Source organism: Solanum lycopersicum, chromosome 10 (assembly GCF_036512215.1).
Source record: "Solanum lycopersicum chromosome 10, SLM_r2.1".
In the NCBI taxonomy this organism is placed as follows: domain Eukaryota; kingdom Viridiplantae; phylum Streptophyta; class Magnoliopsida; order Solanales; family Solanaceae; genus Solanum; species Solanum lycopersicum.
The window spans coordinates 21718220-21790308 of record NC_090809.1 but is presented as its reverse complement, the minus strand read 5'-3'; the positions used below and the strand labels follow the sequence as shown (position 1 = coordinate 21790308).

At 35.1% G+C, this 72089-nt stretch overlaps 1 protein-coding gene across 1 annotated transcript; it reads left to right on the top strand.

Moving 5' to 3' along the window:
* The first annotated feature begins 30129 nt into the window (after positions 1-30129).
* On the top strand, positions 30130-39655 carry LOC138338747 (uncharacterized). The gene is made up of 5 exons (XM_069289834.1): positions 30130-30279; positions 35276-35725; positions 35892-36029; positions 37052-37512; positions 39502-39655. Exons 1-5 carry the CDS (start codon positions 30130-30132, stop codon positions 39653-39655), a joined length of 1353 nt encoding a protein of 450 aa, XP_069145935.1.
* Positions 39656-72089: the final 32434 nt, after the last annotated feature.

Here is a 72089-nt window from a genome sequence, read left to right as displayed (position 1 = left end):
GGTCATCAACTGACCTCCCTAGATTAGTTCATCAATAATCATGTACAAAAAATATAAAAATAGTGCAGTATCAAAATATATACAAATCAAATCTAAATCATGCTTCATGTACCCTACAATTAAGATCACAAAATGTTCATTACAACATTCAAATATAAGCTACAAGAACCTAAATCAATTCATTCTAAGATTCCTTTTCTTTGATAATCAAGGATTCATACCCGAAATCCATTAATATCATCAATAAAAGGCATTAGATAAGGATAATATTATCTACATGAAATACTACTACCATTGCTATAACCTTCAGATAATAGTGAATATACAATTTAAGTCATCAAGTAAAGTAGAAGAATCATAGGCTAACAAACATTGATCAACATGAATCACTTAATACAATTCAAAAAATTTATTAACCTAAAGCATTACCTACATGGACCACAACATAATCGATTTATACTTTTATACCTTAAAAGGTTAATATTACAGTGATTTGATTGATAGCTAGGCTAGGCTTGTTCAAACTTTCATGAATTGATTCACATGGTTAATTAATTAATGATTCACCATAAATATTCATTATATACAGTATACATAAGCATATTAACATAATTGAATCACAAATCGACATGCATAAGATCAAGATCATAAAGCCATACAGGCTGAAATCGAGTTTGTGAAAGATGCGTGGGTTCATCATGCAATAGGATTGAAAATATGTCCAAATAAGTATATAATAATAAATGAATTCATATTATGCTTTTGAAATCAATTTAAGAAAGAACCCATGATTAGATTGAAAAAGAAGCATTTGATCATATTTTTCTCTTTGAAATCTTTGAAATTAACTCTCTAGATGGAAGGATGACTATAAATAAAGGATCACCATACCTTTGTCTACATTAAAACTTATAAAACATGATGATTCATCCATGGAAATCCAAGATCCAATATGTTCTTGAGCTTCACCAACAATAGAGGTTCTAGATAGAATATTTTTTGGGGGAAAAGTTCAATTTGTATGAGAGGATTTTGGAATGTTAAGTTCACGTGTTATCTGACTTATATACACCTAAAAGTAGATAAGTAATACTATTAGAATCAGGTTAGGACGTGGGGTAAATTTACCGTTGACCCCTTTAAATAAACACACGTAGGCTGCAACTTACAGGAAAATATCGATGGAGCCATCTACAGGCCGTTGGTCAATCGACGGGCCGTGCATTGACTCCCATAATTTGGTCCTTAGCCAACATTTCTCTTGAGACCTGTACAATATAAGTACCAATCGAGGAGAACTCACCTATGGGCCGTTGGTTGACCAACTGGCCGTTGTTTGGTCCGTCGATTGATATTGCCAAGGGAGTGTCTCACCAAGCCCTGGCTCCTTCTTGTGGGGCCTTTTGTAGATCCCTTTAGAAGTCGTACCTGAAAATTTCAAAGTTAATTATAATCCTTATTAAGTTTTAGACATTCCAAATAATTCTTACCCAAATTAAACACCTGCAACTTGTCCAAACAGGCTAGGCCCCATCGAGACACACATTGAGCGTCTTAAGTGCTATCTTTCGAGCGCCTTGGACGTTCTAAGTCGTTTGAACTTAAAAAATTCTCAAAACTCCATATAAAATATTTAAACATCATTATTACTCATTTAATGGCTTCATAAGCTCATGAAATACAAATATAAGTATTCATAGACACATTAGGCACACAAATGACTAGTCGTCGAACGTTTTGGTCGTCGCTTGATGTTCGTCTTCCGAATCACCTAAACCTTTACACGTTGCCTCAAAACAATATTATAAGTAATTTTAGTACCTTAGAAAATTTATAAAAACATGTCAGACTCTAGACACCCTAACTCATTTTAGGGTCTTACAGTACTACTTGTCAAAGGTAGAACTAGGAGTCATCCCATGTTGGTATATGGTTAAGAGACATTAAGGAATTTTTTGTACTCTAGTTTCATCCTTAAGTGGAGCTACTACGACAAGCATATACACTTGGTGATTTTCCTTTGTTCTCATAGAATAAATAATTCACTAGGTGTATTACAAAAGGTAACAATACTAAGTCTTACAAACTCATAATAATTTTTCTTCCAAAGATAGGTGCACTAGGGATACCATCCAAGGATTATTAGGATATATCATTTTTAACCTTGTTTTTATATTTAAGGTTCCAAATAATTCTTTCATAGAAGTGAACCACCTTAGGTCTATGATCCTAGACTTTCATTGATTATTACGTTCATTCATACACACACATGACAAGGGTTTCTAAGCCTACCAAGTCAAGACATAACATATTCCCATAACTATCATATATAAAGAAGAGAGACCTAAGTCTACCAATCAAGACATAACATTCATCATATCATTTACTCAATATCATTCAAGTGCCAATAGCGAAAACTACGTCTACCAACACAAGATACCACATGATTCTCTAATGACACTTTATAGAACTACATTACCACATAACATTAATCAGAGAAGAATCATAACATTACAGCACCAGTAAAAAATCATATAGACATCACATCATACTTAAGTTTATACACTCATCTAAGCCATAACATCTTGTATATAGTAAAATTACTTCCCATAATCACTTCACATTATACCTTCGCATAAACCTTAACATTACACTACTAAAATTCACATAATAATGTCGACAAGCCATAATATTCATCATATAAAAAACATAATCTGCGCCACCATAAGTGAACCATACTAACCAATAACAAATTTATATCAATTCTACATTAACCAAGGTAATTAGGTCTACTTACCTTATTTCAATAGCCAAGTTCACCATTCCTTAAAATCTCCAACAATTCAAATTATAGTAGTATAATTAACCACAAAAATCAAAATTACAGCATAATCTAAATTCAACTTTATGATCATTAGATAATAAGCAATTCACATTTTAATAGCATATTTAACCATACAAATTCACATTACAACATAATCTCAACTAAATTCTGTCATCATTAGATCATAAACAACTAACACATTCATAAGCCAAATTTAGAGATTTGATAAGATCAAGGTTTCATGGAGATTTTCATTGTAATATATCAATTATACATCAATAACATCATATGTAATCATTTAAAAACGTTTCATGCAAGAACCCATTACTTAGAGTGAAAATTGGACTTTTCGTAAAATTTGAGATCTTTGTAAATCACTTCGAAGTTGGCTCTAAATTTATGAAAAGACTTAAATAATGAAATCACATATCTTATTAAAAGAAATACAAATATATCATATCACCACAAGCTTTTCCAAACGGCAGCAAGAATTGAAGGCCTAAACGACACCCCACTTTATACTGACAGTAAACGGACTTAAGTCCCTTCATTGGGGGTCCATCATTTTGGACATAGCCCAAATGTTTTCAGGCCCTGTAGTTCCAATCAATGCCCAAGGTCGTATGGTCATCGTTTGAACAACTGGTCGTCCCTTGTGGTCGTCGTTTGACACTGCCTAGCAGCACCTTGGTTTTGACATGGAGTCCTCCCTAAAGACCTGTGGGTCCTTGGTGGAGTCGTACCCTGAAGTTAAACCCCTACACATTCTCATCTTTCTCTTAGGGCCCCTTCCAATCCATTTGGATACCAAATAACTCATGCAATATAAAAAGGCACACTAGAAAACATACAAGCACATAGATGACTAGTCGTCAACCACCTTGGTCATTCCTTGACGTTTGACTTTGAACTCACTCTAACTAAACTAAAATAGCATTTACATATTAAAAATTTTAGCTAAAAACCCTTAAAACAAAAATGAAACTATAATCCAACCTAGTTCATTTTTAGGGTTGTTACATAAAGATGAGTTGTTATTGCATTGTTTTAATGAAATGAGTTATTCAAACAATTTTACGAGCTTTCTATATATTTCATATTTCTTTACTGCTTTATATTAAGTTCACTATTTCATTAGTTGAGAAGAGCCATGCTAATATGGTTCTTCTTATTCTTTATGAGCTTAAGTTGTCATTTTGCATTTCAACTCATATATTCGTACTTTTAATGTAAAAGCGCCAGCTGGCTTGCATCGTCTTATGATGCAGGGGAAGGTAACCATGATCAACATCCAGCATCTTTTTGATCTAGTTTTAGAACTCAAAGTCAGTTGTGAGCGTCCTTGCAATCTAGAGAATCATTTATTACTTTCCAATTTCTTCATTTATAAAATTTGTGGGGCTTGTCCCAACATTTATCTTAATATTACAGAGGCTTAGTAGACAGATAGTCTATCAGATAGTTCAGTTTCACTCTCTCATTTTTTCAGATATTTTATCATGAGACTTAAGTACCATTTTGGCCACACAATATTTGTTTAAGTAATTCTATTAAGAATGTTTCTTGCTTTGTGATTAATTTAAGTCTTCGCTGAGTTAAGTAATCAGGTAAAGTGTTTATTAAAGGCAAGAAATGGTCATTGGAGGTAGACCACGTCTAGGGTGTAGGATCAGGGAGTGACAAACTTGGTATCCAAGCTTAGAGTTCAAGAGTTAATTGGAGTCTCTAAAATCCGTAGCTGTAACGTCCTTGTTATCAATGTGAAGATGGACAAATCTATAATTAGGAGGCTGCATCACTAAGGAATTTCTTCACGTCTTTCATATTTCTTTTCATGTGTTAGAGTTTATCTCTAAAAGGTTTCTCATTAATTTGAGCTTGCACGTATTTCGGATCATCATGACTCCATAAAAATCAGCGAGAGGTCATCCAGCAAGATGATATTTTGATGAGTAGAGGTACCGAATTCACCAAATGTGCAACCTCAAGGAGAAGTCAATAATGCTGAGTTTTGTGAGGAAATTTGGATTTTAAGACAAGCGGTAAATAATTGTAAAATTCCGAAAGTCAATGACCTAGTATAGAGCCTCACATGATGAACTAAGACTTGAAAAACTCTTTCTAAGCCTAAATAATGTATTAAACCATGTATAAAGTGTTAGAGTCAAAAGGTTAAGAAATTACCTTGACGTATGGAGCATTGTGAAATGTGTGCTAGTGAGGATTAACATGTTTCAAGGAGTTTTATGAGTCAAAATTAAATTAAATTTTGTATAAAGGTGTTAGACACATATTAGATCTTGTTTAGGGTCAAACCTAAAGGTACGACTCCCTAAAGTCTACCATAATTGTCATTGTGGAGGAACCTGTATTTAAACCCCAAAATTGTTATTTGGATAGATAAACATGCTCATTACACATAGCCACTCAATTTCACATTTTATCACATATAAGAGCTCAATTTCACAACATGAGGAACTACCTTCTCAGATTTATTATATTATTTGGCTAAAGCTTTTGAGGAAAAAGATAGGGATAACAGGACTTCATGTCGGCCTTGGCCTCCCATGTTTCTCCCTTAACTAGGTGGTTTCGCCATATAACTTTTATAGAGCCCTTCTCTTTTTTCCTCAACTTCTTTACTTGACGATGTAGGATTTTAAATGGAACCACATCAAAAGAAAGGTTCTCAGTCACACCTAATCCTTCAATTGGGAGAATGGATACCGGGTCACCATACACTTGTTAAGCATGGATACATGAAATGCCAGATGAACCAAAGCTAGTTCACTAGGTAGTCTCAACTCATAAACAACCTATTTGACTCGATGCAATACCTTATAGGGACCCACATACCGGGACTATGCTTCCCCATCTTACCGAATCTCATCATCCCTTTCACAGTTGAAATTTTCAAGTAGACCATATCACCTAATTCAAATTCAAGGTCTTTTTTTATATTGTTAGCATAGGACTTTTTCCGACTATAGCTTGTTTTCAACCTATCCCTTATCAACCTAACCTTCTCAAAAGCTTAAGAGATTTTCTTGTGAAAAAGGATTGAAGACTCACAAACCTCAAATGTAAGTACCTTCATAATGAAATAGGTTGAACTAGAGACTCCCAGGTGTTTCACGAGTTAATAATGTGTAAACATAGTAAATTTAAATTTTTAAAAATAGTTTGGTATGTTTGGAAGTCAAACGTATGGGGATGACCAAGTTGTTTGACGACTAGACCTGTATGTTCTTGTGTGTGTTCTTGTGTGCATAGCATGTTTGGTGGGTTTCTTGAAGACCAAATAGATGTGGGAGGAACCTTGAACCTAGATGACCATGTTAAGGGGTTTAACGTCTTGGTATGACTCTACCTAGGATCCACGAGGGGACCTAGAGGAGGACCCCAATGTTTAGGCAGAATCTGTGTAACATCCGAGAATAACCCCTAGACGTAACCTACATATGTCATACTCTTTGAGGAATACCACTAGACTCTAAGATTATATCATTATATTCATAGGTCAAATTTAATGGAAAATTTAAAACTATTCATTTGTTCAACATGGAGGTTTACATAGACCTCTACTTACGCATAGTGTATATATATACATATATATTTATCAAGTATGAATATACCCTTCGTATAGGAAGATTATTTAGTCTTCTACTTCTATTGCACATAAACATAGATAGTATAAAATAAAATAGTCATAATAGTTGCCTCATCTCATAAGCATCTAATAAGAGTGTAAGAACTTGGGCATAGCCCATATATCAACTAAGAGTGCGTTACATGGGCTATACAATGTTTCATACTTAATAAAAAAGAAAGAAACACAGAAGTCTAAAACTCAAAACAAATCCATTAGCTAGATAGTAGCATCACCCTCGGAATTGAGGACTTACCCTACTTGGATGATCAAGAGATCCAAGTCTTCTTCAAACTAGAATGAAAAAGCCCTTCAACAACAGGAACCTAAAATGTTGGTGAAAAGGAAGAAATGGGGTTAGTACACCACTTGTGCTAAGTATGAGACCATATGCACACATATTATTAAATCGTGCTAAAAAGGGACCTTTCTTGAAAACATGTTATTTAACCTTTTCGAAAACCTAATGAACATTCAAGAAGATCATACCAATCAAAAAGATATATATGCCTTTAAGTCATTGTCTTGTACACCACAAGACCAACAATACAAAGCATAGTCAACTTAATTAACATATAAACATACTTGGATATATAGTCAAGACCATCCTAATAATCAAGTTATAACTTCAACAAGCATGAATAAGAGTACACTTCATCATAACAAAAATAAGACAATCACCCATGAACACCTATCAAGTCAACAAGTGCAATGACCAAGCAAAGACCCGAAACCTTACTCAATCAAGTGACCTAACAAGAACCATGACCAACACCCCACTTCACATAACATGGTACTTAAGAGTGCATATCATCATACCCTAAAAATATAGACCAACACATGTTCATACGTGACATAATTAAACATCTAGTATCAACAATGTGGAAGTTCATCAAGTATATACCATATATCATCGTAAGCATATTAATAAGTAAGAACATCCTCCTAAGACTCCGTTCAAGGCTAACTAGTGTAATATTTAGGTAGAGTCCCATACCCCTACCTAGACTAAGATAGACCCCTTAGGTTATTTTAGTTATAGTTCATTCCTTAAGTTCATTTTACCTTTTGGTAACATATTTATCTAATTGACATAGTCCACAGGAGGTAATGTGGAATATAGTGTCATGGAACCCTATATCAAAAGAAGGCAAACTACATGTCAAGGTAGTACCAAAACATTAACATTGCAACAACATTGATCCACTAGCTAGTATTCCTATGAGGGTAAAATTTTTCAACAACAAGGAGATACAATTGGGACGCTCTTTATGCTACATGCATTGTAGTCTCCAATCTCAAGAGTACATTATTGATCGTACATTCCCTATGTGGGAAGGAGAATCCTCACTCTAGTTCACTCGATATTAATCTAGAGTCCTTTTTCTAAATGTATTTAATGTCTTTATTAATCATCATATCTTATTGTAGGTCAGAGTGTCTAACCCTTGTATAAGCATCATCATCATTAGCTCAATAAGAATTGCATGAGTATTGTCCTTTCATTACATTTCATATAGGTGTGGTTAGTACATGAGAATTTTAATATCACGATAAGTCACATTGATAAATCATTATTCTTATAACATTTACATATTAAGCCAATTCAATACTAGATTATATCTTAAGACAACATACTTAGGTCAAACTCACAACATACTTAATAAACTGGATCACTTCACAAGAAATAGAACAAAAAGAATATGAATCACCAAAATTATTTGAAGATTAGTATAAAAACATCATCTAGTAGTAATTCAACCAATAACCAAGTCAATTGAATCAACATTACATAATTTATATCAAGATCATCACCTAGGTTTAAGGGTTCAAGGTCATCTTCTACAAACAAGAGCAAACCATCAAGATATTTAATAATTAGGTTAGAATACATATTAATATATTAATAATTTCCAAAATAAATCATAAATAAATCAATTATTAACATAAATTTGACATTGGGTGAAACCCACTTGAAAACCCAACTTTGGAAATCAATTTGAATGAACTCTTTGAGGAAAGAGGTCTCAAAGGTGATTTAGATCCCATTCCTTCTTAATTGATGAAGATTGATGGTGGAAATCGGCTTTTTGAATCATTTAAACCCTCCCCTACCTTCGTCTTCAATGGTGTTCTTCATTAGAGAGAGAAAGAAGAGAGAAGGAAGAGCGTTTGGGTTTGGGAACTATTTAAGATATGAGGGCTTAATGAGGTTGGGTATTTATATGGGGTGCAATTCACTTATATAGATCCCTTAACCCCCAAATAAATACCTAACCCCTTAATTAATTAGTTTGGAGAAACTTAAAACGTGTAGAAAATCCAGCTTCACAGACGAGACCTCGACCGACGGTCCGTCTATGAATCAAAGGATTCTCACCCTTCTGTGCTGCACATCCATATCAAAGTTTAGAGACTGGTAAAAATGGAACACTATCCAAAATGTATAAGTTCCGTCGCCTCTCTTCGTGGTGCACACTGCCCAGGCACTGCTTTTGACCCTAAACGAAAGGATCCTTCTGAAGGGCCCTTAGTCGGTTTTTGGGGATTCTTACCTGAAAGTTTAGACAAATAATCATCTTAAACACATGTTAGACACCCTTTCACAAATTTTCATCATTTTCCGACTCTTAAAAGCTAGTCAAATAGGATAAGACACACTAGTACCTCATTGAACTAGTTTCCAAACGTTAGAGATATTCTTGGACGTTTTGGTTTATATACTTCCTAAATGACTTATAATCATCGAAATGGAACTTAAAAAAGTTTCTACTCCTTATGACACTTATGTTAGGCTCTAGAACACGTCTTGGATTTTGAAGTGTTACAATCTGCCAATTCATTGCCCAAAAGACGAGCCTCACAAACGGACCGTGTATTGGTGGACGCCCTATCTTCTTAGGATTATCTCAACACTTACTGTCTGGGATATTTTCCCCATGAATCCAGCCTCTGAACCAAACGACGCCCAATGGTTGGGATCCGTTGTTTGGTCACTATGAAAAGTTTAAGGGGAAATCAGCCAAGCTTGGGGTGTTTTGTTTAACTCACCCCAAGTATTTTATGAATCATGGAGAGTTTTAGGGGCAATTAGGTTATTTCATGTGTTTTAATAGTCCTACAACCTAGGTTAGTCTTTATTTCTAAATATCAAAACCCCTCCCTCAAGAAAACTCTCTCAAAACACGATAGAAGATAGAACTCAAGTAAGGGCTAGAGGTGAAGGTCTTGGACGTTTTTCGTCACCAAATTTTGTGGGTTTATTCATAGTGTGGTATGTTAGTTCATCCTTAAACCTTAATTCATTCAAGAAGTCATTCCAAAGAGATTTCAAAAAGGGTTTTCAAAATCGAATTTCTTTTATCTTTGACTCTAAGAATGGGTCTTTGCATAAATCCTTAATGATTGAAATGTGTTGTTTTTAGTGTTACTTTATTATTTTAATTTCAAAACCCTAATGAACCCATGCTCATGCGTATATCCAACTTTTAGCTTATGAAGTGGGTTTAGTATGTATATCTAGATAATTTTAGAAATTGTTAGAGTTGTATTTATTTATGATATATTATGATTATATACTGCCTTAATTGCTATTTTATGGTGAATTATTGGAGAAATTAAGGAAAGGTGGTGAAAGCTTTGATAAAGGGTAAGTTGGTTTATATTTCCTAATTCTTTTGGTGAAATGAATCTTGAGTTGTATGGTCCACCTTTGGTGGTGGTGTTTACTTGAAGAATATCAATATAATTGTATAAATTTGTGTATTGTAATTATGGCCTTAAAGGCATAGAATGTGAACAGAATTGATGATTATGATATTTATACATGAAATGTTTTAGGGAGTCGAAATGTGTATCTTAATGATATTATTCCTAGGTAAAGTATATGCATATGTGAAACATGATTGTGTCTAAAATATGATGAATGAAGGTATAAGTATGTCTTTTAGTCAAGTGATGAATATGGTGATTATTGAAAGGTGTGCTCACATGTACTCACATAGACTTTAAATACGTGACTGTAATTAATGAACAAGAATGGGGCATTGTAGGGTGGACACTCTTCGTGAGTAGAGATAAATTGTATAGACCATTCCTTATTCTTCCTAAAAGAACCCTAGTAATGATAAAGGTAGTTTTGGGGTGAACACTCTTCGTGAGTTGAGATGATGTATTTAGTATTACCTCACTATTCCCAAAAGCTTTACAGGATAGTCTGGAGGTTGGATACCCTTCACGAGTTGAGATGTGGTATTCAATAGTTATTCCTTAACCTAAAGTAAATGAATGTTTAAGACTCCGTTGAGGTGTTATTATTAGCATCAAGAGGATTTGAAAGAGGGGTAGGTACACTTCATGTGTTGAGATTTTGTATCCAATGTACCTCTTGAGATTAGTACTTCTCATTAGTAGAGAATGAGTTACTAAGAAGTAATCTACTTATCCCTTAACTATGAGCCTGCATAGGAGTAACTATTGGAAAATCTATGTAAAGGCTGAAGATTGACCCTACCTTAGGCACGTGGGGATCCCGTATCAGTTAGGGGTGATAGTGAGATTCCATGTCTAACTCTCATGGTCTATGTCGATTAAATGTAGCCCTCACATATGAATGTAATGAACTAAGTCTTCTAAAGAGTGTACTACTCAGGGTAGGTTGTTGAATGAGACTCTATCTATCCATTGAACAAGTAGGCAGTTGGAGCGAGTCTTGGTGTTCCCTTATGTTAATTGAAATGAATGAATGGGTCATTATGTGATGTAAATAAAGTAATATGACTTTATGTCCAATGTTAAGGAAGCATGTTAAGGTTATCTCTTGTATGATGAAAGATATGTGTATGATTAGTATGATGTGCTTAGTCTAAGGGAATTCCAAGGAGAACTAGGGTGGAAATTGTAGTATGAGATGCTACTCTCACATTGCACTAAGTATAACTTTGGGGTCGTCTTGGAGGATTGTCTTATCTGAAGTTTCTAATGCATGTATGTTCTTTTTGTAACTTAGTATCAAAGGTTGTATTGTGAAATTTGATGAAGTATGACTATCTTTCCTAGCCTTTAGGATCTATTTGGTGTGTATTGAAGAGATTGTATGGGCGGTTTCCTCATGTCACACCTTAGTGAACCTGGGGATAATTTTGGATAGGAATAGTCTTTATATGTAATGGGTTTACTTTAAAGTATAAGTTTATTTTGAAATTAAGGAGGCATTATTTTATGTGCTAAATGATGATATATATGTTGTTTTATCACATGATTCATGAAGGTTTTATTAAAATATCAAAAAATCTTTATTTCAACTAAAAGATCCTCTTTTTCATGTTTTTACATAATTGCATACTTAATACAATATTTGTACTAATCACATAATTTTTAATCCTCTTTAAGTATAGGTTGACGGCAAGTAAAAGTTTATAAGTCAAAGCTTGGTAAGTTGACTCTCTCAACACACGGTATGTCCTCATATATTCGAGGACATAATTTATGTTTCTTACTTTCTTCTTGAACACTTATTATGTATTTGTTTCAATGTAAAGGTCCGCGAATGTAAGATATTTAATATGTTTCTCTAAGTTTTCTTTGTGATGATGAGACTTATTCCTTCGTATTTTTATAAAAGAGTTTCTTGTTATTATTGTTGTGAAATGTTTTAATTACGCACTATGTTTCATATGTTATGTAATAAATGATAGCTAAGAGACTTTTACAAGAACACTGAAGGGTCAAGTACGACTTGTGATGACTCATGAGTGGTCCTTTATTCTAGGGTGTACTTGCGGTTCGTTACAAACTTTGTATCAGAGAGTGAGGTTTTTTGAAATATTTTAGGGTCAAAAGTATCACAAGACACGTATACTAGATTCGTGTTGATTGGTGTGACTCGCGACACATCAATGAGCGCGAGGCTATAAGGAGATAGAAGTTTCACTTTCTTCATTACTCAAGTGTCATGCCATAGAGTTAAGTTATATAAGTAAAACACTCAAAAAGTCCAAGTCTTAATCTAGAGACGCACATGTTTTTAAATGGTTAGGAACACTGTTTATAAGAATAAAATAATGTTTATAAACAATTTATGAAGATTTTGAGCCAAGACGTGCGTAAGTTAGTGTGATTTTAAATAGGTAAAAAATATGTACAAAGGGTGGAAACGTCAAGGTCTGACTCCCCAAGGGTCACCCTAAGGGGTCCACAAAGGGACCCCAAACATGATCAAGACACCTGCACAAGTGTCACGACTAGAGTCTAGACCCCAGAAGAGACCGGCGTCATTGACCTCTCAGAGGTTGCACACAAGACTAGTTATGTCATTGTTGCTTAATCTAGGTTAATTTTACCAGATAATTAGAAAGTTTAGTTTAATTATTTCATATGAAACATATTCTACTTAACACCATAAGCGTTCACAATCAACTACCTAATATTAAGATCATCAAATGAAAGTAATAGTTCAATACTGCATTAAACATAAACTTGCCAAAACGGCACCAATATAGTGCCTGAAATAATACGGGAAAGAAACTCTAGTGGAACATACTCCACTAGATAAAACCTATATCAAAGCTAGATTATAACAGCAGGCAACCTCGAAATCATGAGGGCCTACCAAGTCCGGATGAATGCTCCACGTCAGGATGGCTGCAGCGTCGTATCGTAAGCTCTAAAGTCCGCTTGTTCCTGCATCTAAAAGTATAGAGTTTTATGGGATTAGTACACACTTGTACTGAGTATGGGTATATGCAAGCACACACCAAGGACATGCATGAGTACGAATAACTCTCTCCCATCGATATGAATTATGGAAAGTCAAGTAAATGAACTTGCCAAATTGGATAAAATAAGACATGTCATGAGAGTAACATGCATTATCATACTTATCATTTTGCAAACAAGACATGACATATTGCACATATCATATTACATAGTTCATATCATTTTTCTTATTCCAAGAGACCTTGCAATCATTGACTTGACATTAGGACTTCCCAAAATGAGGGATCAACACATGGGACCTCAATTAGGGAGCCTTCTTTAGCAAACGTAGAGTCTGCTTCATTCGTTCATACGTATTTCATTTTTTATTCTTTCATATACTAGTGCAACCACCGGTCTACCTAGGATGTAGTTTAAGACTCTCAAAGGATTCGTTTTGCAATGACTAAGAATAACCTAGTATCCTTAGTTATGTCTAGATCACCTCTTGATTAACCTATCTTAACACCTTTGGTATCGTTCAATTCATTTTTTTCTATCATTGAGGTTGTACTTGTTCTTTCTTTAGAACTTTAACCTTAATCGACATAGATTATGTGAGAATCATGAAATCTAGTGCCTTCCCCACACCGAAAAGAGGTGGAACCACCTGCCAAAATGACCCGAACATGCTAGCGTATATAGGGAGTCGACCGCTGCTAGACCCCTATATTGGCAGTATAGGTTTAAAGATTAGGAGATATAAGGAGACCTATAGCCATCATGGCAGACAGTATCATCTCATGAGATTTACGTGAACCTCCGCCCTTCCCGAAGGATGGCATCACAACTCATAGCTAGCCTATCAGTGGTCAGTATAATGTTCCATTACATTTAACTCATACATCATGGAAGTTGGATTCTATTATGAGGACATCATATCACATTAGATAATTTCTTATCTCATCATTTGTATTAAGTATGCATTAACTTCAATACTTTAATCAGAGTGTTCATAAAGACTAGTCTCTTCATTAACTTTACACTCTCATAGGTGAGTACGCTTGGTAACACTTACTTAGGCTCATTTGAGATTTATCTCATCTTTCACATTATACTCTTATCATGTTGTCACCACATTCATTAGATTTAGAACATTTGCTTTTCATAATTACTCACCCCTTTTACGTGAATGTTCATTTTATCATATGCCAATGCACTTGGCCCTTTAGTATGTTTCACACTCTCACTTAACCCTTTTAGGGTTAAATCATTTCATCACATACATCTTTGGTTCACTTACTTTTAAAGTATGCTAGACTTATGAGTCTATGCATACAAGCCATGAGTCTTCATTCATAGTTCATTTAAGTGATTCATATCTTCTAAGATTCTGTGATACAAGACTTATCCATCTTGTACGTATGCCAAGATCTCGATTTTGATCTATGTAGGCAGCATTCTTTTAAACATTTATTTACGTACGACTTATGTGTCATTACGGAATTGGACAAGGGAAACTGAATTTGAATCCCTTGGATAACAATTACGTTTGTATTTATTTTCCCTTTTTCCTAATCTTCACCCTCGGTTTGGGGACCCAATTTCGAATCCCCTGACTAACAGTGTTTTTCCTTCCTTTTTCCTTTTCCTGACTTCACCTTAAATGTTTAGTCATTAGGGGACACGAGATCAACCCCCACAAGCACATTTCTTTATTTTTTTCCCTTAACTCTTTTTGAGTTGGCCGGGAGGATGTGGGTTCGAGTCCCACTCCTCTCATATCATTATTTTGATTACTTGCTCGTTGTCTCCTCATTTAACCGAGAGGTCATGGGATCAAATCCCACTCCTTCCATATATTTTTTAAGCTTTCTCGTTATTCTTATGTTTGAGCGAGAGGTGGTGGGTTCGAATGCCACTCCTCTCACATAATTATTTTTATTTTCAAGTATGAGAATCGGCTAAGGTACCCAATTTCCATTCCCCTCAACCCATTGCCTTACTTACATTTTTTAGTGATTTTAACATGGTGAGGTATCGGGTTCAATCCTTAGTGACGTCACTTATTTTACCTTCATTTTATATTGCATATTGTACAAGTTTGGTTTGTCGAAACCAACCAACAAGATGCTGGAAGTTGGGACGTTTTTCAACTCATTTTTATCAACAATTATACGTTAGTTTTATGGAATTTCGTGAATTATTTAGTACATTTTTAGGTGTAGTTTCATAGTTAAATCTAGCGAAGAGTTTTCCACTCAAATCAGCCACATTATACCTTATATGAACATCACGATTTATACAAGTTTGTGCATGTTAAATACAACCATAAAACATGTAATTTTCGAACTTCAGACCAGAAGTATATGTCACGGCTTACACATTGCAAACACATAATTTTTCACATCATTTTGGAAGACATAAATTATTAGTCATACAATTCCGAACACACTTTCATGTACATATTCATCACAAACATCACATTACAGGCCTAATCTACCAGCATACATACAAACCTAAGATCATTGGGAGCTAGTGACAGGGAACATGTAATGGGGAAACCCCTAGTTTTCGAAGTTGATTTATCTAAGACTTAAGGGTCCTTTGGGAAAATGACCAAGAGGAAGAAACACGTACCTAGTTTTAGCTTTCAACACCTTCAAAGTGCTGTCAAATCTACCAATAAACCAACGTCCTATCCTGCTCGACGAGAAATTACCTTTTTCTTAACGTTTTCAAATTATATTATCGTTTGTATTTTTTTGTAAGTTCTCCAAGTGTGAAGAAATTTTGGTTTTGTTTTGTTTACTGTTTTGGAACAATAAAGAAAGTGAAATCGTGAGAGAGTGTTTGAAGAGAGGGAGATAAATGTGAAAGAGAGAGATGTGAGGTAGTTTTCCCTTAAAACTAGGACATTTAGGCTAGACTTAGACAAATTAGATTAAATAATAGTTAATGAATAATAAATAATCATTAAAAAATATGATTTTCATTTTTCTTAAATAGTCATTTAAATATTAATTAATTATATTAATTCACCAAATTAAATCATTGCTCCAATCTAGGTTCGTACCGAGGTGGAGCAAGATTTCGCTCAAAGGCCGATTTCAACCCTTTGTACCCAAATTGCCCCTCCACCATGTTAATTAAATAATTAATAACATATTTAGGGTAATTACGATGCTACCCTTAGCCTTGAAAAAGACCATTTTACCCCTAGCCCCTTCAAACTTAAGATTAACCCTTTTTAAGTCCGATTAAGGCTTAACCGGGTAGATCTTCATATTCGGGAGCCCTACATGGCTAGACACAACGTTTCCTAGCTAAACTAACTCACCAAGTTGGTTGGCTCGGTTGTTGCATGGGTTTAGAGGTCTGTTTCTACACTGATAAATCCCTGTGAACCCGGTCTAATTGTAGGCAATCTAGACACATTAAACATTACATAGCATAGCAACTTTTAGGGTTGTTACACAAAGACAACAACCAATTGGCCTTGGGAAAAATGGCTCCGCGTCGCGGACTAAGTCCACTAAGATCCAAAATCATGGTCTGAGACACCTATAGGTCGCGGACTCGTCTGGTTCAAAGATTATTTAAAGAAAATTTGTATGAGCAGCTCTGCAATGCAAACATGTTTCCCGATGTAAATCTGAAATTTGGAATTAAAGTTTGACTTCTTTAAAGGATCAACTTAAGTGAGGGGTCTTTTGGTTATTTCATGGGAAGTCTATATATTGATTTTAAATCAGTTTCACTGCACATTAACTCACTCAAATCAAATCTCCAAATCAAAACCCAAAAGCTATCACCTATCTCTACTTTTTAAATCCAGTTAACCTCCATTGAAGGAAACATAAAGCTCTAAGAATAAGACCAATTACTCTAGGATTTCACTTGAATTTCGTTGATTAAGATTTATTAAGGTATGAAATCTTCACTCTTGAGTTTCATTTCTCCAAAGGTCCTTTCGAAGTTGATTTCTAATTCACCCAATTCCAAGGGTTTTACTCTACTAATGGGGTTTCTTATAAACATTCAACTGATGATTGATTATGAATAATTGTGATTAACCATGACTAATTAATTATATATTGTTTGGTAATTTATGCTAGTTAGGGGAATTTCGTATGGATCATGTTCCTTTCCCCAATTCTCAAAATCTTGGATCTTACTTATGAATTGACTTGAATTGAAAAATGTATTGATTGTTAGACTTGTTTTATCAAATCCAATTCAATTATGGACTTCCTAGGGTAATTTATGGTTGGAAGTGGATATAATTCTTGATGAATTCATGATGAACCCCATTACCCCTAACCCTAGGTTAAAAATTAAAGTTAAATGGGAAATTGATGATACAATTGACTTAGTGCTTATGTTATTAATATTGTATTATGTTGTTACGCCCATTGATGGATAAAATTAGACTAGTTGAGGGTAAGACCAATGATGATGTCATATGAAGATGAATATGTAAGACTTTATGATCTTAAATCTTTACTTTAATTGTAATGGCATATACGTGGTAATGAAGTTCAATTGAAGCATGTCTTGTGATTTAATTAGGTAGGTGTTGGTATGGTGATGAAATTGAAATTTATTTATTATGTGATTGTGAGATCATGCTTAAGATGTAATGATATAAGGTTTCTTATGAATTACCTATGTGCATTATTATGACACGATGATGATGATATGCTAATCTCACATATGAGGGAGGTATTGAAAGTATATTCTCATGCAATTCCGAATGTGCTAATGATATGATATACAAGGAGTTAGTCACCTATGAACTATTCTAAGTTATTAGTTTTAAATAATAACTTAAAGAAATTTGAAAAAGGGAGTCTAGCTTGGCACAGAGTAAACTAGTAGTGAAAAGTGTCGTTTCCCAAGTAGGGAAGGTTAGTTCACTATTTTACTCATTAGATTGGAGATTGTAGTGCAATATGCGCAAAGAAGTCCCCTAATATATCTCCTAGTTACTTAACTATGTTTCCCTCACAAGAATACTAGCTAGTGGATCCACCAAAAATGCTATGTCCATGTTTTTGTACCACCTTGGCAAGTAGTCTTTTTTCTTTCGGTGTAGGTTTTCATGGCACCGAATTTCACATTTAGCTCTTGTGGTGTATGTCGGTTAAAGGAAGTGTTCCCGAAAGTAAAATTAAGTAACAAAGTGAATGCTAACTACGTGACTTAAGGGGTTTGACTTAGTACAAGTAGGGCTATGGGACACTACCTAGACATTACACAAGTTGCTCTAGGAGAAGTCATATGAGGTTGTTATTATGTATAATGTTATGAAATGTATGATATTGAATTTTTATGATGATAGTATTACATGATGATGATTACATTTATTAATATGATATATGTGTAAATTGCTATATGTAGTGATGGCTATCTATGGTGATATGTTTTATGTAACAAAGCATTCCTTATGATCTCGTATCTTGTTAACTTGGTTGTGTAGGGATGGGGATTCACATAAGGGTTGAGCTTGTAGTCTTGGGATGTGATTGTTGGTATGGGTTTTGTATGATCATGTTAATGTGAGCTATCAAACTTGTTTGGTTGATATGGTTCTTTTGTTGAGTTATATTGATTATGAACATGACTTGTGTTATTGTGATCCTTATGTTTTGTATGCTCTATTGTATTTGCATTGAATTATTTATAATGACTTAGCATGTTTATTAAAAATGTTCCCTTTTCATGCAATTTTCAAAGGTTTAATGTGCATATTGCCTATACTTAGTAAAAGTGATGTACTAACCCATGTTTCTATGTTTACCACAAAATGTAGGTTCTGGAATTTGAGCTTCTAGAGGGACATTAAAGATAACTTCGATTCTCATTCCCCAAATTTGGTAGGCCCTCACTTTCAAAGTATGATGCCACTATCTTGCTATTGGATGGTGTTTAGACTAAGGGACACTTTTGTTCATTCTTTTTCATTTATAGACTAATGTTGTATATGCCTATATGTAGCTATTATTGTATGAACTATGGATTATGTACAATGTTGTACTCATTATAGATGGTTTTAATATGAGATCTATCCTAGACTTCTTATGAATTTATGGTGCAGTCTTATGTATGTGAAATAAAAATATAAGCCTATGTAATGCTTGCTATGTGAGGAATCTATGTAAACTCCCTATGTATATATATTGTCTAAGAGAGAGGTCTACGTAAACCTCAATTTAGAAGTAGAATGAAAAGTTTTAAAATTTTCCATAATTTAACTTATGATATGTTATGAGGAATGCTTAAACAGTAGTCTAAATTATCTTCGAGGATGACGATGCCGGTAAAATCTAGAAGGTTCTCCTTGGATGTGAAAAATAATGTCTTTTATCAACCTCTTCTCTTGTGTTTATAGCACATAAATACGAGGAGGACACTCTCTAGAAGGGACGAGGGAAGAGTAGCTTATGAGAGAACCTCTGCCTGTGGTGAGAAAGTCCCTATAGTTAATCAAGAGGATGTGAATGAGGCGGTTCCCCTTCAAGTGATTCAAGAGACTCAAGTAGACCAAGGTCCTCAAGCTCCCTATGTTGAACGAAATATGACCAATGCATAGATAATGGCTTCTCTTAGGTATTCGACATATGGTTTCCCAAGGGAACCTAGGAGTTGGACGTCACCACGATACAAGTATTGCCGCTTCTATAATCAAGGATTTCAATAGGATAAACCCTCCTACATTTCATGGAACTATTGTTTATTAATATCCACAAGGATTCATAGATGAGGCTTTTAAGGTGGTGGGTTCTATGGTTGTTACTCCTAGAGAGAAAGTGGAACTAGTCGTTTACCTAATCAAAGATGTGGCTCAAGTGTTATTTGAGCACAGGAGGAATGAGAGACCCTTAAGGTAAGGTCTGGTTGATTGGAATGTGTTCAGAGTGGGTTTTCATGATAGGTTTTTCTACATAGAGTTGATGGAGATAAAGTTTGTGGAATTCATGAACCTTCTTCAAGGGAGAATGAGTTTGAAAGAGTATTCTCTCAAATTCACCCAACTCTCTAAGTATGCTCAACAATGGTAGCCAACTCTAGGGCTTGAATGTATAAGTTCGTGATGGGAGTGTCTAGCTTAGTGGAAGAAGAGTGTCGTACGACCTTGCTCCACAATGTTTTGGATATTTCTAGGGTCATAGTGTATGCTCAATAAATGGAGGAGTGTAAGCATAGGAAGATTAATAGGGAACGAAAGAGACCTCGGTAGGATAAGCCATGTCAACCCAAGTATAACAAGAGGTTGTATAATAAAGACTCTACCATGGGGAACGAGGATAGGTTTTCAAAAAGAAATTCTCTAGGAGGTGACCATTCTTTTCAAAGGTCTACATGTGCTACTTATGGGAAGAAACACTTAGAACACTGTCTTTCCGGTACGAAAGGTTACTTTCGGTGTAGTAATAGGCGTCATAAGATGAGATATTGCCCAAACCTCGATGCAAAAAGAAAAGAGGTCAACCAAGCTCCTTATGATGGTCCAAATCCTAATGCTCCAAAGAGGAATTGTGTCTATGCGCTGGGAGTCAATGAAGGAACTAATCTAGAATGATTCCCTATGATTTTTTTGTTTTGTTTAAAATTGATTTACCATAAGTTGGGGAGAGGAAGTTGAGTATTAATGTTTTAGATGCCTTTATCTTTTCCATCTATTCTTACTCAAGCTTCAGACAAAAATCCTAAATAGCTTAGTTATGTTTTGGAGCCTTGCATTTGAGTATATGTTGCATGTCTCCATATGTTATGAGTTTCATTAATAATGTGATGTTCTAGATACTTTTAATGTTACCGTTGTATAAGAGTAGATTGTTAGCTAGTCTATAATTTCCATGATAATATGTACCTAATGATATTGCTGAATTGCTTCAAGATTGTTAAGATTATGTGCCAATTTGTGATTTTAAGGTTATTACATGTTGATCTTTGAAATGGTATGATGAGCATGTCTAATGTTTGAGGAGGTAGTTTGTAGCAACCCGCAAGTACACCTAGAAAAAAGTAGCACTCTTGAGTCCTTTCACAGCTTACTCGACCTCTTAGAGGTCTTATACAAGATTTTATACATCTTTCTTTGCATAATCTTAATAAAAATAATGGAAAATTTAAAACTTTTTCATATCATATCATATCATAGAATCATCACTCATATATATAATTTTTCATAAGTACATAACTAGAATATAAGACTCTTTGAAATATTAAGACACAACTCAACAAAATAGAATAGGGACACAACCCTTCAAAACATAAAACATAATGTCTTTGACATAAGAAATCCTTGAATAATAAGGATCCCTTTCCTTGAACTTGGGAGATCTATCCATCACCTTTACTTAGAAAACATCCTATATCCATCACCACCTACACTTTGTGTAAAAAGATGTAGAATAATGGTATTTGTACAAGAATGAACTAATTATGGCAACCATGTAAAAACATGAATTTGAATATAAAATTTCATTTGAAATCATGCATCATGACGTTTTAGGGAAATTCATTAACATATGCACATATAAGCATAATATAGTTCACATACATCATATAGACATGTATACTACTCATATTAGCACATCGATCCATTTATCATACTTTGAGGCATATTCAATACATATAATACATTACCTATCTTTTATCTTACTTCATTCCTTAAGTAACCCTCAAGTGTAATTTGTACAATTTATCACCTGGAGGTCAACTTACATAGTCTTTAATATATATACTTCATAAACAAAACCACATATATTCATAAGTCATAAGCACATAATAGACATAAGCTTCACATAAAGACCATCACCTAAGACAACTCCTAAGTCACACTAGTGCCATATGTAGGTAGCATCCAATATACTACCTCCACTAAGTGTTCATAAAAAGTCACCCTAGACTAGGCATAACATACTCAACAAGTCATAACATTTTCATTCATCACTATACATAAGGCACATACTTTATAGGATCACATAAAGACTCTTTCCTTTACTACATCAATAGTCATAACTCATTTAGTTGATACCATGAGTAACCCACCCTCATAACCCATTCACAAGCTTACTTGTACAATGTACACATGGAGTCCCATACCCCATATAAATTAAGTGAATTCATTCAAAATCCATAAGTTCAATTTACACACACAGGCATAATTCATGTCTTTACATAGCAAAGTCACTTAACAAGGCAATCATATAATTCATACATAACATATCATAAGTCTTACTTTCAAAAAAGTACTACTCTTATCCTTTCTTGAAGTTAAGCTTATGAATATTTCTATTGTTGACTAACCCTTTGAGATATCTTATGTTGGTATGTAGTTTCCATAATTAGTACATACTGTACTAACTCATATGCCTATATGTTGTCCATGTAGGGTCTTTATAAGATAGATTGACTTGAAGGATAGAGTTTCAAGGTTTCGAAGAAGAGAAGAAGTTGTGAGACCTCATTGCATTGAGGACGAACCTTTATGTTCCTTTATGTTTTCTTTATTTAGTAGACGTTATGTGGGCTGCGTCCAAAAATGTTTCATTTTTTCAAGGTTAGATGGGTCTTGAGACAATGTTATTAGAGATGTTTCCACTTTTATGAAATACCATTTAGTTTATGCTTAAAGAAAGTTTTTAAATTTCCTCCATTTATGAATGATATTATATAGTGAAGTCAAGTGGATTGTACAATACCTTCGCGAGGTCGAGTACGTCGTGTTGCGACCTAAGGCTTGACCTAACTTCTAGGGTTTACTTGTGGGTTGTAACAAACTTTGTATCACAGCATAAGGATATGAAAATGGTGTTAGGATGTCTCGAAAACCACGTCTAGTAGACATGGAATGAGTAGTCTTTGAAGGTGCGACGGTGTAGGTTCCCTAAGTCTTTCCAAGACCATTATGTGAATGTACATAATTTTTTAATGTCCTTTCAATGGTTTAATGAATATAGTTGAAATAAAGTTAAATGCATGATTTTAAATAGTAGTTATCTAGAGTAGCTTTGTTGATTGCTTAGGTAGTCTTGAAGAGGGTGTATGGGTGATATCTTCAAGCCTTACTTAGATGAGTCTTAGAGTAACTTTAGGTAGGGGGTTTAATTGTATATAGTGATTAATCTTATCATAGGAATACATTAGGATCTCTTAGGTGTGTGTGAAGGGGTTGTATGGGAGTCCTCTTCATGACTCACTCAAGTGATCCTTAGGAGGAGCTTTGGCAGGAGCGTCTGATACTTTATTGCTTTATGTGACTTATATGTGTTTATGTTTACTTGTAAGTGACTCTTATACTTGTTTTCTGAGGTTTCTTCAAAAAACATGTTTTATGATGTTCTTTTAGCATGATTTTAATTGCATGTCACCATAGTTAGTTCATTCTAATGTACTAATTCCATATATTTTATCTATCTTTAAAGGTCTAGGTATCATTTGACAGGAGTCATTGAAAAGAAGCTTGTATTACTGTTCATTTAACCAAAGTTGGGGTATGTCCTCAATAGATCTGATGGCATTACTGTGTTTAGTTTTCTTAATTAAGACATTGCATTAGACTATTTACTTCTTATTATGTTGATGTATGGGTCCTGACCCATGATATTCGTGTTTCTAAGATGGCGACTGTGATTCTTAGCCTTTCCTTGTGATTTTTTATAAAAGAGATATTTTGAAGTGTTATTACTTCGTGTGAGAAGTTTTAGTTCCAGACTACTTCTCACACATGCATACAATTAATGATATCAAAGATCTTGTAGAAGACCTTAAAGAATTCAAGTACAATGTGCTACACTCTGAAGATGCCCTATCTTCTAGGGCACTTCAGGGTCGTGACATTGTGTGCCTTGGCCTGTTTGGTGGGTTATTTGAAGTGAATATTAATGTTGGAGAAGCCTAAGACTTTTATGACCACTGTTAGGGGTTTAATTTATGGATACGACTCAAAATTAGGACCCACGAGGGTCCTTACATGATGCCCTCAATGATTACGCATAATCCAATTCACTACCCAAAAAATGAGCCTCACCAACGGATCGTGCGGTGGTCGATGCCCCATTGTCTTGGGTGTATATCCACACTTCGTGGTGGGAATTTTTCCCTACGAATCCATCCTCTAAACCAAATAATTTCCAACAAGACGGGCCATCGTTCAAACAACGCCCAGTAGTTGGGGTCTGTGGTTTTTCTTTGTGAAAAGCTTCAGGGAAATTGACCAAGCTTGGGGTTGTTTTTGTAACTTCACTCCATGTCTTTTATGACGAATGGAAGTTTATTTAGATTTATTTAGGCTATTTTAAGTTGGTTTATAATACTAGAACCTAGGTTAGTCTTCGTTTTAAAATATCAAGACCCTTCACTCAAGAAAAACACTATCAAAATACCATAGAAGCTAGAACTCAAGGAAGGGATAGATGTGAAGGTCTTGGACGTTATCTTCACAAAATTTCATGGGTTTTTTCATAGTGAGGTATGCTATTTCATCCTTTAAACTTCTTTCATTCAAGGATCCATTCCCAAGATATTTCAAAAAGGGTTTTCAAACTCCAATTTTTTCTATCTTTGACTCTATGCATGGGTCTCTGCATGAAAATGTTTTAATGATTGAAATGTTTTTTTTATTTTTAGTTGATTATTTTAATTTCAAAACCCTAATGAACCCATGCTCATGTATATTTCTGACTTTTAGCTTATGAAATGGGTTTTGTCTATACATCTAGATAATATGAGAAATCGTTAGGGTTGTATTTATTTATGTTAAATTATGATTATATACTGCCTTAAATGCCATATTATGCTGAATTAGTTGACAAATTGCTATAAGGTTGTGAAAGCTCGGATGAATGATAAGTTGGCTTATATTGCTTAGTTCTTGTGGTGAAATGAATCTTGAGTGGTATGGTCCATTTTTTGTGGTGGTTTTTACTTGAAGTTTATGAATATATTTGTATTAATGTGTGTATTATGATTAAGTACTTGAAGGCATAGAATGTGAACTAAAGTGATGATTATGATGTTTATGCATGATATGTTTTAGAAGTCGAATGTGTATCTTGATGATGTTATACTAGGTGAAATGTATGTATATATGAAGAATGCTAGTGTGTGAAATATGATGTATTAAGGTATAAGTATGCTTTGGATTTAATTTATGAATGTGGTGATTATGTGAAAGGTGTGTTCACATGGATTGACACACACATTGTGAATGCATCAAAGAAATTAATGAATGAGAATGGGGAATTGTACAGTGGAAACTCTTAGTGAGTATAGATGAAGTGTCTCGACCATTCCATACTATTCCTAAAAACTATAGTAATTAGAAGGGGAAATTCGGGGTGAACACTCTTATGAGTTGAGAGGAAGTGTTAAGTAGAGACCCAACTATTACAAAGAGCTTTGTATGATAGGTTGGAGGTTGGATACTCTTTGTGAGTTGATATGTGTGGTTGAATAGTTATTCCTTAACCTATAGTAAATGAATGTTTAAGACTTTGTGGGGGAGTTATGCTTAGCACCGAGAGGATTTAAAGAAGGGGTGGGTACACCTTTTGAGTTGAGATGTTCTAGCTAATATACCTCTTGAAATGAGTACTCCTCGTTAGTAGAGAATGAGTTACTTAGAAGCAATCTCCAGCTATTGGAAAATCCATGTTAAGGCGCAAGAATGACCCTACCAAAGGCACATGGGGATTCCTCATCTAGTAGGGGGAATATCGGGATTCCGTGTCTAGTTGTGATGGTATATGTCGTTTAAAGCTATCCCCCACAAATGAATGTAATGAACTAAGTCTTCTAAAGGGTGTACTACATAGGGTACGTTGTAGAATGGGACGTTATCCATATATTGCACAAGAAGGAATTTCGATGGAGTCTTGGTGTGTCATATGAAATGAAATGAATGAATGGGTCATTACGTGATGTAAATAAAGTAATGTGACTTTATATCTAATGTAAAGGAAGCATGTTAAGGTTTTGTCTTGTATAATGAAAGCTATGTGTGTGATAAATGTGATGTGCCTAGTCTAAGGGAATTCCTAAGGAGCACTAGAGTGGGAGTAGTAGTGTGGGATGCTACTCTCACATAGCTCTAAGTGTAACTTGGGAGTTGTCTTGGAGGATATTCTTATGTGAAGTTTCTAAATGCATGTATATTACTGTAGCACCTTAGTATTAAATGTTGTTTTATGAAATGAGATGAAATATCCCTATATTTGGTTGTCTTCAGGATCTCTTAGGTGTGCATTGAAGAGATTGTATGGGCCGCTTACTCATGTCTCACCTTATGAACCTTGAGATAACATTGGGTAGGAATAATCTTTTTTACGAAATGGGTTTATTTTAAAGTATAAGTGTATGTTGAAATTATTGAAGTTTTACTTTATGTGCTAAATGATGATTTATACGTTGTTTTATTACTTGATTCATGAATGTTTTATTAAAATAACATGAAAGCGTTATTTCCACTAAAATGTCCTGATTTCCATGTTTTTGCATAATATTTATACATAGTACAATCTTTGTACTAACCCCATACTTTTCTATAATGTATAAGTATTGGTTGAAAGCAAGTGGGAGATTTGAAGGCAAAGCTTGGGAAGTTGACTCTATAAAGACTCGGTATGTGCTCATATATTCGAGGACATAATTCATGTTTCTTAGTTTCTTCTTTAAGACTAACTATGTATTTCTTTCAATGTAAAGGTTTGTTACCCTAATATATTAAATATATTGGGTTTCTTTAATATATTAAAGTCATTTTGCCTCTGGGTTCGAGGAAACCCAACAACAAATTCAATATTAATTTCTTACCTCTTCCAAGTAGGGACATCCATTAGTTGGGTTAGACTACTCGGCCTTTGATGTTCGACTCTCACTTGTTGGCAATTTGGAGACTTATCTACAAACTCCGTTATGTTTGTCTTTAAGTCATCCAACCAATAGACCTCTTGAAGATCACGATAAATTTTGGTGGCACCCGGATGAATGGAATATCAGGAACCATGAGCCTCTTCCAAAATCTGCCCCCTTAAACCATCCACATCCGACGTAAATATCCTATATTAATGCCAAAGCACAACATTCCCACCCCTTTGGAAAAATGACTCATTGAACTTACTAAGTATTGATTCCTTAAACTCCATCAATAAATGATCAAGATGTTTCTTAGACTTCACAGTTTTTAAACCTCACAGTTTTTAAACCATAAACCAAACCGAGCCAACCTGTCACATCTTGGAAGTAACCCTTAGATGCAACTGGCATCGCCTTCCTCGAGAGGACTATGCCAAGACTCTTAGAATTTGTCATTACATTCATACGTTAAGAAGTGCAGAAAATTTAAAACATTTAATCTAGAACTACTTCATGAGGTTTACTTAGACCTCTTGCTTACACATAATATAGTTATATCAAGTATACATAGACCCTTTGTATAAGAAGATTACATAGTCTTCTTCTTTTATGCAACATAGATGTCACATCCCGAAATCATACTCTAGAAGATATGGCACTCTTGGAGTGCAACCGGCTTACTTGACCTATCGGAGGTGTTGTACAAGACCTCCCATATCATTCGTCGCATATAAACATATGAAAAGCAGTGCAAAATTAAAACTTTTCACATGAATATAATAAAACATCTTTTATATTAAGAATCATAAATACTCTAAGTCTCAACATATGTCATTCTTTGACTCAGGAATACTTAGGACACGACCCATACAATATGAATATAAAAACATAGTCTATTGTAATATTTAGAAATAAAAGGCATATATATGTCCTCGAGTCAATGGATGACATACTTAAACTTTACTTAAATGACTCTAGAATCCAAGCTTTCCTTCACGATCTTTCTCACCTTTTAACCTACACCTTTAGATATAATAAAATGTCTGGAATTTGTACAAACACTTGTACTAAGTGTGGCTTAATTCATAAAATCATACAATCAAACATTTAGTAGAAACATGCTCTTTTTAATTAAAATGCCATATTATAGCATAAGAGTAAAAATAACACCTTAGAAACACATAAGAAATCACATAAGAAATTATTCACATTTTTAAGGAAACACATACAGTGAACTAACTCACTGTTACAATGAACTCCTTCACTGTCAAAATAAAGTGTCTTAACTTCACTTTGGATACTTTCTATCATGAAATTTTCTCAATAAGAGATATTCTAAGACTCACTTAATTAGCAAAAAGAGAGTCCACTCATACACTCTCTCTACTTTGATGAAGAATTTCCACTCAAAACGTCACCGCACAGCTATTCCTTCATTTGGACTTCGATGGAGTCTTTTAGATTTTTGAAGGGATTTTGGGAATTTGATTTTAAAAAAACGAAGTCTTCAATATGTTTAGCACATATGTACACATTTAAAATACCAAATATACCCCTTAGAAACCTCCAAAGTCTATTTTTTGAAGTGAGGTGAATTTACAAATTCATCCCTAGCTTGGCAGTGAAACTGCACGTACGGACATGACCATCGATGGTGGACAGTCGGCGGACTAGTTGTCCACAAACGGACCTTCCTGTCCATCCGTTTGTTGGGTCAGAGACTTGTTAAGGTCATCCTTCCTCCCAAGACTTAGTCTCCACCGACGCCACCCTTCGACGGGGCGTCGATTGGCCCATGAGCCGTCGATGCCTCAGTCATTAGGGGCTGCCTGGGATAGTCTTGACATTGAGTTTGGATCCTTTCTCAAGGACCCTTGGATGGTTCTTGGGATAATTTTTTTGACGTTTACAACCGAATACGATCTTCTATTATTTTATCATCTCTCACATAAATTTCATAAAAAACGAACATTTAAAACTCGACGAAACATGCAAAGACCCTGGGCGTCACTCCAAGGCATATCTTTTGAACGTCATGGATGTTCTTGGATATTTGACCTCCACATTCCATAAAACTCGACACACTACCTATGCATGCTGCAATAACTCATTTACGGACTTTAAAACTTTTGAATCACACAATAAAACATAAAAACCACATATGAGGCTCAAAAGTGACTTATTCGTCGAACATCTTAGTCGTACCTTGATGTTTGATTTTTAATGCACCTAATACTTTAGCTACTGCCTTTAAACCATATATTAGACCTATTTAGGACCTTAGACCATCAATACTAACATTTTGGTCTCTAGTTCACCTAAGACATTTTTGGGGTCTGACAGATGTTGATGTTGACTTTTATGTTGACGTTGACGTCGATGCTGACATTTATATTGGCATTGACGTTGACGTTCATGTTCACATTGACGTTCACATTTACGTTTACATTCATGTTGATGTTTACATTTACGTTCACATTGTAATTGATGTTGACATTCACATTTATGTTGATGTTTACATTGAAATTGACGTTCACGTTGATGTTGATGTTGACATCGACAGTCACGCAGATGTTGATTTTGACGTTCATGTTCAAATTGACGTTTAAGTTGACGTTCACCTTGATATTTACGTCGAATTCACGTTTACGTTGTGGTTGACATTGACGTTTAAGTTCACATTTATGTTGACGTTGATGTAGAAGTTGATGTTTACATTGACGTTTATTTTCACATTGACATTGACGTTTATGTTTATGTTGAGATTCACCTTGATGTTTACGTGGACATTGACGTTGACATTGACATTGATGTTCAAATTGACGTTCATGTTGACATTAAAGTTGATTTTTACATTGAAGTTGATGTTGATGTTCACGTTCATGTTGACACTGACATTCATATTGGCGTTCACGTAAATTTTTATACTAACATTTATGTTGATATTCATATTGACGTTCACATTGACAATTACAGTGAAGTTCACATTGACGGTGATGTTGAGGTTGACGTTCATATTGACGTTCACGTTCACATTTATGTTGACGTTCATATTGGTGTTTACGTTCACATTAACGTTTAAGTTAACGTTTACATGCATGTTCACGTTCACGTTAAAGGTAACATTAATATTGACATTCATGTTGCTATTTACATTGACGTTTACATTGACTTCCACGTTCATATTGACGTTCATATTGACATTGACATTGACATTCAAGTTAAAGTTGATGTTGATGTTGATGTACACATTGATATGTAAGCTGACGTTAACATTTAAGTTAACGTTCTTATTCACTTTCACGTTCATATTCACTTTCATGTTCACATTGACATTCACATTTACATTGACGTTCACATTGACGTTGACGCTCATGTTGATTTTTACATTCATATTAACATATATATATATTGACATTGATATTGACGTTCATATTTACGTTGACATTGACGGTTCCTTTCACATTGTCATTAACATTCACCTTAACATTAATTATCTCGTTGACGCTTACGTTGATGTTGATGTCGATGTTGAAGTTGACATAGACATTCAGGTTCAAGGTGACGTTCACGTTCACGTTGACATTCACATTTACATTTACATTGACGTTTACTTTTTCGTTCATGTCCATGTTGACATTTACTTTGACGTTCACGCTGATGTTTATGCTTACATTCATACTGATGTTTATGTTTAGTTCGCACTCACGTTGAGACATTAACGTTCATGTACACATTCACGTTCATTTTAACATTCACTTTAACATTCACATTAACATTAACATAGATGTTCATGTTAACGTTCATATTGACATTGACGTTGACATTTACTTTGACGTTGACGTTCATGTTGACATTGACGTTCACGTTGATATTGACATTGACGTTCACATTAATATTGATGTTGACGTACACTGTCACACCTCGATCTACAGCCGAGACACGGACACGGAACCTACGACCACAACAGATTTCAAGCTAACCCTACTGGTATGATCATGAGAATACTAAAGATATTAAACTGAATGCGGAAGCTTAATCATTGTTTAATCTAAAAAGATGGGGAATACCCATATTCTATAACAGAGATATTTAAAAAAAGTGAGTTTAAACAAAGAATTCATTAACTCACTACTAAGATGAAACTAACTATGTCTGAAATAAGCCTATAACTGATTGGAAATTCTGGGACAAGCCTCAGTTAAGTCTAGAAAAAACTGAAACTAAATGAATAAAATGAATCATGACTATTGTCCTCGAAGAATGAGGACTCCCCACTGAATCTGCTGAACTGTATATTGGGAAATCGATCTAAGCGAGATTTGGATGCTGAGAGCCTAAACTTACATCACGAGAAGATGTAGAGCACGTATGCGTCTGTTTTTGAAGGTAATGAGCATGAAGAATAGAGAAAGCTTAAATAAAACATAATTGAACAAGTACAAAAGAAAGAATAATAATTTGAACATGATGTATAGAATTTTTAGCTAATTGAATGCAATGACCAATTTATAACATGTTGTAAGTAAATACTGAATATACTAATAAATGGTCATTACAATAGAGTCTGACTAAACTACGGGAGCTACTAATAAAAGATAATAAAACTACATGAGCTCAATGTGGAGTCCGATGCATGAGCCCCTACAAGAGGACCCAATATACCCCACCAGCGGTATAAAGACATGCTAGCGTGATCACTAAATGGATTACCGATAGAAGGGACTTACAACCTACTTGGCTAGTATATCTGGGACTTGTTGGGTATGCTAAGCCCTAGTCCAACTAGGTATTATGCTACTCCCATTGATTTATCTAGTTAACTGATTATGTCTGAGTTTCTGTAAATGCTAGATAGCTTAAAACATAATATGCAAACTTAGAATGCAACATTTAATATGATAATGATGCATTAATAACTTAGGCATGTATAACTGAAAAACTAAAATATCTGACCTAGCATGTGTAATTCAAGAACTAAAGAAATACATAGCTAGAGTTTTGAAATTTATGTAATAATCTGAGTAATAACATGATAATCTAATTTGAAACATATAACTACTAAATTCATAATGTTGTGTTGAAGTTGTAGAAAACCCTAGGTCTAATCATGATATGGGAATCAGTAATCTGACTGAAAACTAGGCACCTAAGAGGTGAAAGGAACCCATTAGTGAAATCCAACATACTTGGTGATTAAATTCACAGAATAACATTATGATTTCGGGGCTGGAACTGTTAGAACTTTTTCGCATTCTTGACTAGGGTTCTTGATCAATTTCTTCTTTCTTGCTTCTACTTTTCAAAGTTTTTATTATTTTTTTGACTTAGGTAAGTTTTATTTATGTTTCTAGGGTTTAATGTGACTAAAATATGATGATTTAGGGTGAACACGACGTAACTTAGGGCTTAAACTAAGTGGGAAAACACCAAAAGACCCCAGTTAATTGATGTTGGACCAAAAAACGATTTGGACTGATTGTCCATTGTTAAATTGATAGCCCGTCATTAGGGTCCGTAAGTTGGGTCTGTTTAAAAGGCCTTTACTAAAATGGGCATAACGTTTCACTCAGAGGTCTATTTTTGCAAGGTTGGTGGCTATGGAAATCTAATTCAATTATCTATCTGTGGCTATGTCATGGAACTCCTAATTCATTTTATACTAAGAGTTATGATCATTTAAAGTTGACCAAACTTCATTTTCCCCTAATTGTCTATTAATTTCCATCTAACGTCAGACATACAGACCCTAGATCGAATGACGGTCATTCTTGTCAATCGTGGTTCGTATTAGAGAGTGGGTTAATGGGGTGTCGATCGACTGACTCAGACTACAGACCGTAGACTGACCTACATACCAAAAGTTCGTCTGTCATTCAACAGTTTGTAAAATTTTATGGACTAGGATTTTTGAAGGTTTCTGACTCAATCGACAGATGTGCAGGATGGAATGTGGGTCAGGCTACAGTCCATCAATTGGCCATTGTCGATGCACCAATTTTTTCCGAAAATTTTGTTTTTGGTGTGTTTTGGATATGAGGTGTTACATACACATTGACCTTCATGTTTACGTTAATGTTCACATTCGCTTTGACGTTCAAATTGAAATTTATGTTTACTTTCACATTAACGTTGACGATGATGATCATGTTTGGATTGATGTTGACGCTCACGTTCACATAATCATTAAAGTTTACGTTGATTTTAACATAGATTATAATGTTGATATTGACATTTACATTGACATTGATATGGATATTTAAGCGTACATTGATATTCAAATTGACGTTAATATTCATGTTCATGTTGACGTTCACATTTATGTTGACGTTCATGTTTGTCTTGACGTTTATGTTGATTTTTAAGTTTATGTTCATGTCGAAATTGACGTTGACACTAACATTGACATTCACATAGATGTTTACGTTGACGATAACACTTATATTGACATTGATGTTCACATGGACGTTCAAGTTTGATGTTCTCACAGGCATTTAAGTTGAATTTCACTTTGACGTTCACATTTACGTTGATGTTTACATTGACGTTTATGTTCATATTGATGTTTACATTGATGTTCATGCTGACGTTTATGTTGACATTTACATTCACGTTGTTATTGACGTTCACCTTGATGTTGATGTGGAATTCATATTTACATTGAGATTCACGTCACGTTTACATTTATGTTCACATTTATGTTGACGTTCATGTTAATGTTGACATTGACGTTAACGTTCATGTTCATGTTGATGTGGCGTAGATGTTGATGTTGACATTGATGTTAAAATTGATGTTTACGTTGTTATTTTTGTTGACGTTCATGTTCACGCTCACGTTCATATTCACAATTTACGTTGACGTTCTCCTTGACGTTGATGTCCACGTTGATTTTAAAATTGACATTTATATTGACATTCACATTGATGGTCATGTTCATGTTGACTTTGCCGTAGATATTCACATTCAATTTGACATTCACGTTCATATTGACGTTCAAGGTTAACCTTCACACTGACGTTTGCATTGACGTTCACATTGATGTTGACATTGAAGTTAATGTTTACGTTCACATTGATGTTTAAGTTTATACTCATATTGACGTTTATGTTTACGTTAACGTTCACCAACACGTTCACGTTGACGTTTACATTTCTATTTATATTAATGTTTACATTGAGGTTCATGTTCACATTGACATTAACGTTGACTTCAATGTACACATTGACGTTCATATTTAAGTTAATGTTCACATTCCCGTTCATGTTCACGTTTCCATTGATATTTATGTTGATGTTGATTTTCACGTTGACGTTGACATTCGTGTTAATGGTTATATTGATATTGATGTTGACGTTCATATTTACGTTGACATTTACGTTCACTATAACATTGATGTTGATGTTGACGTTGATTGACATAGAGATTCAGGTTCACATTTATGTTTACATTGATGTTGATGTTTAGGTTCACGTTGACGTTTACATCAATGCTGATGTTTACGTTACATTCACACTAATATTTATGTTGACGTTCACGCTGACATTTATGTGCATATTCACATTAACGTTAAGATGTTGACGTTCACATAGACATTCACGTTTATATTCACGTTGACGTCACGTTCTTGTTGACTTTCACATTAATATTAACATTGACGTTTATGTTGATGGTCACATTGACGTTGACATTGATGTTCACGTTCACATTGACTTTCACGTTGATATTGATGTTGATGTTGACTTTTACATTATCGTTCATGCTAAAATTGACATTGACATACACATTGATGTTTGTGTTTTCCTTAATCTTCACGTTCACATTGACATTTATGTTGACATTCATATTGATGTTGATGTTGACGTTGATCTTCATGTTCACGTTGATGTTGACATTCACGTTGTCATTGACATTTATATTGATATTGGCATAGATGTTGATTTTAACATTGACTTTTACATTTACGTTGTATGGATGTTGAATGTATATGTTGATGTTCATATTGACGTTCACATTTAAGTTCACGTTCATATTCACCTTGACGTTCATGTTGATGTTTATGTTTACGTTCACATTGAAATTGACATTGACGTTCAAATTGATATTTACACAGATATTTGCGCTGACACTGACATTTATGTTGACGTTGACATTTGCGTTGATGTTCAAGTTGATGTTCACGTTGACATTTATGTTGATTTTTATCTTGATGTTGACGTGGAATTCTCCGTTACGTTGAGGTTCAAGTTCACATTGATGTTCATGTTCACATTTGTGATGACGGTGATGTTGACTTTGACGATTATATTGATGTTGACTTTAACATTTACGTTGATTTTTACGGAGATGTTAATGTTCAAATTCATGTTCATATTCATGTTGATGTTCTCGTTGATATTTACGTTGATGTTTACATAGATGTTGATGTTGATGCTAATATTTACATTGACATTGACGTTGACATTAACGTTGTCATTTATATGTATGTTGATGGTCACATTGATGTTGACTTTAACGTTACCATTTGTGTTTACTTTCATGTTCACCTTGACATTCATGTTGATGTTTACGTTCAAATTCACGTTGACACTAATGTTTCCGTTGGCATTAATGTTCATGTTGGTGTTTACAGTGACGTTGACATTCTTGCATATACTTACGATGATGTTGAAGTTGATTTTCACGTTCAAGTTCAGTTTACATTCACACTGAAGTTTACATTCACTTTGACGTTCACATTCATGTTTACATTCACGTTCACATTCTTGTTCATGTTCATTTTGACATTTACGTTAACGTTCAGGCTGATCTTTACGTTCACGTTGACATTAACGTTAAATTCACATTTCTGTTAAGGTTCATGTTAACATTGACGTTCACGTTTACATTTTTGTTGATGTTCATATTGATGTTGATGTTAACATTAAGATTGACATTTACATCGACGTTCACATTGACGTTCATGTTCATGTTCACATTGACGTTGATGTTGACGTTGATTTTGAATACATATTTACATGTTTACTTTGACGTTGACATTCAAGATGATTTTTATGTTGACATTAATGTGAACATTGATGTTGACATTGACATTGATTTTGATATTGATGTTTACGTTAATTTTTATGTTCCCATTATCGTTGATGATAACATTGATGTTCACATTTATGTTGACGTTCATGCTCACACTCACGTTCATGTTAAAGTTCATATTCTCAATTTATGTTGACGTTCACGTTCACGTTTACATTGACGTTGATATTCATGTTGATGTTCAAATTGACATTCACATTGACGTTCAAGTTGATGTTCATGTTGATGGTCATATTCACATTGACTTTGATGTAGACGTTCATGTTCACGTTGATATTCACGATCATATTGGCATCACATTGATGTATACATTAACGTTGATGTTCAAATTAACATTGATGTTGACGTTCATATTAACATTAACATTGACATTCATGTAAATGTAAACATTGACGTTCACGTTAACATTAACGTTGACGTTTACATGGTCGTTAACATTGACGTTGACATAAACATTAATGTTGACATTTACATTGACATTGAAATTTATGTTGACATTCACGTTCATATTTACATTGATATTCATGTTGATGTTGACGTTAACATTCACGTTAAATTTTATATTTACATTGATTTTATGTTAACGTTAACGTTTGCATTCACATTAATGTTGAAGTTCACATTCACATTCACATTAACATTGACATTGACGTTCATGTTGTTGTTTCCATTAATGTTGACATTCACATTTATGTTGACATTGATGTTGACATTTCAAGTTAACATTTATATTGATGTTGACGTTGATGTTCACATTTACATTGAGGTTCACATTCACGTTCACATTGACGTTGATGTTCACATTTATGTTGACATTCTCGTTGACGCCTACATTAATGTTGACATTGACATTGATAGTTGACATTCAGGTTCACGTTGACTTTCACATTCACATTGAAGTTCAAATTCACGTTGACATTTAGGTTCATGTTGACGTTCAAGGTCATGTTGACATTCAGATTCACGTTGACATTCATGTAAATGTTGACGTTCACGTCCATGTTGACGTCTATATTGACATTCATGCTGATATTTATGTTGATGTTTATGCTGATGTTTATGTTTACATTCACATTGACATTAACATTCATGTTTATGTTCATGTTCATGTTCATGTTGACGTTCACATTAACATTAATATTGAAGTTGACATTGGCGTTCACTTTGACGTTGACGTTCATGTTCATATTCACATTGACGTTAAATTTGACCTTGATATTGACGTTCATATTAAAATTGATATTGATGTACACATTGACGTTCACGTTTATGTTAATATTCACATTCACATTGTCATTGACCTTGACGATGATGTTCATGTTGATGTTCATATAAACGTTAATGTTAGCGTTGACGTTCTCTTTGACTTTATGTTGATGTTAACGTATATGTTGATGTAAACATTTATGTTGACGTTGACGTTGACATTTAGATTAGCATGGACATTTATGCATACCTTGATGTTCACATTGACGTTGACATTCGCATTTAAGATGACATTACTATTCACCTTGATGTTCATGTTCATGTTTATGTTTACGTTCACACTGAAATTGATGTTGATGTTGATGTTAACATTGACGTTGACGTTGATGTTCATGTTGACGTTAGCATTCACCAAAGATGTTGACGTTTAAGTAGACATTCACTTTGACGTTCACATTGATGTTCATGCTGATATTTATATTAACGTTTACATTCACATTGACATTGATGTTTACCTTGACATTGACGTTGAATTCACGTTCACGTTCACATTTATATTGACATTCATGTTCATGTTAACATTGAAGATGATATTTACATTGACATTGACATTGATGTTGATGTTAATGTTGATACTGACACTAACGTTGACGTTGATGTTGACATTGTTGTTGATGTTGAATTCATGTTTATGCACTCACATTGACGTTACAGATGATGTTTACGGTTACATTGACATTTATGTTGACATTAATATTGACGTTGACATTACGTAGATGTTGACATTGACATTGACGTTCACCTTGACGTTTATGCTCACATTATCGTTGACGTTAACATTGATGTCAAAGTTTATGTTTGCGTTTATATTCACATTAACATTCACATTCACAATTTAACTTACGTTGACGTTGATGTTTATAGTGATATTGAATTAGTCAATATTCAATTCCTAAGACTTAGACTCATGTTTATCCAGTAGAAACCCACGATTGAAAAACACTGAACAAACGTAACAATAACATAAAAATACTCTCGGTTCTCCTGAGGTGATTTCAAGGTAATTCTTCAAGATTTTAGTGCAAAGTACAGGGTGATTTTCATAGATTCAATTATACAGTAAGGTATGAGTTTCTCTCTTGGATTCCTTGCCACATGAGGCTTTTAAAACGTTTTGAATTCAAGAAAAATATAAATTAGGGTTGTTTCAATGATTTTTCGAATGTTTATCTCCCTAGTTCTCTCTATTTCCAATTCTAGTAAAAGGTATAATGTAAATCTCGAGCATATTATTGTTTTGTAGTGCTAACTAATTATTATTTATAGGTTTATGTGATTTGATAATGTCTAATGAGACCTATAGGTTAGATCTGTATGATTATAATACCATTTACATGAGATAAGGAATGTTGTAATGCCTAATTGTGTTCGAGATGATGAAATTGTTATAAGTCGTTTATGAAATTCAGTTTACTGTTGAAAGGAATGAAGGTTTCAATAACATTGTGTTTATAGTAGATATATTTGTAAGTTTTTGGAATGCAATGTTTCCAAGGAGAAATAAGAATGAGAATACCTACGCTTTATTTTGTAGCTTTAGTAGATTAGACATGGCTAGTGGATGATTTCCCTAGTGTTTCCTTTCAAATATTTGTTCGAGCTTTCGTATTAAGGACGGTTTGTAAAATATTAATGATATTATAAATTATTCATTAAAATTTTTCAATCTGTTAATCGATGATTGTTTATTTTGAGCTGTTAGTAAATCACTCCAATGCAAGAACTATATATGAAGTCTAAGTACACTTCAGTAAATTTAAAAAATTTTAAATTTTTCGCTAAATTTAATTGTATGATTGTGATGAAAACTAAGAAGAGGCTTATATGCTACCTCTAATAGGTTAACGATAACTGCCTCATATAAGGTCTAAGACCTGGGTGTTACAAACCTTGTATCAGAGCATGAGGTTAAGTTACTTAGGAACTAAGGCTCAAAACAACCACATGGAGTAGTTTCTAGCTTATGGTTGTGAAGTGAACCACAACCATGACTTAGAGACTTAGTGATGTTAAGTATCTTCCCTTATTCTACTCTTTATCGTGCACTGTATAGTTTTGACATTTGTGTCATTCTAACATCTAGCTTCCTTCTTGTGTGGCCTTGTAGAAAAATTAAGACGAGAAGAAACACAGGCAGGAGAGTTGGAAAAGCAGCTTCTGGGGGAAACCAAGCTCCTCCTCAAGCCCCAGTTGCGGGAGTGCAAGTGCCTGTCAACCTAGCTGCGTTGACAGATGGAAATGTGAGAGAAGCACTGGTTTAGATGGCCCAAGCCATCACTGCTCAGGCAAGTCTGTCACAGCCCAGGCCACTAGGTGAGTGCTCCCAGGGAGAACCCACATGCTAGAACCATGGCTAGCAGATTGAGAGATTTCACCAACATGAATCTTCCAGTGTACTTCGGGCCTAGTACCAATAAGGGTCCCCAGGACATTGTGGACGAGGTTCACAAGATTCTCTGTGTTATGGGTCTTAATGAAGAGGAAAAGGTTGAGTTTGCTATATACCAGCTCAAAGATGTGGCTCAGGTTTGGTACAACATGTCTGTAGATGGACGAAAACCAGGAGAAGTCCCCATCACTTGGGACATTCTGAACACTGCATTCCTGGAGAAGTTCTTTCCCAAAGAGCTGAGAGAGGCTAAGGTTGAGGAGTTCATCAACCTACGTAGGGAGGTATGTCAGTCAAGAAATACTTCTTGAAGTTTGTTAAACTTTCCAAATATGCTTTTTCCCTGGTATCCAATAACAGGGATGAGATTAAAAGGTTTGTGACTGGTGTATCAGAGAATATGGAGGAGGAATGTCGGTAAGCCATGTTTAATGATAACATGGACTTTGCTAGGTTGATGGTACAGTCACAGCAGGTGGAGGAGAGTCGTCAGAGGAAGTGAGGCCGAGAAAGAAAGAATCCTAGGCCCTCGGATCAGGCTGGTTCTAATACTGATAAAAGTTCATTTGGAGTCCAGGAAAGGCCCAAGTTCAAGAAGGGGCACAAACACTTAGGTAATCCCACTTCTTCTAGGAACACTAATGCCAAAGGAGGGAAGTTTTGCCCAAGAAGGGCAATGATAGAAATTTCCATCGTGACAGAAAGTCGTGTGATAAGCGTGGCCGTTTGCATGGAGGTGAGTGCATGGTAGGTTCTAATGCCTGCTATGGGTGCGGCAAGAGTGTGCATATGATCAGGGACTGCCCACATATGAAGATTCAGGACAAGGCAGATACTCAGCCTCGGCTTATCCTATTTCTGTAGCCTAGCCTTCCAAAAGAAATAGAATCTATGCTTTGAAAGTTAGAGAGGAGCAGAAGAAGTCAGCTGATATGGTCAGTGGTACATTGCATGTCATTTTTTTTCCTGTGTATGAATTGTTAGATCCAGGATCCACCTTGCCTTTTGTTACTCCTTTAGTAGCTAGTAAATTTGACTTGCTTCCGAAGATGTTGCGTGAATCTTTTATAGTTAGTACTCCCATAGGAGACAACATTAGATCTGAAAGAGTATATAGATATTTCCCAATAACTATTCTTGATTGAGTTACCTGTACTAACCTAATAGAATTAACCATGTCAGACTTTGATATAATTTTGGGTATGGATTTGCTCCATAAATTCTACGCTACCATAGATTGTCGAAACAGGGTAGTAAGGTTTCAGTTTCCCAATGAGTTAGAGCTTGAATGGAAGGGCATAGTTAAATCCAGGCCAAATAGTTACCAATCATAAAGCCAATAAGATGTTATCTAAGGGGTATTTATACAACTTAGTCAGAGTCAATGACTTAGAACATAAAGTTCCTTCCATAGACTTTGTGTCCATAGTGAATGAGTTTCAAGATGTCTTTCCGGAGAATTTACCAAGAATACCTCTTGAACGCGAAATTGACATAGATGTTTACTTAGATCCCAAAACCAAACCAATTTTCGTTCCTCCCACTAGAATTGCTCCAGCAGAACTTAAAGAGTTGAAGTTGCAGTTAAAAGATCTACTTGATTTGGCTTCATCTAGCTGAGCATATACTCATGGGGTGCTCTAGTGTTGTTCATTAAGAAACGAGATGGAACCCTTAGAATGTGTATCGATTATTGGTAACTCAACAAAGTCACTATAAACAACAAATACACTCTTTCGAGAATTAATGATCTATTTGATCAGCTCCAAGTTTCAAGTCTCTTTCTAAAATAGATCTCCGGCCCGGGTATCACCTGCTCAGAGTGAGAAAAGAGGAAATTCCTAAGACTGCCTTCCGTAATAGGTATTGTCATTACGAGTTTATTGTCATGTCATTTAGTCTCACTAGCGTACCAGCCATGTTTATGGACCGTATTAATAGAGTCTTATATGAATACCTTGATTATTTTGTCATAGTATTCATAAATGACATCCTCCTATACTCTAAGACTAGAGAATAGCATGAACAACATTTGAAAATAACATTACAAATACTCATCGAACATCAGTTGTATGCGAAATTTAGCGAATGTGAGTTTTGGTTGAGATCAATGACCTTGTTTGTTCATGTTCTATCCGACCATGGTGTAGAGGTTGATCCAAAAAGATTGATTCATTAAAGAACTAGTCGAGACCCCTCACTCCTACAGACATCCGTAGTTTCTTGGGTTTGGCTAGTTACTATCGCAGGTTTGTTGAGGGCTATTCCGCTATTGCTGCTCCATTGAGAACTTTAACAAAGAAAAAGTCAAAGTTTGAGTGTTCTGAAAATTGTGAAAAGCGCTCAAAGACCGACTCACTTCAGCCTAAGTTCTCACATTTCCAAGAAGTGGTGAAGGGTATGTGGTGTACTGTGATGCTTCCTGAGTAGGTTTGGGATGTGTTATTATGCAGGATGGAAAGGTGATTGCATATGCATCAAGATAGTATAAAATCTACGAGAAGAATTACCCTACCCATGATGTTGAGTTAGCAGCTATGGTATTTGCATTAAAACTTTGGAGACATTACTTATATGGTGTACATGTTGATGTATTTACTGACCATTAAAGTCTTTAGTATGTTTTTACACTAAGAAAATTAAACCTTCGTCAGAGAAGATGGCTAAAGATGCTCAAGCATTATGACATGATTCTCCACTACAACCCAGGTAAGGCAAATGTAGTGGCCGATGCTTTGAGACAATTGAGCATGCGCAGTGTTTATCATATTGATGATGAGAAGAAGGAGGTTAAAGAGGTACACCAATTCTCTATGTTAGGTGTATGACTGGTAGATACAATAAGTGGGGGTGTTTAAGTTCATTGTAGTTCTAAATTCTCATTTTTAATAGATATTAAATCTAAGCAGCATCTCGACGCAATACTCGTGGTTTTGAAAGACTTAGTGTTAAGTAAGTTGAATGAATCATTATCCTTAAGGGAGATGGTGTGCATAGATTCTAGGGTAGATTGTGTGTGCCCAATATTGATAATTTGAGACCTAATATTATTGTACAGGATGATGGCTCCAGGTATTCCATTCATCATGCTTCAACAAAGATATATACTGATCTCAAGGAGATCTATTGGCGGAAAGGTATGAAGCGAGATATTTCTATGTTTGTGGAGGAGTTCCCCAATTGTCAATAGGTTAAGGCCGAACACCTTAACCCTGGATGTTTTACCCAATCGATTGAGATCCCAACATGGAAGTGGGAGGCTATTAATATGGACTTTGTGATTAGTCTACCCCTGACTAGGAAACGGCATGATTCTATTTGGGTCATTGTTAATATGATGACTAAGTGTGCTTTCTTCATTCCTGTGAAGTTTACTTACATAGCCAAAGATTATGCCAAGATATATGTTGATGATATAATGAGGTGGAATGGGAGCCCTGCATCTTTCATTTTGGATGGGGAAGCCTAGTTCACTTCTCACTTTTGGAGATTCTTCCAAAAGAGCTTGGGTACAAAGGTCAACTTTTCATCCTCAGACGTATGGACAAGCAGAGTGTACCATTCAGACCCTTGAAGACATTCTGAGAGAATGTGTTATTGACTTCAAGGGGAGTTGGGATTATCACTTCCCACTGATTGAGTTCTCTTATAATAATAGCTACCATTCCAGTATTGGGATGGCACCTTTTGAAGCACTATATGGTAGGAGATGTAGGTCCCTAGTTGGGTGGTTTGAGTTAGGAGAGTCTTCCATCATTGGCCCTGAGATCATACATGAGGCTATGGAAAAGGTGAGAATGATATGGGATTGATTGTCTACTGCTTACAGTCGTCAAAAATCATATGCTGATAATACGAAAAGGGCTCTCGAATTAAAGGTAGGTGATCAAGTCTACCTGAAGATATAACCCATTAAAGGGGTGATGAGGTTTGTTAATAAAGGGAAATTGAGTCTAAGGCATATAGGTACTTATAAGGTGTTACAACAAGTAGGAATGTTGCCTATGAACTGAAGTTACCAAATGACTTGGCTGCTGTTCATCCAGTGTTTCATGTTTCGATGATTAAAAAGTGTCTAGGTGATCCAACATTTATCCTGCCTATTGAGGGATTAGGAATAAATGAGAACCTTTCTTATGAAGAGGTTCCAGTTGAAATTTAAGATCGCCAAGTAAAGAAGCTGAGGAATAAGGAGGTTGTCACCATGAAGGTGTTACGGAGGAACCACCTTGTTAAGGGAGCAACATGGGAGGACGAGGCCGACATAAGATCCCGTTACCCTCACTTGTTTAGTTCTAGAGGTCATATATACTCTTCCTAAGTTTGATTTTGTCTATGAAACTCTAAATGTTAGCGCATTAGTCGATTTTGGTGTTTTAAATCCATTATTGTGTATTTTATACTTGAACTACATGAGTTAATGTGATTTCATGCTTGCATTCATGTTGTTGTTTTTGTATAGCGTTGAGAAGATTTTTGTGTTGATGAATTATGATGTGCAATGATTTAATCTTAGGTTGACAATGAAATTCCACAATCTCAGATTTGAAACATCAGATAAGCTTTGAGTGATGTGCTTCATCCATATTAAGTTGTAAATCTGATATTCACAAAGAGCAACATTTCAAGTATGTTGATATATTTCTCGAAAATACCCTTTTTGATTCAAAATGATGTGTAGTGTCATTCGTGGATGAATGTTTGTAGGGGGGGGGGGGATAATGTAACATTCCATAAAATATACTTGTCTAGTGAAGAGTCTAGTAGTTTTTAAGAGTATGTATTGGGGTACATAGACATACCAATTCTAAAAATTGAGTATTGTTAGGCATGTTAGAGAATATTAGCTTAAGGGTGTAAGCCAATTTCTATGTATTAACAAGTAACTTAAAATAAAATTTGATGTTCAAATGCTTCAATCAAAGATTGTTTAGGAATTGTACCTACAATGAAGACCCTAAGCTAAAGTTTTTGATTTCATAGCTTACATACATTAGGTACGAGGCATCTAAGTGTCAAACCTAGTTACCATAGAACATGATCATTTAAAATGATCATGTAGATTAAGCAGTGCCCAAGGAAATAGTGCGGATCCTTGGGACAAGAAGTGAACATTCGAAGTGCAACTAGAAAGTGCAAGGTTAGGAAATTGCCGACAACACATGTGCTATTGGCCGAGAGACCAAGCAACCAAGTCCAACAGATTCGGTTAGGGAGGTTAGTGGGCCGGCACGCGTTGAGTCAATCCACTTGGGGACGAGCTTCATAAACAATCCTAGACTCTAACTAACTTAGTTAACTAGCTAACTAACCTAGGATGAACTAAAATGAAGTAGCTAGTTTGCCCAAAATCCTAAGACCTAACCTGGTGACACTAGCCGAATAGCTAACTAAAGTAACATCATATTACCTAACCTAGGATTGTCAAAAGGGGTTGGTTATCGTCCAAATTACTTAGGGGTACTTTAGTAGGTCATTTAAATTATTAAATAATCAAGTTAATTAATTAATTTAAATACATGGTCAAACCCAACACCCTTGGCAAATTTTCAGAATTTTTCTAAGTCAAATACTCTCCTATTTTTAGTCAATTTAGGAGGGGCATTTTGGGAATTATCTAATGAATTTGTTTAATTATGTTAATTAGCCTAAGTTGAGTTAGTCAATATTAAGTTTCTAATACATATACTCATTTTTATCAACTAGAAACCCACGAATGAAAAACACTGAATAAACGTAAGAAAAATAGAAAAATACTCTCGGTTCTCTTTAGGCAATATAAAAGAAATTCTTCAAGATTTTCGTGCAAAGTACAACTTGATTTTCGTAGATTCAATTCTATAGTAAGGTATGGGTTTCTCTCTTGGATTACTTTCCCTAGGAGGATTTTCAAACGTTTTGAGTTCAAGAAAAACCAAAATTAGGGTTGTTCCCAATGAAATTTCGAATGTTCATCTCCCTAATTCTCCCTATATGTGATTCTATTAGTATGTATAATGCAAATATCGAGCATATTGTTTGTATGTGGTTCTAACTTTTCATTATGTGTAGGTCTCTGTGATTTGATAATGTCGAATAAGACATATAGGTTAGATCCTTATGATTAGAATACCATTTACATGACATATGGAATGTTATAATTTCTAATTGTGTTCGAGATGATGAAATTTTTATAAGTCATTTATGAAATTAAGTTTATTGTTGAAAGGAATGAAGGTTTCGATTACTGTGTGTGTTAATATAGATATATTTATAACAGTTTGAAATGCAATGTTTCCAAGGAGAAATAAGAATGAGATTAAAGCAAGTTAATGAATCTTCAATGCCAAATCAACTTTATAGCTTGGCCAAACTAAGCACTAAATTGCTCTTATAAGCTAATGAGATTTTAAAAGTTGGCATGCTTAAAATGATGAGATTATTATAGTATATACATGAAGTTAATTGAGTTGGTTAGTGATAATATCATACACGTGTTTAGTGAAAGTTTGGTTTATACCAATAAATTGGCCAGTAATATTATTTAAAAAATATGTAATAGAATTGGCCAATGACTATGTTATACCAATCTTATATGGCAAATTTAAATTATGATGTGTTTTGTTAGTCCAAATACATGTTAAATATTGACTTGACAAGACGTAACTCAATGAAATCATAACCTAGGGTATGCTAATGATTGCGACAAGTCCAAACATACCCTATCTAAATGAACCTGTGAATATAGTAGCACATTGAATAAGCCTTTATAACTTTAATACAGAATGGTACAAGACTACCAAATAACATTAAACAAGATAAGATGAGTAGTGAAATAACAAACAGCTTATGGGTTATAAAATTTACCTAGACTGTGGTGCTAAAGGAAGTGAGACAAGTCTCATTGGCACCTAAACAATTATGTTAAAGATACTCACATAAGAGGGTGTTAGAAGTCGTGAGACAAGTCTCATTCACACCCTAATAATAATCTAGATTTAAGTTCACATTCATCAAGTATAGAAAGGGATTACAAGTCATCCATTGAGGTAAGCATACCTCATACTATCAGCAAGCTTCCATAGTGTACTAGTCAATTCTTAAAATAGTAAAGCATAATAAATTGAGCTATGCATCGATAGACTAGTAATGAGCTTGTGCAAGCACATTTAAGCCTCATGAAATGATACTAACACCAAGGTGGATAAGGGTCTCCAAATTAACATCGTCTTTGAACTACGCCGCTAGCATAGGTTACTAGCTAGGGGATCCACCTAAGAAAGCTAGGAAGTATTTGGTATCACTTTGGCCAGTGAACCACCTCTTTTCAATGTGGGGAAGTCACTTGATTTCATGTTAGGTCACATGATATATGTAGGTTAAATTAAATAAATTTCTATTAGAAAGTAATAAAGAATGAACTAGAAAGATGAGGGGTTTTCGGATAGGATGACCAAAGGGTGAGATTAGACTAAGTAATGATGTAAGTCATTCTTATTCATTTTACAGAAAGATCCCAATGGAATTCTTAAAAAAATGACCTAAGTCAACCTAGTATGTTCAAAGTGAACATGATATTAAAGAAGAAGAAATGCAGGTTCAAAGTTAACTAAGTAAGCAAAAGCATAAGTATATCAAGTCATGAGTGTTTGATAAAAATGAAAATTTAACTGTTATTGGCTTGTGCCAATAAAGGGAGAAAAACATAAGGACTTATCAATTGGAGTATGAATATATTCCCCATCATCTTTGTATTGTGTAAATGATCAAATAATCGGCATAGCCAATAAGGATTTGCTTATAAAGACTTCATGCCCAATTTAACAAGAATGGACAAAATAACTTGTGAGTAGGGTAGTCAAATTATTTCCTTAGTCTTTTGGATTACTTACTTGATTCGATATAGTAATGGGACTACAATGAATCATTTCACTCATAAGTAAAATATAGGATAAAAGAATATCATTGAACTACACAACAAAAAGAAGAAAAAACTGAAAAATAAAATAAGGCTGAGAGAGGGAGCTCTCTTCCTAAGGGGAGAAAATTTCTTAAATTTTTCTTGAGTTGTTCAAAAATTATATTCATGATTCTAAGATCTTATATTCATATATAAAATGATTTGTTTGCTTTAAATGAATGAAAATAGGTCATATTCATAACATGATTCATAAATAACGAATTAGGAAAGTGAAGTGACTTCACTTTCCAAAAATGGCATGTTGCTATAGGAAGAGCATTCCTTTATCATGCACATTACTTATGTGTTTATGTGCAAACACCCATATTTATTAAAAGTATGTACTAACCCATATAAAATCACTATTTTTTTAGATACAGGTCCTTGAAGAAGATTGAAGATCAGTTGAAGCTATTTGGACTACTACCTCCAGACTTAAGTACGTCCTCTTGAGTTTGATGATGCCGACGCTTTATTTTCTAGTTTTAGTAGATTAGACATAGATAGTGGATATTGTCCCTATCGTTTCCTCTCAAACATTTGTTCAAGCTTTTGTATTAAGGCCGGTTTTGCAACTATTAATGATATTATGAATTCATCATTTAATTTGTTCAATTTGTTAACAGATGGTTGTTTATTTTGAGTTGTTAGTATATCTGTCTTATGCAAAAATTGTATGTAGTCAAAGTAAACTTCAGTAAATTTAAAAAGTTTTTAACTTTCCGCTAAATTTAATTTTCTGATTGTGTTGAAAGATAAGAAGAATCTTGTCTGCGACCTCTGAGAGGTTAACAATGCCGGCCTCATCTAGGGTCTAGGACCTGAGTATGACAATTTCTATGTATTAACAAGTAACTTAAAATATATTTTTATGTTCAAATGCTCCAATCTTAGATTGTTTAGGAATTTTGCCTGCAATGAAGGCCATAAGTAAAAATTTTGGATTTCATAACTTACACCCATTAGGTAAGAAACATTAAAGTGTCAAGCCTAGGTACCATAGCACATGATCATTTAAAATGATCATGTAGATTAAGTAGTGCCCAAGGACATTGTGAGGATCATTGGGACTAGAAGTGAACTTTCCAAGTGGAACTGCAGAATGCACGGTAAGGAAAGTGCATGGAAACATATGTGCAAGCACATGTTCTACCAGCCAAGAGAACAAGCGACCAAGCCCAACCGATTCAGTTAGGGTGATATGGGGGCCGACACTCATCGTGTTAAGCCACGTGGGGCCGAGCTTCCTAACAAATCCAAGGCTCTTACTGACTTACCTAACTAGATAACTAATCTAATACAAACTAAAACAAACTAACTAGGGTGCCTGAAATCCTAAGACCTAACCTTGTGACACTAGCCAAGTAGCTAACTAAAGAAACATCCTAGTACCTAACATAGGATCGTCCAAAGGGATTGGTTATTGTCCTAGTGACTTAGGGGTAGTTTAGTAATTACTCTAGGTCACTTAATTAATTAATTTAGAAACTTAATTAATTAATTTAAATTCATGGTCCAACCCGAGGCCTTGGAAAATTTTCAAAATTAGGCTAAGTCAAACGCTCTCCTATTTTTAATCAATTTAGGAGAGGTGTTTTGGTAATTAGCTAATTGATTTATTTAATTAAGTTAATTATCCTTAGTTGAATTAGTCAATATTCAGTTCCTAAGACTTCGACTCACATTGAAACTCGAATAAGTGAACAAACGTAATAAAAATTTAAAAATACTCTCGGTTCTCCTTAGGTCATTTCAAGGCAATTCTTCAAGATTTTTGTGCAAAGTACTGGGTGATATTCGTAGATTAAATTCTACAGTAAGGTTTGGGTTTTATCGATTGTATTCCATTCTCCAAGTGTCTTTTCAAAAGTTTTGAAATCAAGAAAAACGGAAACTAGGGTTGTTCATAATGAAATTTTCAAAAGTTCATCTCACTAGTTCTCCCTATTTCCGATTCTAGTAGTATGTATAATGCAAATCTCGAGCATTTTATTGGTATGTTGTTCTAACTGATCATGTGTAGGTTTCTTTAATTCGATAATGTCGAGTGCGACCTATAGGTTAGATCCGTATAATTAGAATACTATTTACATGACATGAAGAATGTTGTAATGCCTAATTATTTTCTAGAAGATTAAATTGTTACAAGTCTTTTATGAAATAAAGTTTACTGTTGAAAGGAATGAAGGTTTCAATTATTGTGTGTGTTTACAGTAAATATGTTTGTAAGTGAATGAAATGCAATATTTCCAAGGAGAAATAAGAATGAGAATAAAAGCTAGTTAATGAATCTTCAATGCCAAATAATGTTTAGAGCTTGGCCAAAAGAAGCACTGAAATATTCTTATAAGCTAATCAAGAAAATTTTTGCTTTCTTAAAATGATGAGATTACAATAGTATATGTATGAAGTTAATTGACTTTGCTAGTGATAATATCATTACAAGTGTTTAGTGAAAGTTTGGATTATGCAATAAATTGGCCAGCAATATTATTTCAAAAATATTCAATAGAATTGGCCAATTACTAAGTCATACCAATCTTATATGGACAATATAAATTATGATGTTTCTTGTAAGGCCAAATATATGTTGAAGGTTTTCTTGACAATCTGTAACTCAATGAACTCATAACCTAGGGTATGCCAATGATTGGGACAAGTCCCAACATACCTTATCTAAATGAACTTGTGAACGTAGTAGCACATTGAATAAGTCATTATAACTTTCATAAAGAATGGTTCAAGACTACAAAATAACATTGAATAAGATAAGTTTGGTAATGAAATAACAAAAATCTTATGGGTTATGCAATTGACCCAGAATGGGGTGTTAAAGGAAGTGAGACAAGTCTCACTGGCACCTAAACAATTATGTTAAAGATACTCACATAAGAGGGTGTTACAAATATTGAGACAAGTCTCATTCACACCATAATATTAATGTAGATTTAAGTTCACATTCATCAAGTATAGAAAGGGATTACAAGTCATCCATTGAGCTAAACATACCTCATAGTAGAAGTAAGCTTCCATAGTGTGTGAGTCAACTCTAAAAGTTATAAAGTATAATAAATTGAGATAAGAAACGATATACTTGTAATGAGATTGTGCAAGAACATTTAAGACTCATGATATGAGACTACCACAGAGGTGGATAAGGGTCTCCAAATTCTCCTAGTCTTTGAACTATGTCGCCAGCATAGGTTACTAGCTAGTGCATCCACCTTGGAAAGCTAGGAAGTTTTTGGTTTGACATTGGCGGGTGAACCACCTCTTTTAAGTGTCGGGAAGACAATGGATTTCATGTTAGCTAACATGATCTATGTCGGTTAAGTGCTAAAGATTTATTTAAGAAAGAAAGAAAGAGAGAACTTCGAAGATGAGGGGTGTTCGGTTAGAATGACCAAAGGGTGAGGTTAGACTAAGTAATGATGTATGTCACTCTTACTAATTGCATAATAATATCCCTATGGAAGTCTTAAAAGAATATCCTAAGTCAACCTATTATTTTCAAGTGAAAATGAGATCAACGAAGAAGAAATGTAAGTTGAAAGTGAACTAAGTAAGCAAAAGCATAAGTATATCAAATCATCAGAGTTTGATAAGAATGATATTTTAACAATTATTGGGTTATGCCAATAAAGGGAGCAAAATATAATGACTCATAAATTGGAATATGAATATATACCTCCAACATCTTTAAATTAATGCAAATGATCAAATAATAGGCATATCCAATAAATATTGGCGTATAAAGACTTCATGCCCAATATAACAAGAATGGAAAGAATAACTTGTGAGGAGGGTAGTCAAATCATTTCCTTAGTCTTTTGGATTACATACTTGATTTATTGTAGGAATGGGACTACAATAAATCATTGCACTCATAAGTAAAACAACGGATCAAAAGATATCATATAACTACACAACAAAAAGAAGAAAAGACAGAAAAATACACTAAGTCTGAGAGAGGGAGCTCTCGTCCTAAGTGGAGCAAAACTATTAAATTTTTCTTGAGTTGTTCTAAAATTATGTTCATGATTCCAAGGTCATATATTCATATAGAAAATGAACTGTGCTTTAAATATCTTAAAATATGTCTTATTCATAGCATGATTCATAAATAAGGAATTAGGAAAGTGAAGTTACTTCACTTTCCAAAACTTACATGTTGCAATAGGAAGATCTTTCCTTGATCATGAATAGTTGTTATATGTTTGTGTGTACAAAACCATAATAAGTACAACTGCGTACTAATCCATATACAATTACTATTTTTATAGATGAAGTTCCTTGAAGAAGATTGAAGATCCATTGAAGCTATTTGGACTAGTACCTCCAGAGTTTGGTAGGTTTTCTTTAGTTCGAGGATGCCTACGCTTGACTTTATAGCTTTAGTAGATTAGACATAGCTAGTGGTTGTTGTTCCTAGCGTTTCCTTTCAAATATTTGTTCAAGCTTTCTTATTAAGGACGGTTTGGCAAATATTAATGGTATTATGAGTTCTTCATTTCAATTGTTCAATCTTTTAATAGATGGTTGTTCATTTTGAGCTTTAAATGTACCACTCATATACAAGAATTATATGATGTCTAAGTACACTTCAATAAAGTTTTAAAGTTCTAATAAAATTTCCGCTAAATTTAACCGTATGCTTGTGCAAGATTCTAGAAAATGTACTTATCTAGTGAAGAGTCTATTAGGTTTTAAGAATATATATTGGGGTACATAGGCATCCTAATTTCTAATATTGACTAATATTGAATATCTTAGAGAATATTGGCTAAGGGTGCTAGCCAATTTCTATGTATTAACAAGTAACTTAAGATATACTTTGATGTTCAAATGCTCTAATCCAAGCTTGTTTAGTAATTGTGCCTGCAATGAATACCCTAAAATAATAGCATTAAATTGTTTGTACATTAGGTACTGTCACGACCCAAATCCGGGCCGCGACTGGCACCCACACTTACCCTCCTATGTGAGAGAACCAACCCATCTAAACCTTAACATTTCAATGTAATATCAACATAAAGTAATGCGGCAGACTTAAACTCATTAATAAAATCAATAACTATTATTATCCCCAAAATCTGGAAGTCATCATGACAAGAACATCTACTTTAAACTACTAATTCTAAGAGTTTCTAAGAAGCTAAAAATACATAAGAAGCTAGTCCATGCCGGAAGTTCAAGGCATCAAGACTTGGAGAAGAAGATCCAGTCCAAGCTAGAAGCATTAGCTCACCCTAAATTTCTGATGTAGTAAGACTGGCTTGAGTTACTGTTGAGTCGAAGATGACGGCACGTTTGCTGCACTCCACAACTAAACAAGAAGAAAACAATAAAAGTAGGGGTCAGTAAAAAACACGGGTACTGAGTAGATATCATCGGCCAACTCAAAATAGAAAACAGTATGTATTAAGCAATATCATAAAATCAACTAATATCCTTAGCATGAAGCATTTATAGTTACCATAACCCTTGGTTACAACACCAAGCACATCAATGAGGACTCACACCTCCTCATCATACTCATTTGGGAATTTAGTTCATTAGATTGGATATATTAACATATTTCAAGATTCATTATCTTTATTCCCCTCGTGTCGGTACGTGACACTCCGCTCCTCAATATACCTTCCTGGTGTCGGAACGTGACACTCCGATCCTCATTCTATCCTGGTACCGGAACGTGGCACCCGATCCATATTCTATCCTGGTGTCGGAACGTGACACTCCGATCCTCATATACTATCCTGGTACCGGAACGTGGCACCCGATCCATATTCTATCCTGGTGTCGGAACGTGACACCCGATCCATATTCTATCCTGGTACCGAAACGTGGCACCCGATCCATATTCTATCCTGGTCTCGGAACATGACACCCGATCCATATTCTATCCTGGTACCGGAACGTGGCACCCGTTCCATATTCAATCCTGGTGTCGGAACGTGACACCCGATCCATATTCTATCCTTGTACCGGAACGTGGCACCCGATCCCCTAATCTCACCACTTTAGTTCATCAAGCCTTCTTTTATACCAAGGCATCATCATTAACAAAGTAGATTAGGGTTTCTTTTCAAGATTTGGGATTCAATAGCTTCATCATGCCTATTTATTCACAATTACATAATCACATCATTCATGCAAGCATACAATTAAGCATATAGAAGGTTTACAATACTACTAACACATATCATTCGCTATTAAGAGATTACTTATGAAGCATGAAAACCATAACCTACCTCCACCGAAGAATTGAATCAAGCAAGAATTTTCCCAAAGCTTTGTTTCTCCCTTCTCGTTCGATTCTCTCTCTATCTCTTGTTCTTTCTATTTTCTTTATTCAAACCCTCTTTCTTTTACCCTTATTAGTATATAATTAAGAATAAAAGATGGCAATAATACCCCACTAATTAACTTAGGGTTACCTCTTTTAACCCCTTAAGAATTTTAGTTATTAATATAACCCCACGAAATCTATAATTAAGGAAAGAATAGTCCAAAAACGTCCCTTAAAACTTCACCAGAAATCCGACTCTGCCTGGGATTTGCGCAACCTGTAACGGGCCGTCGTGCCTGCGACGTTTCGTCCTGCAGGTCGTCGCAAAGTTCAGAGAATGGATTTTCACTGAAGTCTCCGTGACGGTCCGTCACGCCTGTGACGGTCTGTCCTGCCATTCTGTCACGAAGTTCAGAGAGTTGATTTTCAGTACCCAATTTCAGATTTTCTAAGTGTTCTGAAACGAGACCCTGCGACGGTCCGTCGTGCCCTTGACGGTCCATCGTGGGGTCCGTCGCTTCTGCCAGTTTTTCCAGAATTGAAGTCTGTTGCTCAAAACGACTAAACAGGTCGTTATAATAGATACCAATTTACCCATAGTTCATCCCCGAACGATCAAAAGAAGGAAAACAAGGGCGAAAAGGAGTACCTGAATCTGTAAACAGATGTGGGTATTTTTCTCGCATATCCGCCTCCTTCTCCCAAGTGGCTTCTTCAACGGGTCGATTCTTCCATTGCACCTTGATGGATGCAATCTTTCTTGACCTCAACTTGCGAACTTCTCTATCTAAAATTGCAACAGGCTCCTCCTCATAAGACAAGTTCTCATCAAGCAAAATGGAATCCCAACGGATGATGTAGTTTCCATCCCCATGGTATCTTTTCAACATCGACACATGGAATACCGGATGCACTCCGGACAGCCCTGGAGGCAAGGCTAACTCATAAGCCACCTCTCTTACTCGCTTAAGTACTTCAAATGGTCCAATGTACCTTGGACTTAGTTTACCCCTTTTACCAAACCGCATCACCCCTTTCAGTGGTGAAACTTTCAACAAGACTTGTTCACCCTCCATGAACTCTAAGTCTCTAACCTTTCGATCTGCATATTCTTTTTGTCTACTTTGTGCCGCTAGAAGCTTTTCTTGAATAGACTTCACTTTTTCTATCGAATCCCTCAAAAGGTCAGTACCCAAGGCCTAACCTCAAATGCGTCAAACCAACCAATGGGAGACCTACATCTCCTACCATACAATGCTTCGAATGGAGCCATATCAATGCTTGAGTGATAGCTATTATTGTATGAAAACTCCGCTAAGGGTAGGAAGTTATCCCAATGACCACCAAACTCTATCACACACGCACGAAGCATATCCTCCAACACTTGAATCATTCGCTCAGACTGACCATCGGTCTGAGGATGGAACGCAGTACTAAGGTCCAACCTAGTACCCAATTCCGCATGCAATGTTTTCCAAAACATAGAAGTAAACTGCGTACCTCTATCTAATATGATGGATAGTGGAACCCCATGCAATCGAACGATTTCTGAGATATAGATCTTGGCTAACTTCTCGGCATTGTAAGTCACCTTAACCGGAATAAAATGAGCAGACTTAGTTAACCTATCAACAATCACCCAAATGGAGTCATACTTAACCATTGTCTTCGGAAGACCAACCACAAAATCCATTGCAATTCTTTCCCACTTCCATTCAGGAATGGGCATTCTCTGAAGTGTTCCTTCGGGCCTTTGGTGTTCATACTTTAGTTGTTGACAGTTTGGACATTTGGCAATAAAATCCACAATGTCATGCTTCATTCTACTCCACCAAAAGTGTTGCTTTAGGTCACGATACATCTTGGTTGCGCCCGGATGTATAGAATACCTTGAACTATGAGCCTCTGTCAGAATAGTGTTGATCAAACCATCGACGCGGGGTACACATACCCTTTCCTTGATCCTCAAAACACCTTCCTCATCAATTTGTGCTTCCTTAGCCTATCCTCGCAATACCTTATCTTGAATTCTGCGCAGTTTCTCATCATCAGACTGTCTTCCCTTAATCTTGTCAAGAAAGGAAGATCTTGCTTCCACAGAAGCCAACAACCCTCCCTTATCATTTACTTCTAATCTCATCAAGTCATTAGCTAGAGTCTGAACCTCTCTAGCCAATGGGCGTCTAGAAGCTTGCAAGTGAGCTAGACGTCCTATGTTTCTCGCCTTTCTACTTAAAGCATCCGCTACAACGTTCGCCTTTCCCGGATGATACAAGATAGTGATATCGTAGTCCTTTAGTAACTCCATCCATCTCCTCTGTCATAAGTTCAAATCTTTCTGAGTAAAGACATACTGTAGGCTACGATGATCCGTATAGATCTCACACTTAACCCCATATAAATAGTGTCTCCATTGCTTTAATGCAAACACCACCGCAGCCAATTCCAAATCGTGGGTCGGATAGTTACGTTCATGCACCTTTAGTTGCCTTGAAGCATAAGCAATCACACTCTTCTCTTGCATTAGTACTGCACCCAAACCAGAATAGGATGCATCACAATAAACAATGAAGTTCTTACCCTCTACTGGCAATGTAAGGATAGGTGCGGTAGTCAACAAAGTCTTGAGCTTCTGAAAGCTTTCCTCACACTCATCCGACCATACAAATGGAACATTTTGCTTAGTCAAGTTCGTCAGTTGGGAAGCAATAGAAGAGAATCCCTTGACAAATCGACGGTAGTAGCTAGCTAATCCAACAAAGCTCCTTATTTCTGACACATTAGTAGGTCTTACCCAATTCTTCACTGTCTCAATCTTAGAAGGATCCACCATCACTCCATCCTTGGAAACCACGGTCCCCAAGAAGGACACTGCATCAAACCAAAACTCACACTTAGAGAACTTGGCATAAAGCTTTTTCTCCCTCAACATTTCCAATACCATTCTCAAATGCTCTTCATGTTCCTTCTTGCTCTTTGAGTATACCAATATATTATCAATAAATACGATCACAAAGAGGTCCAAATATGGCTTAAAAATCCCGTTCATCAAGCTCATGAACGCAGCAGGGGCATTCATAAGACCAAAAGACATCACTACAAATTCGTAATGCCCATACCTCATTCGAAAAGCAGTCTTTGGCACATCTGTTGCCCGTATTTTCAATTGATGATAACCGGATCTCAAGTCAATCTTAGAGAAGACACAAGCACCTTGTAACTGATCAAACAAGTCATCAATGCGAGGAAGAGGATACTTGTTCTTTATGCTTACCTTATTCAGTTGTCTGTAGTCTATGCACATTCGAAAACTGCCATCCTTCTTCTTTACAAACAAAACCGGAGCACCCCAAGGAGATGCACTTGGTCTAATGAAGCCTTTGTTCAATAACTCTTGAAGTTGTGCCTTTAACTCTCTTAACTCCGTGGGAGCCATTCTATAAGGGGGTATAGAAATGGGGCGTGTGCCCGGTTCGAGATCAATACAGAAGTCAATATCCCTATCTGGTAGCATACCAGGAAGATCTGCAGGGAACACATCCAGAAACTCACGAACTACTGAAACTGACTCAATCGAAGGTACTTGGGTAGTGTCATCCTTGAGATGTGCCAAGAAAGCTAAACACCCTTTACTAACCATTTTCTTAGCACGAAGAAAGGAGATGATACGCACCGGATTGGAAGTGTAATCACCCTCCCACTCTAACAGATCTGTTCCAGGCTTGGCTAACGTCACGGTTTTAGCATTACAATCAAAGATTGCAAAATTTGGAGAAAGCCAAGTCATACCCAGAATTACATCGAAGTCAACCATTTCTTGCAAGGATTTTGCCGTAGCCGCTACCTGTAAGGCTGAAATCCGCAACTCTGACCTCAACCCTTTCACAAAATGATGAATCCGCTCTTGTGGACTGAAACAAAGTTGAGTGGCATATCTGGATAGTGCACGAAACTTAGCCTCATATGCATTGACCTACATCCTACCTTGCTCTAGGCTCAAGAACTCATCCCTTTTACTATCCCTCAAAGTCCGGGGGATATACTTCTCCATAAACAAGCTAGAGAATGAGGCCCAAGTCAGAGGTGGTGCCTTCGTTGGTTGACACTCAACATGTGACCGCCACCACATTTTGGCATTCCCTTGAAACTGATAACTCACGAACTCAACACGAAACCATTCTACTATACCCATCTTGTATAGTAGCTCATGACAGTGAACCAGAAAATCATAAGCATCCTCAGATTCAGCACCCTTGAAGACTAGAGGTTTCAATTTCAAGAACTTACTGAAAAGTTCATGCTGATCACTTGTCATTATGGGCCCAGTAGTCAGACGTGAAAACGTGCCTATGTCCAATGAGGCATCCATACGAGAAGCCATAGTGGTTGCATGTTGTACCTCTGAAACCGAAGGTGTTGGTGCAGAAAACACTGGAGGGGCCTGACCCTGATCAGACAACCCACTAATATAAGCGAGAACCTGATTGATCATCTTTGGGGTAGGTTGGGGTGGAAATTCCTCATTTTGCACTTGTTCATTCTCCCCTTCCTCACCCTCTCTTACCACTTCCTCAGTCGGTGGAGGAGCCACCGCCCTAGTATCAGATAGGCTAGGTGCTCGTCCTCTTCCTCTAGAGGACGTCCTCCCACGACCTCTACCACGGCCTCTTGCCGCTACTCTTCCTCTAGCTACAGCCGCAGTGGCTGGCTCAGACGCTTCTTGTCTTGCCGATGTTGGTGTTGGCGCAGTCGTTGCTCTAGTTCTAACCATCCGCGAAATAGAGTGAAGATGGTCAGATACCAATTTGTATCACCTAGATACCAATTGGATCCAAGTAATAGCACGAAAGAAAGAAAGAACGGAATTTTTCTAAAGTCTTGTACCCTCTCAAAGAAAAGTAAAGGCGTCCCCCTACCATTCCTTAAGACTCTACTAGACTCGTTCTTGTGTGATGAGACCAACGAACCTAATGCTCTGATACCAAGTTTTGTCACGACTCAAATCCGGGCCGTGACTCGCACCCACACTTACCCTCCTATGTGAGCGAACCAACCCATCTAAACCTTAACATTTCAATGTAATATCAACATAAAGTAATACGGAAGACTTAAACTCATCAATAAAATCAATAACTATTATTATCCCCAAAATCTGGAAGTCATCATCACAAGAACATCTACTTTAAACTACTAATTTTAAGAGTTTCTAAGAAGCTAAAAATACATAAGAAGCTAGTCCATGCCGGAAGTTCAAGGCATCAAGACTTGGAGAAGAAGATCTAGTCCAAGCTAGAAGCATTAGCTCACCCTAAATTTCTGATGTAGTAAGACTGGCTTGAGTTACTGTTGAGTCGAAGATGACGGCACGTTTGCTGCACTCCACAAATAAACAAGAAGAAAACAATAAAAGTAGGGGTCAGTACAAAACACGGGTACTGAGTAGATATCATCGGCCAACTCAAAATAGAAAACAGTATGTATTAAGCAATATCATAAAATCAACTAATATCCTTAGCATGCAGCATTTACAGTTACCATAACCCTTGGTTACAACACCAAGCACATCAATGAGGACTCACACCTCCTCATCATACTCATTTGAGAATTTAGTTCATTAGATTGGATATATTAACATATTTCAAGATTCATTATCTTTATTCCCCTCGTGTCGGTACGTGACACTCCGCTCCTCAATATACTATCCTGGTGTCGGAACGTGACACTCCGATCCTCATTCTATCCTGGTACCGGAACGTGGCACCGGATCCATATTCTATCCTGGCGTCGGAACGTGACACCCGATCCATATTCTATCTTGGTACCGGAATGTGGCACCCGATCCATATTCTATCCTGGTGTCAGAACGTGACACCTGATCCATATTCTATCCTGGTACAGAAACGTGGCACCCGATCCATATTCTATCCTGGTGTCGGAACGTGACACCCGATCCATATTCTATCCTGGTACCGGAACGTGACACCCGATCCATATTCTATCCTGGTACCGGAACGTGGCACCCGATCCCCTAATCTCACCACTTTCGTTCATCAAGCCTTCTTTTATACCAAGGCATCATCATTAACAAAGTAGATTAGGGTTTCTTTTCAAGATTTGGGATTCAATAGCTTCATTATGCTTATTTATTCACAATTACATAATCACATCATTCATGCAAGCATACAATTAAGCATATAGAAGGTTTACAATACTACTAACACATATCATTCGCTATTAAGAGTTTACTTATTAAGCATGAAAACCATAACCTACCTCCACCGAAGAATTGAATCAAGCAAGAATTTTCCCAAAGCTTTGTTTCTCCCTTCTCGTTCGATTCCCACTCTCTCTCTTGTTCTTTCTATTTTCTTTATTCAAACCCTCTTTCTTTTACCCTAATTAGTATATAATTAAGAATAAAAGATGGCAATAATACCCCACTAATTAACTTAGGGTTACCTCTTTTAACCCCTCAAGAATTTTAGTTATTAATATAACCCCACGAAATCTACAATTAAGGAAAGAATAGTCCAAAAACGTCCCTTAAAACTTCACCAGAAATCCGACTCTGCCTGGGATTTGCGCAACCTGTGACGGGACGTCATGCCTGCGACGTTCCGTCCTACAGGTCGTCGCAAAGTTCAGAGAATGGATTTTCACTGAAGTCTCCGTGACGGTCCGTCACGCCTGTGACGGTCCGTCCTGCCATTCCGTCACGAAGTTCAGAGAGTCGATTTTCAGTACCCAATTTCAGATTTTCTAAGTGTTCTGAAACGAGACCCTGCGACGGTCCGTCATGCCCTTGACGGTCCGTCGTGGGGTCCGTCGCTTCTGCCAGTTTTTCCAGAATTGAAGTCTGTTGCTCAAAACGACTAAACAGGTCGTTACAGGTACGAGGCATCAAAATGTCAAGACTAGGTACCATAGCACATGATCATTTAAAATAATCTTATAGATTAAGCAATTTCCAAGGACATAATGAGGATCCTTGGGAAGAGAAGTGCACAACGACACATGTGCAAGAAAATCTGCTATCGGGGCAGGCACATGTATTGGTCAGCAACATGGGGCCTAACTTCCTAACCAATCCAAGGTTCTAACTAAATTACCTAACTGGATAAATAATTTAGGACTAACTAAAATAAACTAACTAGTGTGACAGAAATCCTAAGACCTAACCGGATGAGTCTAGCCGACTAACTAACTAAAGAAACATCCGTGGACCTAACCTAGAATGGTCCAAAGGGGTTGGTTATGGTCCTAGTAACTTAGGGGAACTTTATTAATTACCCTAGGTCACTTAATTAATTAAATTAAAAACTTAATTAATTATTTAAAAATCATGGTTATACCTGAACCCTTACAAAATTTTTAGATTTAGCTAAGTTAAGTTCTCTCTTATTTTTTAGTCAATTTCGGCGGGGAGTTTTCGTAATTAATTAATTGATTTATTTTATAATGTTTATTAATCTTAGTTGAATTAGTAAATATTCAGTTCCGAAGACTTAGACTCACGTTGAAACTCAAAAACAGTGAACAAACGTAAAAAAAAGGAAAAATACTCTCAGTTATCCTTAGGCGATTTCAAGGTATTTCTTTAATATTTTCGGGCAAAGTACAGGGTGATCTTCGTAGATTCAATTCTACAGTTATGTATGGGTTTCTCTCTCGAATTTCTTTCCCCCGAAAGATTTTCAAACATTTTGAATTCAAGAAAAACTGAAATTAAGGTTGTTCCCATTATAATTATAATTGTTATGTGGTGCTAACTGATCATTATCTATAGGTTTCTGTGATTTGATAATGTGTAATATGACCAATAGGTTAGATCCGTATGATTAGAATACCATTTACATGATATGAGGAATGTTGTAATGCCTAGTAGTGTTCAAGAAGATGAAATTGTTATAAGTCGTGTATGAAATTAAGTTTACTATTAAAAGGAATGAAGGTTTCGATAACTGTTTGTGTTTATAGTAGGTATATTTGTAAGTTTTTGGAATGCAATGTTTACAATGAAAATAAGAATGAGAATGAAAGCTAGTTAATGGATCATCAATGCCAAATCAACATTATAGCTTAGCCAAACTAAGTACTGAATTGTTCTTACAAGCTAATAAAATGTAAAAGTTGGCTTACTTAAAATGATTATATTACTGCAGTATATACATGAATTTAATTGACTTCGCTAGTTATAATATCATGACAAGTGTTTAGTTAAAGTTTTGTTTATGCCAATAAATTTGCCAGCAATATTATTTCTAAAATATTTAATAGAATTGGCCAATGACTAAGTCATGCCAATCTTATATGGCCAATGAAAATTATGATGTTTCTTGTAACGCCAAATACATGTTAAATATTAACTTGACAAGATGTAACTCAAAGAAATCATCACCTAGGGTATGCCAATGATTGGGACAAGTCCAAACATACCCTATCTAAATTAACTTGTCAGCATAGTAGCACATTGTACAAGTTCTTATAACTTTCATAGATAATGGTACAAGACTACCTAATAACATTGAACAAGATAAGGTGAGTAATTAAATAACTAAAAGCTTTGGGTAATGAAATTGACCTAGAATGGGGTATTAAAGAATGTGAGACAGGTCTCACTGGCACCTAAACAATTTTTTTAAAGATACTCACATAAGAGGGTGTTAGAAATTGTGAGACAAGTCTCATTCACACCATAATAATAATGTAGATTTAAGTTCACATTCATCAATTATAGAAAGGGATTATAAGACATCCATTTAGTCAAGCATACCACATACTAGAAGAAAGCTTCCATAGTGTATGAGTCAATTCTAAAAGTTTTAAAGTATAATAAATTGAGCTAAGCATCGATAGACTAGTAATGAGCTTGTGCAAGAACATGTAAGCCTCATAATATGACACTACAACCAAGGTGGATAAGGGTCTCAAAATCTCCTAGTCTTGTAACTATGTCACCAACATAGGTTACTAGCTAGTGGATCCACCTAATTAAGCTAGGAAGTATTTGGTATCACTTTGGCCGGTGAACCACCTCTTTTCAATGTGGGGAAGACACTTGATTTAATGTTAGGTCACATGATCTATGTCGGTTAAATGCTAAATATTTCACTAAGAAAGAATGACCTAGGAAGATGAGGGGTGTTCGGATAGGATGACCAAAAGATGAGGTTAGTCTATGTAATGATGTAAGTCATTTTTAATCATTCTGCAGAAAGATCCCAATAGAATTTATGAAAGAATGACCTTAGTCAACCTAGCATGCTCAAATTAGTCAACCTAGCATGCTCAAAGTGAAAATTAGATCAACGAAGAAGAAATGCAAGTTCAAATTGAACTAAGTAAGCAAAAGCATTAGTATATCAAGTCATCATTGTTTGTTAAAAATGAAAATTTTACACTTATTGGCTTATGCCAATAAAGGAAGCAAAACATAATGACTCATCAATTAGAGTATGAATATATGCCCCAGCATATTTATATTATGCAAATGATCAAAGAATGGCATATCCATTAAAGATTTACTTATAAAGATTTCATGCCCAATTTAATTAGAATGAAAAGAATAACTTGTGAGAAGGGTATTCAAATAATTTCCTTAGTCTTTTGGATTACTTAATTGATTCATTATAGTAATGGGACTACAACGAAACATTGCACTGATAAGTAAAACATAGGATCAATGAATATCAGTGAACTACAGAACAAAAAGAAGAAAAGACTGAAAAATAAACTGAAGTCTGGGAGAGGGAGCTCTCGGCCTAAGGGGATCAAAAATATAAAAAATTTCTTGAGTTGTTCTAAAATCATGTTTATGATTCCAAGGTCTTATGTTCATATAGAAAATAAGTTGTGTGCTTTAAATGCAATGAATACCCTAATCTAAAAAAATTTATTTCATATCTTAAACACATTAGGTATGAGGCATCCAAGTGTCAAGCCTAGGTACCATAGCACATGATCATTTAAAATAATCATGTAGATTAAGTAGTTCCCTAGGACATAGTGAGGATCGTTGGGACTACAAGTGAACTTTCCAAGTGCAACTAAAGAGTACACAGTTAGGAAAGTGTATGAATATACATGTTCAAGCAGATGTGCTACCGTCTAAGAGACTAAGCGACCAAGCCCAACCAATTCATTTAGAGCGGTATGGGGGCTGGCACACATCGGGTCAAGCCACGTGGGGCCGAGCTTCCTAATAAATATTAGGCTCTCACTGACTTACCTAACTAGATATTTAACTTAGGACAAACTAATACGAACTAACTACTGTACCCGAAATCCTAAGACCTAACCTTTTTACACTAGCCGAGTAGCTAACTAAAGAAACCTCCTAGTACCTAACCTAGGTCAAAAGGGGTCGGTTACTGTCCTAGTGACTTAGGGGTACTTTATTATTAAAATAGGTCACTTAATTAATTAAATTATAAACTTAATTAATTAATTTAAATTCATGGACAAACTCGAGACCTTAGCAAATTTTCAAAATTTGGCTAAGTCAAATGCTCTCCTATTTTTAGTCAATTTAGGAGGGGTGTTTTGGTGATTAGCTAATTGATTTCTTTAATTAAGTCAATTATCCTAAGTTGAATTAGTCAATATTCAGTTCCTAAGACTTTGACTCATGTCGAAACTCATAAACAGTGAACAAACGTAATAAAAATTGAAAAATACTCTCGGTTCTCCTTACATGATTTCAAGGAAATTCTTTAAGATTTTCGTGCAAAGTACAGGGTGATCTTCGTATATTCAATTCTATAGTACGGTATGGGTTTTATATCTTGATTCCTATCTATACGAGGATTTTCAAAAGTTTTAAATTCAAGAAAAACCGAAACTAGGGTTGTTCACTGTGAAAATTTCAAATGTCCATCTCCCTAGTTCTCCGTATTTCCGATTCTAGTAGTATGTATAATGAAAATCTCGAGCATGTTATTGGTATGTGGTGATAACTAATCATTATGTGTAGTTTTAGGTGATTTGACAATGTCGAATAAGACATATAGGTTAGATCCGTATGATTAGAATACATTTTCCATGAGATAAGCAATGTTGTAATGCCTAATTGTGTTCAAGAAGATGAAATTGTTATAAGTCATTTATAAATAAAGTTCAATTTTAAAAGGAAAGAAGGTTTCGATAATTGAGTGTGTTTAAAGTAGATATAGTTGTAAGTGTTTGGAATGCAATGTTTACAAGGAGAAATAAGAATGAGAATCAAAGCTAGTTAATGAATATTCAATGCCAAATCAACATTATAACTTGGCCAAACTAAGCACTGATTTTTCTTAAAAATTAATAATATGTTAAAAGTTGGCTTTCTTAAAATGATGAAATTACTATAGTATATACATGAAGTTAATTGACTTGGATAGTGATAATATCATGATAAGTGTTCAGTGAAAGTTTGGTTTATGCCAATAAATTGGCCAGCAATATTATTTCAAAAATATGTAATAGAATTGGCCAATGATTAAGTCATACCAATCTTATATGGCCAATGTAAATTATGATGTTTCTTTTAAGGCAAAATACATGTTAAATATTGACTTTACAAGATATAACTCAATGAACTCATCACCTAGGGTATGCCAATGATTGGGACATGTCCCAACATACCCTACCTAAATTAAGTTGTGAACACAGTAGCACATTGAATAGGTCCATATAAATTTCATAAATAATGGTATAAGACTACCAAATTATGGTCAGGACCATGATTTTTGAATCTTAACCGCGACCGGCGTCGTTAATCATCTCAGAGGTCGCAGACAATTGTCTTCTTAGATTTAATCACATTCATATAGTTAAATTTGTGGAAAATTTAGAAATTTTAAAACATAATGAAGTATACAAAGACTTCATATATTTTTTACTTAGATAATATTCTACTAAGGTCAAATAAAAAACAACCATCTACTATTTGAAGAATCAATTTTAATCAAGCGATCCATATATAATGTAATAAGTTTGCCAAAATGGTCTTAATACAAAAACTTCAAAATGGAAACATCTGAAAGAAACACTAGGGAAAACATACTCTAGATATATTAAATACTAGGCTATGAAACAGAATTAGCATCCTCGAACTAGAGAGGACCTACGAAATGGTTTGGAGATTGTTGAATCCAAACCGCTGCAATGAATCTTCAATATGCTCTCTAACCTGCACATATAAAAAATGTAATTGTATAGGGTTAGTACACACTTGTACTAGTATGGGTGTATGCACACATACACATAAGGCTATGCATAATGAAGGAAAGATCTTCCTATAAAACATGCCATTTCTGGAAAGTGAAGTCACTTGACTTTTCTAATTCGTTAGTCGTGAATTGTGGTATGAATATGATGTATTTTAATGTATTCAAAGCACAATACTCATTTTCTATGTGTAGTTCATTGGTTCCTTTGATCCTATGCTTTACTCACAAGTGCAATGATTCATTGAAGTCCATACCCAAAATGAATCAAGTATGTAACCGAAGAACTAAGGGCATAATTTCACTTTCCTTAAAACATGTACTTCATTACATTATGTATTCGTTGGGCAGGAACACTTCTTAAACCAGTCTCTATTGGCTATGGCACTTATTTTATCATACTCATATAATGAAAGTTCTGAAGCATAACTTAGCTATTACATTTTAATCCCCTTTATTGGGATAATATAAGAAGTCATTATAAGACAATTTTATTTTGCTTTGCCCATTATTTGATGAAATTCATTGGTATGAACACTGACGATTGATATTCATAAGCTCTTACTTTCATCGCTCACTTTAAACATACTTTTCTTCTTCTTTATTGGTTGCTTTCTTAGAGAAATCTTTAGAATTAAGATGATGAGAGCAAACATGAAATCCAGTGTCTTCCCCACACCGAAAAGTGGTGATTCGCTGACTAAGGTGAATCCATTTCAAGTGTTTATCCCACACCGAATGGGGTGGCTAATGGCTATAGTGAACCAAGAACATTCAGCATAAGCGTACTTAGATCATGTGAGCTAAACATGAAATATAGTGTCTTCCCCATAAAAAAAAAGAGTTGATCTCACTCTCCAAGGTGAGATCGAAACATACCTAGCTCTCTTAGGTAGACACCACAAGATAGTTCCCATGTTTGCTAGACATAGTTTGAAGACTAGGAGACATATGGATACTACTTATTCACATAATAGGTAGCCTAATATCATGAGACGTACACGTGTAATCACAAACTCATAGCTAATACATCGGTGCTTTGCTCACTTTATTTATCTTCTTATGTTTTAGGGTTGACTCAAACATTATGGAATCTTGCTTCTAGTTTGAGGTTTACTTACTCTATTGATGACTTGTCATCCCGTTTTTTACATTGATGAATTGTGAATTATACTACATTAAATCTTTTGTATTAATAAGACTTGTGTCACAAAATCTAACACCCTTTTCCGTGAGTGTCTTAATGTGGTATCTTACATGTAAGTGAGGCTTGTCTCACTTCCTTTAACACCTAATTCTGGTCACTTTCTTAACCTAAACATATCTAATTATGTTAATAATCACTTTACTTGCTTACGTTCATTTTGTAGCTTCATATCATCCTATATATACGATGAGGACTTCATTCAATGAGTTACATATCTTTATAGTTCATTTGTTTAGGGCATATTGGGACTTGTCCCAATGATTGGCATGCCCTTGGATATGGATTCATTGAATTACCTTAGATGTGCTTATTTTATCATTTAAATACATTTGATATATATTTTTGGCATAAAATTTTTATTGGCGTAAACAAATTGGAAAATATTTCATAATCATCTTTATTGTCATAAGCCAAATTTACATTATTTCATGTTTAGTTTGGTATGTGTTAACCATTAGCCAATGTTTTAATTATTTCAAGACAACGTTATAGCAAATTTCATTCAGATTATTACACAATGTACTATTAGCCATTTTTTTGGCATAAGCAAAACATTCACTCAAATATCATTTCATCGAGATCTTTTTACCCAATCTGATAACATAGTTCAAACATCACATTAGTAGCCATTTCGGACAGCCTCATATGAACACTTTAATGAACATAAATCATCAAGTCACGTGAAACAGTAGGTATATACATCACGGCCGTAACACATAACACTAGCATTTTCGGACACACGATGATGAAACATCGTTCTTTATATCACATAATAAGAACATAAAATCATATATGTACAAAATATAGGTTCATTTGACATATAAAAATCCAGAACCCTAAACAGTATCATCAACCATAACCATTACCTACAACATGATCAAGACTACGTTTATATATTCATTAGAATCGAAAACGAGGATACTAGGGAAGACGGATGTTTAACAAGAACCTTTGGAAACAACCATAGTTTTGAGATTTCATAGATTTAAGACGACGGAAAATACTTTAGGAGAACGAATTCCAGGAGAGAAACCCATACCTTATGTAGAACTTAATCTACGAAGACCACCTTGAACGAAACCTCGAAGAAAACCCTGAATTCGCCTTAGAGAGTCAATGAACTTTCTGCATTTTTGCTTATTATTTTAGCGTCGTGTTTTCTAAGTGTTTGATCATGAGTTTTTATGTTTAGGAACTGATATTTACTAATTCAAATTAGGATAATTTAGTAAATTAAGTAAATAAATAAATAAGTTACTAAAAAGCCCCTCCTAACATTTAGTCAAATCTGAAATTTTTCCTAAGGATATCATTTTGAAACCTTTAAATTAATTAACTAAATGACTAATTTAATTAATTAATGGACCTAGGTTAATTACTAAAGTACCCCTAAGTCATTGGAACCTTAACTAATTTTTTCAAACCATCCTAGGTTAAGTACTAGGATGTTTCTTGAGTTATACTAGGTTAGTGTAAGAATTTCAGTTTGACCCTTTTAATTTAATTAATGAACTTGCTAATTTAATTAATTAGATGACCTAGGGTAATTGTTAAATTACCATCAAATCATTAGGACCATAATTAACCCTTTCGACCATCCGAGGTTAGGTACTAGGTTGTTTCTTTAATTAGTTACTAGGTTAGTGTAACCCATTTAAGTCTTAGGTTGTCGGGTGTACTAGATAATTTATTTTTTTTGTCCTAGTTTAGGTAGTTATTTAGGTCAGTAAGTTAAATTCTAGAATTATTTAGAGATCTAGGCCCCACATGGTGGAACCCTTCTGCACGCCTTACCCCTTAATACCCTAACCAAATTCGGTTAGAATGGTCCCCTCCTTAGCCACTTTTCCCCATGGGTTACTTATACTTTCCTAACTAACTATTCTTGATGGTTCAATTGGAATGTTTACTTATTGTCCCAAGGATCGTCACTATGTTCTTGGGCACTCCTTAATCTACATGCACATTTTAATTGGTCATGTGCTATAGTTCCTAGGCTTGTTACACGGATGCCTAGCACCTATTTTGTATATCAAAAGTTATTGTATTTTAGCTTAGGGTCTTTTTTGCAGGTACATTTCTTGGACAAGCTAATTTATACTTAGAAATTGGCTAACACCTTTTAGGCTAATATTTTCTAATATGCCCAATATTTGTGCAAGTGTATGATTTAACTCTAATAGTTTTAAAGTATAAAAAATTGAGCTGAGCACCGATAGACTAGTAATGATCTTGTGCAAACGCATGTAAGACTCTTGAGATGAAAATATTACCAAGGTGGTTAAGGGTCTCCAAATTCTCCGAGTCTTCGAACTATGTCGCCACCATAGGTTACTAGCTAGTGGATCCAACTAAGAAAGCTAGGAAGTATTCAGTTTCACTTTGACCGGTGAACCTGTTTTTTTCAGTATGGGGAAGACGCAAGATTTCATGTTAACTCACATGATCTATGTTTGTTAAATGCTAAAGATTTCTTTAAGAAAGTAGTAAATAAAGAAAGAAAGAACTAGGAAGATGAGGGGTGTTCGAATAGGATGACCAAAGGTTGAGGTTAGGCTAAGTAATGATGTAAGTCATTCTTAGTCAATACACAGAAAGATCCCAATGGAAGTCTTAAAAGTATATCATGAGTCAACCTAGAATGTTCAATTAAACATGACATCAAAGTAGAAGAAATGTAAGTTCAAAGTGAATTGAGTAAGCAAAAGCATAAGTATATCAAATCACAAGTGTTTGATAAGAATGAAGTTTTAACATTTTTTGTGTTATGCCAATAAAGTAGCAAAACATAACGACTTATCAATTGGAGTATGAATATATTCCCCAACATCTTTATATTATGCAAATGATCAAATAATGGTCATAGCCAATAAAGATTGTCGTATAAAGACATCATGACCAATTTAATAAAAATGGAAAGAATAACTTGTGAATAGGGTAGTCAAATCATTTCCTTAGTCTTTTGGATTACTTACTTGATTCATTGTAGAAATGGGACTAAAATTCCATGGCGCTCATAAGTAAAACATATGATCAAAGTAGATCATTGAACTACACAACAAAAAGAAGAAAAGACTGAAAAATAAATTAAGTCTGGGAGATGGAGCTCTCGGCCTAAGGGGAAGCAAAAATATTAAGTTTTGCTTGAGTTGTTCTAAAATAATGTTCATGATTCCAAGGTCTTATGTTCATATAGAAAAGGAGTTATGTGCTATAAATGCATGAAAATATGTTATATTCATAGCATGATTCATAAAAAATGAATTAGGAAAGTGAAATGATGTCACTTTCCAAAAATGGCATGTTCCTATAGGAAGTGCTTTCCTTGATCATCCATAGTCATTATGTGTTTATGTGCAAACACACATGCTTAGTACAAGTGTGTACTAACCCATATACAATTAATATCTTTGTAGGTGTAGGTCCTTAAAGGAGATTGAAGATTAATATAAGTTGTTTGGACTAGTACCTCCAGACTTTGGCAGGTCCTCTTGAGTTATTTTCTAGCTTTGATATATTAGATATAGCTAGTGGATGTTGTTCCTAGAATTTTCTTTCAAACATTTGTTCAAGATTTTTTTATTTAGGCCAGTTTGGCAACTATTGATGATATTATGAATTCTTTATTTCAGTTTTTCAATATGTTAATAGATGGTTGTTTATTTTGAGTTGTTAGTATATCACTCTTATGCAAGAATTATAAAAAGTCTAAGTACACATCAGTAAATTTAAAAAGTTTTAAATTTTTTGCTAAATTTAAGTGGATGATTGTGACGAAAGCTAAGAAGAGGTTGCGCCCTCTAAGAGGTTAACGATTCTGATCTCATCTACGGTCTAGGATCTGGGTAAGACAGACGTTCATGAAAATGATGTTGTAGACCCTAGATGAGACCGGCATCGTTATCCTTTTAAAGGTCGCATACAAGCCTCTTCTTAACTTTCATCACAATCATATAGTTAAATTTAGCGGAAAATTTAGAAATTTTTAAATTTACTAAAGTGTACTTTGACTTCATATAGTTCTTGCATGAAATGATATACTAACAACTCAGAATGAACAACCACCTATTAACAGATTGGAAAATTGAAATGAAGAATTCATAATGTCATTAATAGTTGCCAAACCGACCTTTGTATGGAAGCTTGAACAAATGTTTGAAAGGAAACACTAGGGACAATATCCCCTAGCAATGTTAAATATACTAAAGCTAGAAAATAAAACGTAGGCATCCTCGAACTCAAGAGGACCTACCATAGTCTTGAGGTACTAGTCCTATCAACTTCAACTAATCTTCAATCTTCTTCAAGCACCTGCACCAATAAAAATAGTAATTGTATATGGGTTAGTACACAATTTTACTAAGTATTTGTGTATGGATATAAACACATAAGGACTATGCATGTTCAAGGAAATCTCTTCCTTTACCAACATGTCATTTTTTGAAAGTGAAGTCACTTCACTTTCCTAATTCGTTATTTATGAATCATGCTATGAATATGACATATTTTCATGCATTTAAAGATCATAACTCATTTTATATATGCATATAAGACCCTGGAATCATGAATATAATAATAGAACAATTGAAGCAAAATTTCATATTTTTGCTCCCCTTAGACCGAGAGCTCCGTCCCCCAGATTTAGTTAATTTTTCAGTCTTT

What these genes read in the sequence shown, in the direction of transcription:
- LOC138338747 (XM_069289834.1), top strand. Translation starts at nt 30,130, where the DNA reads ATGCATGTTCACGTTCACGTTAAAGGTAACATTAATATTGACATTCAT. An exon ending in AAGTTGATGTTGATGTTGAT is followed by an intron (nt 30,280 to 35,275) that starts GTACACATTGAT and finishes CGTTACGTTGAG; the next exon opens with GTTCAAGTTCACATTGATGT. An exon ending in AAGTTGATTTTCACGTTCAA is followed by an intron (nt 35,726 to 35,891) that starts GTTCAGTTTACA and finishes ATTTCTGTTAAG; the next exon opens with GTTCATGTTAACATTGACGT.